This window comes from Pipistrellus kuhlii, unplaced genomic scaffold (genome assembly GCF_014108245.1).
Source record: "Pipistrellus kuhlii isolate mPipKuh1 unplaced genomic scaffold, mPipKuh1.p scaffold_m20_p_6, whole genome shotgun sequence".
NCBI lineage: Eukaryota > Metazoa > Chordata > Mammalia > Chiroptera > Vespertilionidae > Pipistrellus > Pipistrellus kuhlii.
Genome location: NW_023425562.1, coordinates 49,574,715 through 49,646,091, shown reverse-complemented (window position 1 = coordinate 49,646,091; position 71,377 = coordinate 49,574,715). Strand labels below are relative to the sequence as shown.

General features: G+C 44.1%; 1 protein-coding gene, 1 long non-coding RNA gene and 2 other non-coding genes across 6 annotated transcripts; 1 reads left to right on the top strand and 3 right to left on the bottom strand.

Moving 5' to 3' along the window:
- The first annotated feature begins 26,062 nt into the window (after positions 1-26,062).
- On the top strand, positions 26,063-46,287 carry LOC118707829 (lipopolysaccharide-binding protein-like). Its single transcript, XM_045574632.1, has 13 exons — positions 26,063-26,231; positions 26,902-27,016; positions 28,232-28,360; positions 29,218-29,373; positions 31,051-31,114; positions 32,448-32,511; positions 33,553-33,644; positions 34,393-34,569; positions 36,207-36,404; positions 37,709-37,879; positions 43,426-43,489; positions 44,163-44,239; positions 46,204-46,287. Exons 1-13 carry the CDS (start codon positions 26,108-26,110, stop codon positions 46,285-46,287), a joined length of 1,515 nt encoding a protein of 504 aa, XP_045430588.1. The 5' UTR covers positions 26,063-26,107.
- Positions 46,288-46,910: 623 nt separating this feature from the next.
- On the bottom strand, positions 46,911-50,862 carry LOC118707830. Of its 3 annotated transcripts, XR_004984402.2 has the most exons (5): positions 50,737-50,860; positions 50,545-50,621; positions 49,058-49,154; positions 47,884-47,984; positions 46,911-47,777 (listed from the first exon to the last, which is right to left on the bottom strand). It is a non-coding gene; the product is annotated as an uncharacterized LOC118707830 (long non-coding RNA). The 3 variants fall into 3 exon arrangements; XR_006740262.1 differs by having other exon boundaries at positions 47,884-48,084; positions 50,545-50,862; XR_004984400.2 differs by having other exon boundaries at positions 50,545-50,857.
- A 628-nt stretch (positions 50,863-51,490) lies between these two features.
- LOC118708527 lies at positions 51,491-51,623 on the bottom strand. The gene has a single exon (XR_004984603.1). It is a non-coding gene; the product is annotated as a small nucleolar RNA SNORA71 (small nucleolar RNA).
- Positions 51,624-52,606: 983 nt separating this feature from the next.
- LOC118708528 lies at positions 52,607-52,740 on the bottom strand. Its single transcript, XR_004984604.1, has one exon. It is a non-coding gene; the product is annotated as a small nucleolar RNA SNORA71 (small nucleolar RNA).
- Positions 52,741-71,377: the final 18,637 nt, after the last annotated feature.

The following is a 71,377-nucleotide window of genomic DNA, read 5'->3' as shown; positions in this document are numbered from 1 at the left end:
CTCTCCTAAGGGGCTTGTCCATCTCGGTTTATGGGGAATTTTAATCTATGCCTCCCAGCCCCCTCACCTCTTGCCTGCTGCAGACACAGAGCCAGTGCGTCTCCCAGAGCAAAAACTCAGCCTCCTGCTGCCTTCCCCATTGACACGGGTGTAAATTAGGAGGAAATTGACCCGTCTAGGGTTTCGGTCCGACCCAAATAGGAAGCTCATCCCACTGTTGTTTCTGAGCCCTGCCTGGAGGAAGAGGCCTTCGTTTCTAATCATCGCACAACCAGACTTGGATCACTAACGACACTTCCGGCCTATGTGGTTAGTTACCCCAGGACGGGGAATCACAAGGACCATTTGGTGTGTTTTTTTTTATTGTGCTCATGAGCAGATGGGTGGCGCTGCCGGCTAGCAGGTAAGTCACAGGGAATAGACTGATTTGCCCTGTGTGTGACAGATGCCATCCAAGATGGGACGATGCGCTGGCATCCTGCTGCCAGCAGGGTGAGCCATGGATCCTGTCCTCCCTCCTAGCTCCTTGGGCTCCCTTGTCCACCACCAGCACCCATCCCTGTGGTGGATGGGGAGGGGCTCCGGCTTCTTCCAGGACTAGCCATGTGGTCGTGGGCAGTCCCTCTCCCCTTGGGGTCCTCATCCATGAAGTAGGGGTGATAGTAACAGCAGCTACTTCCTAGGGCTGTGATGATGATGATGATGTTAGGTAACCTGTATTAAAGGGCTTATTTAGCCATAGAGAGGACTCAGTATGTATTGGCCAGACATGCTTACCAAGCATCTCCCACTTGCGGGCACTGAGTTGCTCAGCACCGGGTACAGAGGCAGCTTAGACCCAGTGCCAGCCCTGCTCCAAGAGCATTGCCTTGGGCGTGGCGGGAAGAGCCAGCCTTGATTCCCGTGGCCTTGCTTTGGGCTCCTGGCAAGGCCTCCCTGAGCCTCGGTGTCCTCACGTGTCCGGTGTGGCTGGGGACCCCTCCTTTCAGGGTGACTTGGGACGTGATGGGTTAATGTCAAGCTTCTGGGGATGCCCCTGGCATAGCCAGGTCCTGGTACACGGCTGGTGCTACTTCGCCTGCCTCACTCTGGGGTCCCTGGAAGCAGACCCTGAGACAGGAGGAGAGGTTTCCAGAGGAGAGAAAATGAGATGGAGAAGGGGAGGGAGCCTACGAAGGGCATGTGATCCACCAGTTAAGGACCACGTGTGCTGAGGTGAGTATATCCCTCCGCCCCGCTGTTGGAGGGGAGCCCCTGGCTGTAATCTGATCAGAGCGGGCCCTGGCAGCCACAGAAACTTCTCAGGCAAAGAAAGGCCCGTGTCCGATGCACCCCTTCCTTGGCCGACTTTAGTTGGCATCCTTTCCCTTTAGCAAGTGGTTGCTGTGAGAGTAACAGCTCTCCGGGAGACCCGCGAGTCTTCCCAGTGAGTTACAGAGCTGTCGGGTGGTCCTGGGGACCCTCAAACTCGCACCTGGTGTCAGAAGGGAGGGTGGTCTGTGGACTGAGCCACGCACCCCTTCACGGGGGGAGAGGAGGGCTTCCCTGTTCTCTGGCTCCTCAGGACATGCTGCTGCCTCAGACACTGAGCCCCCAGCGGTGACACTCGGTTCTCTGGAGCCTGGCTGAGCTTGGAGGGCCCCACCTCCTGCCCCAGCTGACAGCCTCCGCTCTGCTCGCGTGGGTGCTACAAACCCCGTATGGCTGGGCTCCCGAACTGCACACTTCACAGTCCATGTGGTCAGCAGAAGCAGGAAGGCCTGAGGGCCAGCAGCGGCTGCACGCACCCTCACACACAGTGAGTCCTCACTTAGCATCTGCAATAGGTTCCATGACTTTAGTGAAGGGACATATAATGAAACCCGTTTTACCACTGACACAAACAAGAACTACGTTCCTGTGGCATCTTGTCAACATTAAAATGCAATGACACTGAATGAAAGAACATTATTCAGGGACCTGCTCTTTGGTCCAGACCTCTCTTCTGAGATTCTGACCTGTCCCCTAGCTTGACATCTCGTCCCCTCGGGAGGACTGGCTGTGAGGGCTGCACCTGGCTCCTATGAGGAGGGAATCTGAAAAGGTGTCCCTGAGGCCTGTCCCTGGAGTCTGGTGCATAAATCCCTCCACCCTCCCACCCCCAGCACATCTGCCCTGGCCCGCTTTCCCCAGGCCGCAGAGGAACGCTGGTAGTAAAACGCAGCAGCACAGACGCTGCTTTATGGGCCAGGAGGAACGGCTTTCCACCTGGGGCCACTAAAGAACCCAGAGCTGAATTCTCCAGTTCCCTGAGCGCAGGCTTGCCTCTCGCCACAAGTGATCTCGCGGGCCCGTAGGCTGTTTCTAAAGGGATGCTTTCACCACCGCCACCTTGTCTTGGGTGCAGGGGTAGGCCCGAGCTGTCACCTGCACCCCCAAGACCCAATCAAGCCCAGTTAGCTTTCAGTGCCCCCCTCCCCCCAACCAGCAAGCTTTCTGGATCTGCAGTCTAATCAAGAATGGTTCTCTGAGAGCTGCTCCTGCACAGAATCATTTTAAGAGTCAACATAGCCCAGCTGCCATGGCTCAGTGGTTGAGCGTTGACCTATGAACCAGGAGCTCCCGGTTCGGTTCCTGGTCAGGCCACTCGATCCCTAATGGGGGGAATGCGAGAGGCAGCTGATCTGTATGTGATTCTCTCTCATCATTGATGTTTTTCTCTCTCTCTCTCCCTCTCCCTTCCTTTCTGAGTCAGTATATATATATATATATATATATATATATATATATATATATATATATATATTTAAAAGAGTCAATATAAAATGGCTAAAATGAAAAACACAGACAAAATCTAAGCATTGGCAAGCATGTGGATGGAGTAGCTGGGACACTTGCCCGTTGCTGGTGGGAGTGTCAATGGGTACATTCATTGGAAGAATCTGCTAACGTTGACCATGTATGTCCCCATGGCCAGCAATTCCACTCTGCAAGGACACCCAACAGAGATGGCTGCATGTGTTCAACAAAAGACAGGTGCTGGTGTTCGTAAAGCACTCTTCAGAAAAAGCCCTCACTGCCAATGCCCACATGCCCCTCAGTAGTGGGCAGGTGAACTGTGGAAGTCACACAATGGAATGGTAAGCAGCACTGAGCCACAATGAACTTCAACTGTATGCAGTGGCATAGGTGAACCCTGCAAACAGGATGCTGCGTGAAAGAGAACAGACGCAAAAGGGCACATACTGTTGGGTTCCATTGATACAAAGTCCAAAAAAAGAGGAGAAAGGAATTCACGGAAGTCAAAGTCGGGAGGGAGCTCATGCTGCCAGGAAGGAGTAATATGCAAAGGATGGGAGGGTCTCCTGGGGTTTTGATTCTGTTCTGTTTCTTGACACATGTCCTGTTCTTCTTCTTCTTGTGTGAGTTCACTTGGTCAGCATCCATCTATCTACACTTATTTGCATATGTTTCTGCACTTCAAAGAAGTATATATAAGACAAGTCTGTATTTATGAGACTTTTTATAATGTCTGATTACTTAGGCTCCCAATAAAGTTCCACTTCTCCAGATTTATTCATCCAATAAAACAGACGCACAACTTGCATAGGCTGTTTATAATAGCAGAACAATAACAAAGCACAACATAACAAAAACTGAAAGCAACCTGTGGCCCTGGATAAGAACGGGTAGATAAAGGATGGGGCCTACATGCAAAGGGGGACTGTGCAGTCTAAGAAGAATGGCCATGTGAGCAAAAGCCAGCAAAGGCATTACTTAGTGGCCAGAGTAAGCTAGGCAGATACAGTATTATTTCCTTTTATTGAAAGTGCTGTAGATATATATGCATTTGCTTATAAGTATACAAGAAATTTCTAGGGGGTTATCCAAAATTCTGGGAACAGAAGTCAGTTTTAAAGATTGGAAATGAAGCGTTTGTAAAGTTGGAAAGTTGGAAAGTTTTTACTTTCCTTCTTATGCCTGTTTGGTTCTCTTCTTTCTCTCTCTCTCTCTCTCTCTCTATCTCTCTCTCTCTCTCTCTCTCTCTCTCTCTCTCTCTCTATCTTTTTTTTTTTCCACAAACAAATATTACTTTAAAAAAATAAAAAGGCAAAGATGTAAATCAAAGTAATTTAAGCACCTGTTTAAAAACTCAAATGTGCAGAAGAGCTTATAATAAGAAGCCATGGTCTCAAAGGGAATATTAGCTCCTTGCTAATATTTTGAAAGTATAAATCATAATGAATTCTCTTAGAAGCATTATACTTTGTGTACTCTGTTGCTTTATGTTTCCTTTTTTAATTGAACATTAAGGGAATGCAGTATTTTAATTGTAACTCTGCCAATATCTTTATTGAGAGACATGTTGCCATTTCTGTCTGTTATGAAATTTCTGTTGCCAAGAAAGGCAGGATTCCATTATTTCTTTCAGATTGCATTGGTGTAGTGCATTCTTGGTTACCAAAATACTCACATAGCTTTGGGGCTTTGAAATGATATTCATGATGTGTGAAAAGGCATGATACATAACCATACAATCCCAATTACAAAAGAAAGGGAAGCTTAGTTGTGTAGATACACTCACAGGAGACTTACAAGGACATGTCAGACTACAAATTGCTTCTGATTATGGATGGCTTTGTTCTTTGCTTCTTGTGTTTTTCAGTTTCCTACTATATGCACATGTTAATTTAAAAAATGTGTTATTTTAAAATAAACCTAAAAGAACAGGCTCATTTTATTATCTTGCATCCAGATACCTAGTTTCCCCACCATCATTGGTTAAAGATAATATGTTTGTATGGGAAATAAAACAATAATTAATAAACAATAAACAATAATACAAGAATAAACTCTAACCCTAACTGGTTTGGCTCAGTGGATAGAGCATCAGCCTGTAGACTCAAGGGTCACAGGTTCGATTCCAGTCAAGGGCATATCCTTGGTTGTGAGCACATCCCCAGGAGGAAGTATGCAGGGGGCACCTGATTGATGTTTCTCTCTCATTGATATTTCTCATTCTCTATCCCTCCCCCTTCCTCTCTGTAAAAAATCAATAAATATATATATATATTTAAAAAAAGAATAAACTCTATGTTTCATATACTCATAACTGTAGACCTACTTTTGTCCCATCCCGTTACTCTCCCCAGCACCAACTCCACTGTGTAGTCTGGCACCCTTGTCGAAGATCATTTTGCCATACATGTGTAGGTTTGTTTCTGAGCTCTCTATTCTCTTCCATTGGCCTATATGTCTGTCTTTATGTCAGTACTGTTTTGATTTCTGTAGCTTTGTAATATGCTTTTAAGTCAGGAATTGTGAGGCCTCTAACTTTATTTTTCTTTCCTTTTGTCTATTCAGGATCCTTTTTGGAACCATATAAATTATATGTAGGATTGTTTTTCTACTTCTGTAAAAATATGTTTAGCCTGGCCAGCATGGCTCAGTGGTTGGTGGTTGACCTATGAACTAGGAGGTCATGGTTCGATTTCCAGTTGGAACACATGCCTGGGCTGTGGACTTGATCCCCAGTGTGGGACATGCAGGAGACAGCCAATTAATGATCCTCACTCATCATTGATGTTTCTCTCTCTTTCTCCCTTTCTCTCTAAAATCAATAAAAAAAAATTTTTTTTAATGTCACTTAGATATTGATAGGGATTGCAAAGTATCTGCAGATCACTTGGACGAGTATGGACATTTTGACAATAGTATTAATTCTTTCAATCCATGAACATAGGATGCCTTTCCATTCATCTGTGTCTTCTCTAATTTCTTTCAGCAATGTTTTTTAGTTTTCAGTGAACAAAGTCATCTTCTTTCTTGGTTTCGCTTATTCCTAAGTAGTTTATTCTTCTTAATGCTGTCGTAAATGGGATTATTTTCTTAATTTCCATTTCATATTTTTCACTTTTCATGTGCAGAAATGCAACTAATTTTGGTATGTTGACTTTGTATCCTGCAATTTTGTTGAATTTGTTTATTATTTCTAATGGTTTTATTGTAGAATCTTAATGCTTTATACATAAAAATCATGTCATCTTTGAACAGAGATGATTTTGCTTCTTCCTTTCTGATTTGGATGATTTTTCTTTCGCCTAATTGCTCTAGCTAGGACTTCCAGTACTATGTCGGATAGAAGTGGTTATAGTGGACACCCTTGCCTCACCTTCTTCCTAAAATCAGAGGAAAAGTTTTCAATATTTCCCTGTTGAGTATGATGTTGGCTATGGGCTTTTCATATATGGGCTTTATTATGTTGAATTAGTTTCCTTCTTTTTCTCATGTGTTGAGTATTTCTTATCATGAAAGGTGCTGAACTTTGTTAAATGCTTTTTCTGCATCCATTGAGATGATTATGTGATGTTTGTCCTTCATTCTGTTAAGGTGGTATTTGATTTTTGAATGTGGACCCATCTTTGCATCCCTCAGATAAATCCTACTTAGTTATGGTGTACGATCATTTTATTTTTTTAATATATTTTATTGATTTTTTAACAGAGAGGAAGGGAAAGAGATAGAGAGCTATAAACATCGATGAGAGAGAAACATCGGCCAGCTGCCTCTTGCACACTCCCTACCGGGGATGTGCCCACAACCAATGTATATGCCCTTGACCGGAATCGAACCTGGGACCTTTCATTCCGGAGACCGACGCTCTACCACTGAGCCAAACCAGTTTCGGCTGTATGATCATTTTAATGAGCTATTGGATTCAATTTGTTAGCATTGTGTTCAGGATTTTTCTCACCTAGAGTCATCAGAGATATTGACCTAGTACTTTTCTTTTATTGTACTGTCTTGGTTTGGCTTTGGCATCGGGGTAACACTGGCCTCATAGAATGAGTTTGGCTGTATTCCCTCCTCTACAATATTTTGGAAAAGATTGAGAAGAATTGGCATTCATTCTTTTTTTAAATGCTTGGTTGTATTCTCAGCAAAGCCATCTGGTTCTGGGCTTTCCTCTCTTGAGAGATTTTTAATTACTGATTTAATCTCCTTACTAGTTATAGTCTGCTCAAATTTTCTGTTTCGTCATGATTCAATCTTGACTAGTTTTATGTTTCTAGGCATGTATCTATTTCTTCCAGCTTACCCAATTTGTTGCATATAATTGTTCATAGCAGCCTATTGTAATCCTTTTTATTTCTGGCATCAGTTATAATGTCTCCTCTTTCATTTCTGATTTTGAGTCTTCTTTCTTTTTTCCAGCTTTGTTGATTTCTGTAAAAATAAATAAATAAATAAAACTCTGGATTTTATTGATTTGCCCTGCTCAGTTAACCCTTTCCTCCAGTAAGCGCAATAACCAAATGATCACTTCTGTTTCGGAATTTTAGAAGCCTATTTTCAGCTAGCTCTACAGTTCATCTGGCAATTGATCATGTGGTACTGTAACCCGCTATTTAATATTTTGTTATCTAACTTCTCCGGAATTGTACGTTTAACCTCTCTAAGAAGATTAGAATTTCCTTGAGGGCAGGAAACAGGTTTTATGTCTTTGTGTCACCCACAGCTCATGGCGTGTGCTCAGCTGGGTACTGAATATGTGTCTGGTGGCTTAATTTGAAGTCTTTGGTCACTTAGCTTATCATTCCTATGTTTTCCCTAGTTACCTGCTGCCTTAGGCCCTTATCACATAGCTCCTCCAGTCTATAGTCAGCTGTTCATTGTCTCCGTGTCCTCTGCTTGTGCCACACATGCTCAGCTGCCCTGCACTCCTGTTCAGATCACAGGGCTCCCTGAAGGCTATCTCACCCTGTTCTCACTCTTTCTCATGATTCCAAGCTGTCTGCTGGGGCTCCAGAGGGTGCTCGGAAGGTAGGTGAGCCGTGAGATGTTAAGCCAGGAGTGTGGAAACCTCCAGGGCAGCAGGAAACAGAGGCCTACGTTTTGGAGGGTGATCAAGAGCAACAGGGATGGAAAGCCTGGTAAACAGATAATTTTTGCCACAGTTAATATTTGGGTGAATTTCCATGACAACGTCCCCTTTCAGGAGAGCCTGGGCCTGGTTAAGGTCATGCAGAGAAGGAGTATAGACTGGAGGGTGGGAGGAACGGGAAGGGACTCCAAGAAAAGAGTCCCATGATTTGAAATTACTTATTGTTATGGGCTGCATTGTGTCTTCCCAAGAATATATGCTGAAGTCCTTACCCCAAGTCCCTTAAAGTGTGACCTTATTTGGAAATGGGGTCCTGACAGAGGTAATCAAGTTACGATGAGGTCACTAGGGTGGGCCTTGTCCCACATGACCGGTGTCCTTATAAAAAGGGGAGATTTGGACACAGAGACAGACACATACCCAGGCAAGATGCTGTACAGGCAGCTCTACAATGACAGAGGCAGAGACTGCACTGACAAAGATGCTAAGGAACACTTGAGGCTACCATAAGCCAGGAAGAGGCAAAGAAAGATTCTCCTCAGAGTTCGAGGGAGCATGACCCCTCTGTGGGTCCCTTGGTTTCAGACTTCTGGCCTCCAGAACTGAGAGACAATAAATGTGTGTTGTTTTAAGTCACCCAGGCAAACTAATTCCTTGTCCATGTTTCCTTCCTCCTGTCCATAAAATGAGCACTTAATGTCAGCATCCCAAGACGGGGAAGGTTCCCCTTGAGACAAAGAGTCCAGTGGGCTTTACTTAGCCATGCGGAAGTCAGCTTTCTCACCCAGGTTGCAAACTCACCACAGCTGTTTCAAGTATTCTCATGAGAGGAAAATCTCCCAAAGGGTTCTCTGGGAAACAGGCTCCCAGGTTGTCACATTCTCTCCTTGGGGGGATATCCTAGCCTGCTCAGCTCCCTCAGGACCACTCCTGCCTGCCATGTGAATCTCCCATGCACCGTGGCAGAGGATCAGGGGATGAGGTGGTTGCTGACATTTGGCGTCCAATTATTTGGAAAAATCCTCGTCGTTTCCATTAGAATATTCCGTTTCCTCAATCTAAGTGCCAGTGTGGGGAGGAGAGGAAATTCACTCATTCCACAAATATTTACCGAGTCTGCACTGTATGTAAGGTGCTGTTAAGGAACTTGAGATGTATCAGTAAATAAAACGGACCCCCAAATCCCCACCTCTGTAAAGCTTTTATTCCAGTGTGAGAGAGAGGCAATAAACAAAACCACAAGGTAATTATATAAGAGGTTAAGGGATGGTCATGGTTATGGCAGAAAATAGAACAGGGTTATAATCCAATCTTTACGTTGTTGCTCATGTAGTCACAGCTTTCAGTCCTTAGCAATGACTGTAGGTTGGTTCCTGGGACCTTTCACAATAGACCTATCATTTTCTGAGCACTCCCTTACTCTCCAGCACCCAGATGTCTTCCAGGCTCATGTTTTACTTTCTCTACCCAAGCTCTGGAATTAAACATCTATACAAGAAACTTTGGTTTTGTAAAATAGGAAAATGGGGCCCTGGCTAGTGTAGCTCAGTTGGTTGGTGTTCTGTGCACTGAAAAGTTTGCTGGTTCAATTCCCAGTCAGGGCACATTCCCAGGTTGTGGGCTCCATCCCCAGTTGAGGGTACGAAGGAGGCAGTTGATCAATGATTCTCTCTCATCGTTGATGTTTCTGTTTCTCCCTCTCTCTTCCTCTCTGAAATCAATATAAGTATAAAAAATAAATTTAAAATCTTTAAAAATAAAATAGGAAAATTGTAGTTAGAAACCATGGTCTGGGCACTAGATATATAGATGGCTCATTGCTACTAGGATGTCACTGAACTAAGAAATACACATGGGTGAACTAACACATTCATACACACATCCATATTTATTTCTGTTAATCCATCTGTAAACACATGCAAAATAATGGGTGTATACTTATATTTCCATCTATGGGCTAATGCTCTAACCACTGAATAAAATCAATTAGTCCTACTATTATTTTCAGAAAGAGGGTTCTCTCAAGAAATGGCTCATCTATGGCTTAGGAACCTCCAAGTGAGGTCTGACCACTTTAAGATCCTGGGGCATCCAAAGAAGTCACTCGAAAGGGCCAGGGGGAGAGCAGAAGGCATGCAGCTTAAGCAGCCAAGCTCTTTTGGTAGATGTTAGCTTTAACTCCAAGGAAGCATCACAATGAGATGGTCCAGAAACGCCGAAACTGCAGGCTGCAGGGCCATCTACTGGCCATATCTTGGAATATTATGGCTGGAAAGAATGAGACAACTGGTCACCTAGAAAGCATATATTTACCTTGCGAACTCCTCGTCCACATTCTCGTGGGTACAGAGATGTCTGCATGTTTATCTAGTCTCTCAGAAAATTATCGTGAAGGTGGTGTAGTGCTCCCCACCTCTTCCCATAAGGGCACCCTATCTTAAGGTTTTGAACAAAAAGGTTCACAATGATGTGATGCACTGAGATGTACTCCTGCCCCAAACACCCAATCTGAATCTAATGACGAGGAAACAACAGATATACCTAAATACAGTGACTGGCTGTACTCTTCAAAAATGTCAAGGTCATGAGAGACACAGAAGACTAGGGACTCAAGGAGACAGGACAACTGAATGCAATATATAATCCAAGATTTTCTTTGGCTATTTGGACATTACAGAACAATTGACAAAATCTGAATATGGTCTGCTGAGAATGGTATTATATCAATGTCAATTTCATAATTTTGTACTGTGACTACATAAGTGAATATCCTTGATTTTAAGGATTATAAACTGAAGTACATGGGTGTAAAGGGCTGTCAGGTCTGTATCTGACTATCAAACAGTTCAGGAAGACAAAATATATACAACATATATATGCAATTTTGGTGAAGATTATGCAGTGTTCAGGAGTTCTTTGTACTGTTTTTTCCAACTTTTCTAACAGTCTGAAATTATACTAAAAGAAGAAGTTAAAAGCTGGCTCCCATCCCTCCTGAAAAACTAGAGTGACAGATGTTAACATAATGCAGTCACACATTAAAGCAGTAACTTCTCACCTTTTTATGGAGCTCTTAGTGGGTGCCAGGCATGTGCTAATTACTTTTCATGGTTTATCTCATTTAATCCTCACAGCAATCTGAAAACAGAGATGCTATGATTAACCTCCAATTTTCAGATTTGGAAACCTATACTTCAGAGGTGAAGAGACCTGCCCAATCCCCACAGCTAGCAACTGATGGAACTGGGATGGGTTCTCTGAATCCAGAGCTATACATATTCAACTATGTAGTAGCACACAGGGTCCACAGCACTAGATGACAGGGATCTTATTAGGGAAAGGATGGGGACCACCTCCTATGGCTGCCAGATTGAGCTCTACAATGTCCTTCAAACATACTTGGACACTGAACCTGCCTCTGGCCATGCTATTGCACCTGGCTGTCCTTCTCACTGTCTAATGTTCCTTCCCTCCCCTTCTGCCCTCCCCCATCCATAGTTCCTTCCCAAGCCCTCTTCCTGGGAAGGCCCTTTTCCTCCTTTGCAGTATCATCTCCTGCTATAATTCCTTTTGCAAAGGCAGAAGAGTGTAGCCATTGTTAGCTCCAGCTCTTGATTCAGTCAGGCCTGGATTTAAAACCTGGCTCTGCCATTCACTGGCTGTGTGGCCTTGGGCAAGTCACTCCACCTCTCTGATCATCTTATAATAAAATGGAGCTATTATAACCCAAGTTATTATAAAGAGAAAGTAAATTGAGCTATACAAAATTTTTCCTATCACATCTGTCAAGCACCAAGTGCTTAAATGTTAGCTACTATTATTATGTCCTATCTCCATAATGACTGTTTTAATTTTTTTAAAGATAAAATTAATTAGAAGCATGTGTCAAAGTTTTATTTCAATCTTGCCATAAAGCCAAGTCTTTTTTTTTTTTCAGGATATTTCACAGGAAAAGAAAATGGTTGGGTAATCATTAAAAAAAAATACAAGACAAAGAATGTCTGATAGTCAGCCGAGTGTTTGGGTAGCTGATTTCCCCAAAGAGGTTTTAATCTTGTTAAAGTTTATCAGAAAATTGCTTGAGCATTTATCAGGAATGCTAATTTTCTCCCAGATGGAAGTTGTGAATTGCATCAAGCAAGAGAGTTCTATACTAGACTGTGAATGGGACACGTGTCTTCATCATATCCACCATAATCAAGGCTGACATTTCTTGAGGCCTCAGTATGCGCCCAGCCTCAAGCTGCATCCCTAGCCTGGCCTTGAAGCAGATCCTAGATACATGTCATCATTGCCCCTCCAACCCTCCTTGCTCCCACCTAACCTATTTCCATCTAGTTCAGGGTCAGACTAGGCAGGTGTTTACTAAATCCTGATGGAATGGATGAATGGGTATAGTAACAATCTCATCCCAGGCCTTTGCATAGCATGGGATATATACCCTCTCCTGTTTTCTACCCCACCAAGATAGAAATAAATGGGTTTCTGAGAGTAGAAATCTAATTTAGTGTGTGTGAGCAGGTGCTATTCAGAATGTGATTTGGAAAACAAAACAAAAAAACAAAACAAAACAGAATGTGATTTGGTTTCCTGGTCCAATACCATCAAGTAAGACCTTTATCACTTAGATGATAAGATATTTTATTCTGGCTACAGAGCCCAGTGGAGCCACCAAAGGCTCATTACCATGCATGGATGCTTTCCTCTGACAGACAATAAAGAATTGGATCCAACTTACTTCTTAGCTTCTGTAGGGATTTGTTGGACATCTTGCTACTGCATGAACAACAGATGGACTTGGCTATTGGCTGCAGGAATATTTTGGAAGAAGAGATGCCTACCCATTGTGAAAAAGAAAAACACTGTATCCGAAGGGGGTACACTGTGTCCAAGCTGATTTTGGATGAGGTCAGTTGTCCTCAAAGTGGTCCCCAACAAGCAGCATTAGAATCACCTGGGAACTTATTAGAAATTAGAGGCCCAGTGCACAAAATTTGTGCACTGGGGTGGGGGTGTCCCTCAGTTTGGCCTGCCCCCTCTCCAATCTAGGATCCCTCAGACATCCCTCTCACAATCCTGGTCTGCTGGCTCCCAATCACTGCCTGCCTGCCTCCTAACTCCTTCTGCCTGCCAGCCTGATCATTTCCTAACCACTCCCCTGCCACCTGATTGACATCTAACTGCTCCCCTGCTGGCCTGGTCACCCACTACCCTCCCCTGCCAGCCTGGTCACCCACAACTGCCCTCCCCTGCTGACCATCTTGTGGTGGCCATCTTTAACCACATGGGGTCAGCCATCTTGTACAAGGGCATAAGGGTCAATTTGAGTATTATCTCTTTATTATATAAGATGAGAAGTCTTGGTCCCCACTCCAAACCTACTCAATCACAGACTAGTGTGAAGCCCAGAAACATGAAGCATTCTAGGTGATGTGGATGTAAACTGAATTTTAAGTTTGGTTAAGTTGTGATAGCTTTCCATCTTCTCTCCCTTTCTGTCACATTCTCTTCCTCTGTATAGTCTCCCATCCTTAGATTTAATTTATGTACCCTGAGTTGTGAGGCCTCCTTGGTGGATCACCAAGGAAGATGGAAGATGATTAAGCATTAGGCTTTGTCCCATTCTCCAGGTGAATGTTTGAGAGCAGGTCTGAGTGGGTGAGCTATAGAACACCTTGATGATATCCAAGGCCATGGCTCCACATGCTTCTGGGGCTGATGCAAGATCAGGTCCAAGTTTGGAATCTGTGCTGGCCTTAGCTGATTATAAGGATGTTTGAAGCAAAATGGTTTAGGAAAAGAACAGCAACTGGGAGAACAGGTGATGAAGTGGTGGAAGAGACACAATGGAGCTGTTCAGAGAAGAAACTACAACAGCTTGGGATGGATCTATTGAAACACACAAGCAGGCTCTTGTATGGATTTCTTGCAGATCTGGGGGCTGATGACATTCAGTGAATATTCAAGGACAGGGTGACTCCTAAAGGCTGGATTACTTGGGACACTCATCAACATCCACAAAAAGAAGACAAAACCCAGCTGGTTCTTTTAATGAACATTTGCAGTTCACCATGGCACATGCTGAATGTGAAGCAGAAGGCAGATATGGTGCCTCGCTCTGGTACTGTGGTCCCTTCTAGGCAGCTCTCCATCCAGCTCCACAGCCATGTCTGGGTCTGCTTAGGCCACTAAGGACTCCAGGGCAGCTCAGGGAAACTAAATTTCAAGGCTTTCTGCTATGGACTTTGTCACACTTATAGCCCCCAAATTCATATGCCTAACCCCAAGGTGACTGTATTTGGAGTGAGGAGATAATTAAGGTTAAATTAATATAGGTTGAAGCTCTAATCCAGTAAGATTAGTGTCCTTGTAGGAAGAAATAACAGGCCATGGAGGCAGAGAGGTATTTCTCTCTTCTCTCTTTCTCTCTTTCTCTCTTTCTCTCTTTCTCTCTTTCTCTCTTTCTCTCTTTCTCTCTTTCTCTCTTTCTCTCTTTCTCTCTTTCTCTCTTCTCTCTTTCTCTCTTCTCCTCTCTCATATATGACAATGAGACAACACAGCAAGAAGGCAGACATCAGCAAGCCAGGAAGAGAGCCTTCACCAGAAATCTAATTGCCTGGCAACCTTGATCTTGCACTTCCTAGTTTCTGGAACTGTGAGGAAATAAATTCTGTTGTGTAAGCCATTCAGTCTATGATATTTTGTTATGATAACCTAACACACCTTTCTCTGCCTGACCCCCACCCTAAGTTGTCCAGCTGTTCTACAGGTTAGGGCGGGGGACAGTTTGAGAGGTGGCCTCTTTCAGAATGTTATATGGAAAGCAGAGTCAACAATTTCCTCCTATCCTCAGCGTTTCCTCAAATGCACTTTCTCCTTTTCCCCTGCAAGCCAGTCCACAGAGAGAAAATGAAAATAAGAAGTAAGAAAGTTCACAGAAGGGAAATAATACAACCATCTTATCCTTTTCCCCCACCTACTCCTTTGTTCTCCTTCCTCAACCTCTCAAGATCGAAATGCAGCAGGCTTTTCTCATGTGACTCTCAAATATATGTTTATTCTTCCTGATTCCACCTAAGACTTAATGGTGGACAGAGGTAGAGAGTCCACATTCCTGAAAAATTCTATGGGAATGTGTTCTTCAAGTTTGCTTTTTGGTATGAGGGAAAGAAAAAAGAATTGAGGGAACTCTTTTTTGCAAGACTATTGACCTGTTGCACAGTCATATTTTTGAATGGCAAAAGATGACACCAATTTTCCTTGGTAAATTTTAATTTATTTTTATTTTTATTTTATTTTATTTTATTTTATTTTATTTTATTTTATTTTATTTTATTTTATTTTATTCTTTAAAGTATAACTAGACACCCAAAGAAGCGAGATCATGGGGAGAAAAAGAAACAGCCCACATATGAAAGAAAAGCAGGCATCACCAGAAAAGGAAGTAAATGAAATTGAGGCAAACAACCTGTCAGAGAAAGAATTCAGAGAAATGGTCATAAGGTGGATGAAAAGAATAAAAGACAAATTCAACAATATGTGTAAGAACCAAGAGGAAATGAAAAATGACATTGCTATAAAGAACTCAATAGAAAGCATCAACAGTAGACTAGAAGAAGCAAAAGACTGCATCAGTGAGCTAGAAGACAAAGTAGGAAAAAATACCCATGATCTTGCTTCTCTGGGTGTCTCGTTATGTAGTTATCTCTCTTCTTTCCATGAGAGGGTGCAGAGCTCCTCCAAATTCGCATGCTCACACTGCTTGGGTAGCCGTGTTCCCAGGTTTGCAGCTGTTCGCTGGGTGCCATTGTTGTAAATTCCTGGGATTTTCAGGCTTCCAATAATATCCACTCTCCCCTTCAAGATGGTGCAGTCTCTGCATCAAAGCCATTAGCTCCTGGAGGAATCTCAGCAGCAGTGGAGGCTGCCCAGTTAGGGGAACCCCGCATGGCAATGCCCCAGTCCCCAGGAATATTGCTGGCCGCCAACTCACAAACACTCCCTGTGCGACCACACACTCTCCCTTCATTCTCTGACTTACGCACTATCTTGCAGTCTGCTTTCCCATTGGCAGTCATCTTCCAGTTCTCTTAATTTTTTTTATTTATGAATAGTCCCAATCCCTGAAATGGAAAAGGTCTGAACTTGTTAAAAAGGCTCAGAATTGTTTTAGGCTATGCACAGTTATGCTTATTTCTCTTTTGGGTGATGAAAATGTTCTGGAATTAGATAAAGGTGATGGTTGTATAACTCTGTAAATTTCCCCCCAGCTAAAATGAAGAAACTCTAAATAGGTTTACAGATTTCATTTACAAAATTTATAGAAACATAAATACTTACATTTAACAATAATCCCTATTGAAATACTCACAGAAAATACCATAAAAATAACTACATTATTCATGTGATAAATACAGAATCTGTTTGTTTTTTTAATTAATTCATAGCACACTAGATGCACTGTTGGCCCAGTAAAGAGAGACAAATTTGGGGATTATGGAATACTGTGTTATGTCTTATAAATATAGACAATAGAGAAGCAACCATCCCAAAGGACTAAATTTTATTAAACATCGTTTTTTAAAATCTAAGTTTTCTTATTGGAAGAATATGGGAGAACTCTTGCAACTCCTCCTTAGAGCAATGACAATTTTTTCAATCCAACATGCCTACAGGTCTCTTTCCCATAAGCTTCAAGATTTCTTTACATATAAAATGCAAGGAATAAGGAAATTGGGGCACCTCTCAGCCAATGGGTTATGGTAGCCTGTCTTTACAATAGAGAGAGCCCAACCTTTCTCCCTGAGTCAGTATAAGGCCTTGTGGGGTTTAGATTTTGTCCTAAGAAATATGAAGAGCCATTGGAGTGTTTTAAGCAAAGAAGTGACATAAGCAGATAGTTTCATTTCTTTCTTTCTCTTTCTTTCTTTCTTCCTTCCTTCCTTCCTTCCTTCCTTCCTTCCTTCCTTCCTTCCTTCCTTCCTTCCTTCCTTCTTTCCTTCCTTCCTTCCTTCCTTCCTTCCTTTCTTTCTTTCTTTCTTTCTTTCTTTCTTCCTTTCTTTCTTTCTTTCTTTCTTCTTTCTTTCTTTTTTAATTTTTTAGGGAAAGGAAGAAAGAGAGAAACATTAATGTGAGAGAGAAACATCAATTGGTTGCCTCCTCCTACTGGAGATCAAGCCTGAAACTTGGACATGTGCCCTGACTGATTGGGAATTGAACCAATGACCTCTTCGTGCATGGGATGACACCTAACCAATTGAACCACAATGGCCAGCTACTATGGCAAATAAGCTTATAGGGGAACAGGAATGGAACCAGGAAGACTAGGTAAGAAGTTACCTGACATAGCCTATGTTAGAGATGTAGCGATAGTTTGGACAAGTGTGGTGATGGTGAGAAGTGGTCAGAGTCTGGACACTAGCATGACAGGACTTCCTAATGGGTTGGAGTGGGGTCTTCCTCCCTCTTAAGTATTTGGCTTAATTGCTGGATGGATGTATGATGGAGCCATTTGAGATCACTACTAGACATTCAAGATGTTGGGTAGAAATTTGGTGCTATGAGTCTAAAGCCGAGGAGAGAGGTAGGAGCTGGAAATATAATGTGGGGTGTTTTACATACATAGGATATTTAAAGCCAAGAGACTTGAAGAGGTCACCTAGGAAGGGAGAGAAGAGAGGAAGGCCAAGGCTGAGCCCAGGACTCTAACATTTAAAAGTTGGGAAAAGGCCCTGACCAGTTTGGCTCAGTGGATAGAGGGTCCCATGTTCGATTCCAGTTAAGGGTATGTACCTTGGTTGCGGGCACATCCCCAGTAGGAGGTGTGCAGGAGACAGCTGATTGATGTTTATCTGTCATCAATGTTTCTAACTCTCTATCTCTCTCCCTGCCTCTCTGTAAAAATTCAATAAAATATATTTTAAGCCAAAACCGGTTTGGCTCAGTAGATAGAGTGTTGACTTGCAGACTGAAAGATCCCGAGTTCGATTCCAGTCAAGAGCATGTTCCTTGGTTGCGGGCACATCCCCAATAGGGGGTGTGCAAGAGGCAGCTGATCATTGAATCTCTCTCATTGATGTTTCTAACTCTCTATCCTTCTCTCTTCCTCTCTGTGAAAAAAATCAATTATATATATATATATATATATATATATATATATATATATATATATATATATATATTTAAATTTAAAAAATAAAAGTTGGGAAAAGGAGCAAGTGTGAACAAAGGACCCTGAGAAGAAATGGTAAATGAGGAGGAAAGAATCCAATTATGTCAAATGTTTCTGAGGTATTGCCTGTGAAGAGATTGGCCAAAATGAGGAATAAGAACTGACCATTGAATTTGGGATGATGGAGTTTGTAGGTAACCTCAATGAGAACAACTTTGGTGAAATGGTAGGGGTGAAACCTGATTACCATGAGTTTAGAAAACAACAAGAAAGAGATAGGGCCGAAACTGGTTTGGCTCAGTGGATAGAGCATCAGCCTGCGGACTGAAAGGTCCTGAGTTCGATTCCGGTCAAGGGCATGTAATTTGGTTACAGGCACATCCCCAGTGAGGCATGTGCAGGAGGCAGCTGATCGATGTTTCTAACTATCTCTCTCCCTTCCTCTCTGTACAAATCAATATTTTTTTTAAAAGAGAAAGAGATAAGAGTGATTCATTACTTTTCCATTTGCTCTTCCAATAGAAAGACAACAAAGACACCAACTGTACACCAATGGGGTTCCTTACCTTCTGGCTTCAAAATGGGTCTGACAAGAGATGGGAGAGAGGAAGATGAATGGGAGTATCCTCTACAAGAGGCCTCTGTAAAACTCTCCTTCCAGTCCAGTAACTGCTTCCTCCCTTCTCCTTTGTGCCTGGGGATATAGCAGCTCAGCTGTCACTAACTTTGTATTCCTGCGCTTTTCCTTGTGGTTCCTCTATGACTATCCCATGCCTCTGGAAACAGACCCTTTGTAAGTAAACCCTCCTTTAATTGTCCTAACTTAAATGTGTCTTTCATTTCATGTTGAGACACTGACTTATACAAGCTATTAGCCAAAAATTGAGCAGCTGGAAACCTTTAAGAAAAACTTTTTTTATCATAAAAATTTTCAAGAAATATTAGAGAGCCTTTTATAATAAACTCCCATGGACGGACTACCTAACTTCAGCAACTAACTATGGCCACTCTCATTTCACAGAACCCCTGCCCACTCCCCACCCCTCAGCTGGATAATTTTAAAGAAGATCCTGGACATTTATTCATAAGTAATTCAGTATAGATATCTAAAAAGTAAGAATTGTTTACATAACCACAATACCATTATCACAACTGAAAATTTAATATGAATTCATGAATATCATCAGAATATCCAATCAGTGTTTGCATTTCCCTGATTATCTCATAAATGTTTTCTCCTACTTAGTTGGTTTGTATTGGGATCCAGACAAGCTCTCTTAAGTCCCTTAAGTTTCTAAATGTCTCTTTTTCTTTATTAGGAAACCATCTCCAAGTTCTAATGTTAAGAGCAGAAAGCAAGTGTAAGAACCTATGTTTCTTGGTGTCCTTCTGTGGTCACCAGGTGCTTCTGGAAGCATGAGAAGGACAGCCTCTGGGGAAGGGAGCTGGAGGACTGGGGACAGGGATGGAAGGAAGAGTTCTTTTCACCATTTGTACCATTTTTATCACAAAGGTATTTTTTGTAAAGGTATTTTTTCATCAGGTAAGCTAAAGCAGTGGTCGGCAAACTGCGGCTCGCGAGCCACATGCAACTCTTTGGCCTCTTGAGTGTGGCTCTTCCACAAAATACCACAGCCTGGGCAAGTCTATTTTGAAGAAGTGGCATTAGAAGAAGTTTAAGTTGAAAAAATTTGGCTCTCAAAAGAAATTTCAATCGTTGTACTGTTGATATTTGGCTCTGTTGACTAATGAGTTTGCCAAGCACTGACTGCTAGAGCATCAGCCCAGTCCTAGAAGAAGCAGATAAATGGAATTGAGCTTGGGTAAAGGACCAGTGACAGGCACAGCGCTGCTGCTGAAGGTTAAAATATGTGCTGACCCAAGAGAGAAGTCAGTTGGTCCCAAGTAGGAAGAGAAAAAAATTCCAAGGATAGGCCACCCAGGGGTGTTCACAGAGTGGAGTGAGCTCCCTGTCTATGAGAGAAGAAGAACTTGGGTGAAGGGCAGGGGAATATCATTCTCATGGAACATTAAATCAGACATGTTCAAGATGCCTGGGGGGGCCATTGTGCTGTAAAAATCGCTTGAAGACACGTTTTTCAGCCCAGAGCTCCTGCGTTCAGAAGCATAGCTTCCAATTTCCTGAACTAACCTCAAGTTTTGGCCAAAGAAGAAGTGAAAGCTGCAGCTAGGAGTTTTTTTCTCTACTATGGTTTCACTTTTCTACTAAGATCTGATGTTTCTGGTAAGATTTAATAAGATATTTCAGAAAAGCTAGCTCAGGGGACAGTCCTGATGTGAATTGCCTCACTCCCCAAGCTCAGTACTTAATGCCTCTCCAAATGTTATCTTATTTAATCCTCATGAGTTGATAGTATTATGCCCATTTGGGGGATGAGATCCAAGCTCATGAAGAAACAATCATGACTCAAGAGTTTAGCATCTTCATGACTCCTATCCTCATGCCTAACAGAATGTGACCTTATTTGGAAATAGGGCCATTGCAGAGGTAAATAGTTAAGATGGTCAATATGACCGGTGTTCTTATTAAAAGGGGAATGTGGGAAAGGGACACTGAGGGAGAATGACATGTGAAGATGAAGGCAACATTCAGGGTGATGCATTTATAAGCAAAGGAATACCAGAGATTACCAGCAAACCACCAGAAGCAGGGTAGAGGACATTAACAGATTTGCCCTCACAACCCTGAGAAGTAGCCATGCCTCCAATACCTCAACCTCAGACATCTGCCCTCCAGAAGGGTGAGAAAATAAGTCTTTTGTTGAAGCCACGCTGTTATGGCAGCCCTAGCATATGAATATAGGCAGTATGTTCTATTCTCTAAATCATTCTTTTTAAAACAAATAATATATATTTTAAAATTTTATTTCAGAGAGAAAGAGGAAGAGAGAGTTAGAAACATCAATGATGAGAATCACTAATCAGTTGCCTCTTGTACCGCGCCCACTGGGGATTGAGCCAGCAATCCAGGCATGTGACCTGACCTGGAATCAAATCATGACCTCCTGGTTCATAGGTCCGCCAGGTTCTAAATCATTTTTGTGTCCAACCCTGTGGGCCTTCTTAATGTAGGTCTGCTCCATCCTGCAACTGCTGCTGTTCTCCTGACCACTCTCCTGATTAAATTATTTCCTCGAAGTTGTAAAGAAAGACCTCAGATATCCCTTTCATACACCACCATAAGGCGAAGCATTCTCTACTGGTTGGTTCTTCTAAATAAAGCCAAGGCAGAAGAGCCCCCAAGAGAATGGCCCCAAGAAATGTAGGGGCTCTGCACCAAGCAGACTGACTTCTCATTACCCAGTTCTGCACTGGTCATCAGCTGTTTCTGGGCTTGCTGAGTGGCCCCAGTGACCCCAAGCAGGGAAAAGCATTGGTGAGGAATGACAGAATGTTATGGGCAGATGAACAAGAGTGAGATGCCGATTTCCAAAGGAATGGAAAACTGGACTCAGTTCTGGCCACCGGCCAGGGTTAGGGTTAGTGTTAGGGTTAGGATTAGGGTTAGGGTTAGGTCATGAAATTGGGAATTGCAGGTAGAGGATGATTCTCTCAAGGATTGATCTTTGCCTAGAGTTGCTTAGAATTGAGGAGGCTCTATTTTCCCAACCTGAGCTGACAGACATAAAACTTGGTAATGACTCTCAGCAAGGGTCACCTCACCAGCACTAAGATAAACAAAGAGGTAACAAACTCCCTCAGGGAACACAGAACAAGAGCAGGGAAGAGAGAAGGGTAGGTGAAAGAGAAGACCATCCTTACACTGTACACACATACATGCAAGCACATGAACAAACACACATGCTTGCTCACTCCAAGCTATGAGAACAATGGAAGCCTTCATGGCAGTTGAGGGAAAATATTAGGAATATGAGAATGAGATTTGATATGGACAGGACCAAATCTTTTTTTTTAAATAAATCTTTATTGTTTATATTATTACAAATGTTCCTCATTTTTTCCCCCTCCATTGCTTCCCTCCATCAGGTTCCCACTCCACCCTCTGCCCTTTTCCTACCCCCCATTGTCCTCATCCATAGATGCACGGTTTATGTTCAGTCTCTTCCCGCACACCCCCCACTCCCTTTTCCCCCGAGAATCATCAGTTTACTCCCCTTCCATAACTCTGATTCTATTATATTCACCAGTTAATATTGTTCATCAGATTTTTTAATTCCCTTGGTTTTTAGATTCACTTGTTGATAGTTACATATTTGTTGTTCATAATTTTTATCTTTATCTTCTTCCTCTTCCTAAAGAACCCCCTTCAGCAATTCATATAATTCTGGTTTGGCAGTGATGAACTCCTTTAGCTTTTTTTTATTTGTGAAGCTCTTTATCTGGCCTTAGATTCTGAGTGATAGCTTTGCTGGGCAGAGTAATTTTGGCTTAGGTTCTTGCTATTCATCATCTTGAATATTTCTTGCCATTCCCGTCTGGCCTGCATGGTTTCTGTTGAGAAATCAGTTGACAGGGTATCACCCAGTATGGGTGCTCCTTTGTAGGTAACTACCTGCTTTTCTCTTGCTGCTTTAAATATTCTCTCTTTGTCTTTTGCTCTTGGAATTTTAATTATGATGTGTCTTGGTGTGGTCCTCTTCGGATTCCTTTTGTTTGGGGTTCTGTGCGCTTCCTGGACTTGTAAGTCTATTTCTTTCACCAGGTGGGGGAAGTTTTCTGTCACTATTTCTTCCAATGGGCTTTCAGTATCTTGCTCTCTCTCTTCTTCTGGAACCCCCATAATTCTGATGTTGGTTCGCTTGAAGTTGTCCCAGAGGTTTCTTATATTATCTTCAACTTTTTGGATTCTCTTGTCTTCTTGCTTCTGTGGAGGAGTGACCTCTGGCTCTTTATGTTCCAAATCTTTGACTTGATTCTTGTGATCTTCCATTCTGTTTTTAGGACTCTCCATAATATTTTTTATTTCAGACAATGTATTCTTTATTTCTAGTTGATCACTTTTCATATGCTCATAGGTCTCATTTATTTTATCAGCCTTTTCTAAGAAATTCTTGAAAAACCTTATAACTGTGGTTTTGAACTCTATATCCAGTCACTTGTTGTCTTCCATTTCTTTCATTTGTGATCTGTTTCCTTGTCTCGACATTTTCGCTGCTTCCCTGAGTTGGTAGGGTGGCTTCGTTTGCTAAGGTATCTTATATGGTTCAGTGGGTCAGCCTCCCAGTTAGCTGAGGTGGACACTCTTGGTGCACCCCTTTGTGAACTGTGTATTTAAGTCTTGATTGTTGTTGGTATCACTGGGAGGAACTGACCTCCAGGCCAATTGGCTGTGAGGATCAGCTGTGTCTATGCTAGGAGACAGCCTTATCGACTAGACTTGGAAAATTGCCAAAGCCTTTGTGCTCAGCTTGAAAGGGGAGGAGTTTCAGGGTGGAGCCTACAGCCTTGGCTTCCGTCAACCCCTCCCTATGAGGTTCCTGAGTCTCAGTGCTCCTCAGTGTCCTTTGGTACTTGCTGCAAGCACCTCTGAGAGAAAGGTGTACTTGAGTTTCGCCAACTACCAGGCAGTCTAGGCTATCCCCCAATGAGCCTGGAACTGGGGTTCAGTGCAGTTGGAAGTGGGGTTGGAAGTGGGGTTGGAAGTGGGGTTCAGAGCAGTTTGGAGATTTTGTCTCCTTCCTACTAGGGCAATCCAGTGGCACAGTCAACAGTCTGTCTTCTGCACACAACGTGCGCACCTCCAGGACTCTGCCTTTCGCCGCTCCGCTCCCCGGAGTTTCCGCCTTACAGCTTGGAATCCCTCTGTATGAGCCTGGGTCCCCAGGGTATCACCCAGAACTGGGGTTCAGTGCAGTCAGAACTGGGGGTCAGCACAATCTGGAGCTTTTATCTCCTTCCCACTATGGAACACCAGCCAGGCACTCAGCCACCCCCTCCTCTCTAGCTCCGTCCTCTCTCCACGCATGCACTGTGTCTCTGTACTTTAGGCTTTTACAGCTCCTCTGATTTTCTTTCCGGTTTTCCCTTTCCTTCTAGTTGTAGAATTTCCAGTCAATCAACTTTCCTGTAGTTCTGGATAATGTCCATCTTGTATTTTAGTTGTATTTTTTGAAATTGTTGTGTAAGGCTGCAATTAGGCGTTTACCTATGCCACCATCTTAGTTTCTCTCCCTGAACAGGACCAAATCTTAAATTAAACCAAACACAGCTGAAAAGTCATAGAATGGGTACTGAGATGTCATGAAGGGAGCCCCCTAGTCAGGAAAAAGGAGAATTTAAGATAGCATCGGGAGTATCAACTAGTGGAAATTGAAAGTGATTCCATGTTTATACTTCAAGGACTGAATAACAAGGCCTTTCAAAAGGAAATCCTTCCCATGTTAGAGCCTCCTCTTCTACCACCACCTCTCCTCCATTTGCACTCTTCACCCTTGTATCTCCCACAAGTCTTTGTACCTTCTGGAATGTGCAGTGCTCCCTCAGGTTTCCATGATTTGGCTCATGCTATTCTCTCTGCCTAGGATAACTTCTCTCTCTCAGTTGCTAAATTCCTACGTGTACTTCAAAACCAAGCTCGAGCATCTCTACCATCTTAATTGCTCCTTCTCTATGTTCCCATAAGCCCTGAAATATAAACTCTCAAAGCACCTTCTACAATATGTCTCCTAGCACTTATCACAGTGGATTGTATGTTGATTTGATGAAACGGAGATTGGAACTGGGAAGATGAAAAGAGAGATGAACTTGAGATTTTTCACATCTTATTATGTCTGATATATTTTTGAACCATGAATGCATTTCCTCTTTGAAGAAAATTAAAAATGCAATGTAATAAAAGAATTGTTCTCACTACAATAAAAATTAATGAATTGTTGATACACAAAACAAATGGATTAGTCTCAAAACATAATGCTGCATAAAAGAAGCAGTCAGAAGGGCAGATGTACTGGATGGTTCCATTTGTATGAAGTTCTAGGGTGGGCAATGTATCAGTGGTTTTCTGGAATAGAAGATGGAAAAGGACATTGCAAGAACTTCTTGGGATATTAAAAAATTTTAAATCTTTATTATAATTTGTTTACATGGGTGTAGACATGTGTCAAGATTCATTGAACTATACACTTAAAATGTGTGCATTTATTGAATGCAACTTATCCTATATAATAAAAGCCTAATATGCAAATCGACCAAATGGCAGAACAACAATGACCAGTTGCTATGACACACACTGACCACCAGGGGCAGATGTTCAACATAGGAGCTTCCCCCAGCCTGCAGGCCCCAGGCCAGCCAAAGTGGTGCCCATGGGGGTCCCCAATTGCCCCACCAGTCACCCCACAAAGGAAGGACACTGGTGGCGGCAGCTGGGGACAGGACCGGCAAGTGGGGGCCCCCCAATCAACCCACATATTGCCCCACAGATTGGCCCTTATTGCTGGCCAGGTTTAGGGACCCTAACCATACATGAATTTTGTGTACTGGGCCTCTAGTACCTTAATAAGTTGACTGAAAAACAATGTAGGCAAGACAACATCAAAAGTTTCTGGAGCCTAGAGTTTCAGAATCCATTTGTTGTATTTGCAGACTGAATTGAGATGGCCTTGCTTGATATAAGTAGAGAACAGCAAAGCCAGGGTGAAGGCTCAGCAGGCTGGGCAGTGGAAGTTCCGGTTGGAGAGGTGCATCGCAGCCAAGTTGTGGTGACCTTCACTGCTAGGCTGCGTGTTTAGGTTTCACTCTGTAGATAACGAGGAATGAATGGAGAGTGTCAGCTAGAGCCAGGTGATGTGGGGAGGCTCCTTTGGCTCTCAGCAGTGCTTGGAAGAGGAAGAAGCTGGAAATTATCAATAGAGCACCATTTTTGCTACTCTCAGGCCAAAAATAAACCACAACCTCTCCCCATCTCAAGTTGCTGAAATTTGGGCTGCCCCAAAGCCTTGACTCCTCCCTGCTCTCATTCCCAGCTGGCTCAGTTCCTCATCTGGCCCCTGGGTTTATAAGCACCTCAGCCTCTGCTGTCACCTTCTGTAAGGGAGGCTCCTACGAAGAGACTCTGACCAACCTCTGCCCAGGAAGAAGCTGAGGACAAGATGATGACCAGACCACACTGTGTGGTAATGGCCCTACTACTGCTAGCAGAGGTCTCCAGGTTTGGAGAAGGAGCTTCTAATCCTGGGTTTGTGGTCAGGATCACCAAGAGAGGTCTGGAATATGGTAAGTGGGTTTGATCATTCTTCTGGTGCCCACTGTTGCTCATCAAAGTGATGTAACCAGGATTTTTGAAATCTCAGGTTGTGCCCTGCCCGGCTTAGAAACCATGGGTATGCCACCCTCTAAACTTCAGTTTCCTCATCTTGAATTATCAAAGGTTGGGTAGGACTAGATCAGTATTTTTTTCCTGGGTGGTCTGTGGGGCCTCCACATTAGAATTATTGAGACACAATTCTGGAGATTCATTCAAGATTGACTGATGTTGGGCCTAGGTATCTGCATTGTTGACATGTGGCCCAAGCAATGGTGAAAAACCCTAAGGTTTGATCACACTGTGGGAAATGATTCCTCAAAAGTCCCATTGTATTCCATCATTGCTTCCACAATCTGGTTGAATAAATAAATAACAATGATTGCCATTTACCTGACACTTTGAGTTAATGATCTAATTTAATTCTCAGGCTCAGGTTGGTATTATTATTATATTATTATTATCATTACCATTTACATGTGGGGAAACTGAGGTTTATGAAATTTAAGGGACTTTCTTGGGATTATGCCAACAGTAAGTGGCAAATCTTGCATTAAATCCTAGTCCTTTTATGATTCCAAAACCTGGCCACTCAACCGATACCTACCACTGAAGGAGCTAACTCCCTCTGTTTGCTCCCAGCCCGCCAATATGGAATGGCCATCCTGAAGAAGGAACTGTCCACCATCAACGTGCCTGATTTATCAGGAAGCTTCAAAGCTGGTTGGATGGGAAGTGTGAGCTATGAGTTTACGAGGTGAGGTATCCATTCTTTACCACAGGGGCAATGGAGGAGGAAAAATGGGGGCCTAAGGCCAAGAGGAAGGGAGATAAACATAGTATCATCACTTGAACTAGAGGCAAAAGGACTATAGACAGCTCTTATGGGGCCTCTGAAAAGTGCTATGTGTTTCCTGAATCTTCAGGATGGGAGAGAAACCATTTGAAATCTTTCACTAGCCCAGCAGGGAATGGCCCTGGATTTCCCCTCTACCAGGAATCCCTGGCACTCTCCTGATTGCCCAGCTTAGGAACCTACTTGAGACATACCATCCATCCCTCCAGAGCCTAGTGGGGGTCTGTAAGCAAGGACTTAGAGTCTTTCTGGAACCTATTCACATTTTATTTGCATGCCATCTCGTGAGGACAGCATCCACACATATCCCCTGTGAGGAATAAAGCAGGGGGCCTCCTGGTCCCTGGTGAACAAGTTCTAATTCCTCATCTCTCTTCCCAAAAGACTTAATGACCTTATTCTCCCTCCAACTTTCACATATTCAGTATTAGAGTCTCTCTCTCTCTCTCTCTCTCTCTCTCTCTCTCTCTCTCTCTGTTTTTACTGATCTCAGAGAGGAATGAAGAAGGAAAGAGAGACAGAAACATCAATGATGAGAGAGAATCATTGATTGACTGCTTTTTGCTTGGGATGGGGGGAGGTGGCGGAATGGGGACCAAGCCCAAAACCCTGGCTTGTGCCTTGACTGGGAATTGAACTGTGACCTTTTTGTTCATAGGTCAACACTCAACCACTGAGCCATGCAGGCTGGGCTCCTTTCTCCTTTTTAATCCACTCTTTAGTTGCATGGATTTTTCTTCCCCACCTCCTCAGTGTCCAGAGTCAGCCCTTAGGGATATTAATAGAAAAGGCTCTTCTTGGAATCCTTCCTGGAGACAATTTCCTGAATACAGTGGACCCAGTGAGCATGACAGAAGTCAAAGGGGAGGAGCAGCTATTGGAGGCAGGTGTCACAAATGAGAGGAAAGTCTTGGATCTTGAGGGAAATCTTCCTGGAGGAGGGAAAGCCCACCAGACCTCGTAGGATGTTGTTTCAGTGACTTGGTTGTCCTCTGTGGTTTAAGTCTATAAAACAGAAAGACAGTGTGAGAGGCTGGAGAGGATTCTGGGGATTCATTCAGAGGACTGATGTGGCCCTAGTTTTTCTGGATTTAATAGTCTGCCTTCCTTCCCCAGCCTGAGAATCCGTAGCTTCCAAATCCGAGACTCCGATCTGAGCCTGTTCCCAAAGAGGGGTGTCAGAGCCTCCCTGTCCAATAACTACATGTCTATTCAAGGGAACTGGAAGGTGAAAAAGGCTTTTGTGTAAGTAGTACTTGGATTAGAATGTCTCTCAGCTCTGGGCAAGGGTTCTACTCTGGACTTCCACTTCTAGATGTCCAATCTTTAAAGGTCCCAGCTCTGATTACCTCTAAGCTTCAGTTTCATTATCTATAAAATAGGGTTAATATAACCCAGCCCAGATGCATTTGTGGATTAAATAAAATAGCAGATGTAAGGTATTTGCAGTATGCCTGGCGCATAGCAAATTCTCAGTAAACACTGATGTCTTAGTTAATGGTAAGAAGTGGCTGTCAAAATAATATAAATCAAGCCACTTGAAAATAGAGCCAGAGCTGCTATGCCAGAGGAACTGCCTTGCATGTCTTATGTCTCAAACCTTTGGAATATTAAAACGGGGCAAAATAACCTTTGCACTGAGCCTAAAACAGTCTTGTGCCCCAAAGAACTGTTTGCAAACATAACAAGACAGTAGATATATGACTACTGGACTGATGCCTCCTAGAGTTAAATTTAAAAACAGCATTTAGAATTAATATCACTATGTTATATCTTCAGTAATAGAAATGCCTTCCTTCTATTGAATCATTGTTCCCCTTCCCCTTCTCATAAATACCCATTGCCTTTGTCTCCTGATTGAAACATTGCTTGGGCTTCTGCCTTATCAATGCTTCCTGAGTAGCTGTTGTTATTAATCTCAAATAAATGCTTGTTGCCTCTCACCTTGAAAGGCCTTTCGATTTTTAGGTCACCAGGGCTCAGGCAGGATGCGAAGCTGGTTAATGGGGAGCTAAGAGATAAGCCTGAGTCTGTGTTCTCCTGGCTCCTCTTTCTGGAGGCGACTGATTATTCCCCATTTGGTTCTCATTTCTCCGAATCAGCACCCTTCAGGGCACTTTTGATCTGAGTATGGACGGTGCTTCCATCTCGATTTATCTGAACTTGGGCAAGGACAGGTCTGGACGACCCACGGCCTCTGTGGCCCACTGCAGCAACTCCGTTGGCCACATCAGCATCCACATTTCTGGACACCTAAGGTAAGTCACCCCATCCACTTGTTGGAAATTGTCAGAACTGCCTTGGCATCCAGCTTGCCCACAGGCTGTCCCTGATGGACCAGAAGAGCAAGATTTAAGATTCATCAAAATCAGAGGTCAGCCCTGGCTAGTGTACTCAGTGGTTGGAGCATCAGCCCTCAGACTGATTCCCAGTCCCTGTCAGGGCTCATGCGAGAGGTGACCAGTCGATGTGTTTCTCTCACATCAATGTTTCTCTCTCCCTGCCAATCTCTCTTTCTAAAGATCAATGGAAAAATATCCTCGGGTGAGGATTAAAAAAAAACAAAAGATCACAGGTCAGTGAACTAACGTCTGTGGGCCCAATCCAGCAGGCCACCTGTGTTTGTAGATGAAGTTTCGTTGGAACGCAGCCACACTGATTTGTTTGCATTTGTTCTGGATGCTTTAGCAGTACGTTAGCAGACTTGAATAGTTACCACAGAGACCATGCAACATGCAATGCCAAAAATACTTACTATCTGGACCTTTAAGAAAGTTTGCTCACCTCTTGGCAAGACTGCCTTTAGTAGGTTACCATTTGAATTTGTTTTAAAAAATCCAGCATCTCAAAGCTACGCGAATGAATGATGGCAACTGCCTCCTACTCTGTTTTGGTTGCACTGCATCACTCAGACCCTGGCAGGAAACGAGGGCAACTCAAAAGGCTTAACTGACAAGAATCTAATGAAGAGAACATTCGCTGGAGCCTGGCAGCAGCAGGGAGCTATTACCCCCTAGGGTTGAAAGTGAGAGGGAGGGAAGGGTGTTTCTGGAGCCTGGAAAGAGCTGGAACCTTGGAAGAGCTTACAAAGACATAACAAAGTAAGGCGAGCTAGGGATATAGCGCTCTCTATAGCATGCTACCAAATGTGTTAACATAAAGTGGTAAAATATCTACGTGTTCAGGCATAGACTCTTAGGAACGAGGCATTAGACACTTAATATTGGTTCCCTGTCAAAGAGAGTTGGTTGGTTTCATTCTGTACCCTTTGCACTTTTTGAATGTTGAACTATGCAAATGAACTTGGACACATTTACATTATTAAAGGTATGGTAAGGAGAGTAAGACCCATTCTTTGTACCCTGCAAAGTCCACCACACAACTTATCTGGCCACTTAGCAATTAGTCATTCACTTGTTCCTTCCACACCTGAACGTAAGAGCTTCCTTTTCAAAGTATCCATTATATAAAAACACTAAAATGTAATATTAATTAGTCCTCTATTGATAGACTTCTCTTTTTAGTGTAAGGGGTTTTCTTCCAGTCTTTCGCTGCTACAAACAATGCTACAAAGGATAACCTTGTGCATAATATCAATTGGCATCTGGACAAATAAGTTATAGGATAAATTTTTAAACGGTATGTGCATTTTGTCTTTTTAATATATACTAGCAAATTGCTCTTGCCGTGGTTTGCTAGTTAGTGGCTGTTTCCCCCCATCACCGTCAACACAGCATATCATCAAAGGTTTAGCTTTCTGCCAGTCTAAAAGGTGGGCGTATGTCAGTATCCAAGGGTCACCTACCCTTGGGTTAAAGTCACCTGGCTGCAGTCTTCCTGGGATAACATGGGGAAGGTCACATCTATGGGTAGTCTTCTTGGAAATCTCCGTTCATCGTAAAGTGGGTCCTGACTCTCTTTCCTCTTTTCTTCAGCTGGCTCCTGAACCTCTTCCATAAAAGAATTGAAAACAAGATAAAAGATATCTTGAAACAAGAGGTAAAGAAAGGATAAGTAAATTTTTCCATTAAAAATAATTGACAGGTGCGTATTTGATATTTGGAAACAGTCTTGTCTTTTAAGTAGGTTATCATTTGAATTTACTCTAAAAAAACCTTACTCATTTGTGGTGCAAAGGCAAACCTCAAGGCTTTCCCCAGAGTGTATGATCACATATCTAAATTGGCATTTGAAACGGACAGTGTTTGATATGTAGTTGATAATATGTAATATTATCTAATAGATAATATTAGAGAGATATGGAGAAATCAGATATGCTTCAGATCCCTGCCTCACACCATACACAAAAATCAATTTCCAATGGTTTAAGGCAGTGGTCGGCAAACTCATTAGTCAACAGAGCAGCAAACTGTGGCTTGCGAGCCGCATGTGGCTCAAGAGTCGAGGTTCGCTGACCACTGGTCTAAGGATTTAAATGCCAAAACAAATCTAAAACTTTTTAGAGGATAAACTTAGGAAATCTGTCTCATCTTGAAGATAGGAAAATGTTTCTTAAGTAAGACTACCCACTCCAAGAAAAGGCATCATATTGAGAACTGCACTGGAGTTGGCCCTCAGTATTTCTCACCTCTGGACAAGGCCTTGGCCTTTGTGTATATTTGTACAAATCAACACACATCCTGGAGCATCAGAGATGGAGTAGGAATAGCTGGAATTAGGAAATCACAGGACTACGGGCTTCTGGGATCTCCCAAGCTGTAATTCATGGTTTACAGAGGAGTAAATTGGCTACTGAGGAATACAATTCTGGAGCAGACCCTCCAGGGCTTTACTTTGAAGCCCTCTGGTGGCCATAGTTAGTACTGCCTACAGACTGGGCACCATGCTCCTTGACAGATTCACTGATGATAGAAACCCCAGTAGGAAAAGGAGGCAAAGGGGTTGGGGAATGGGGTGGCGTAGCCTCTAATTCAAGAGCTTCCTCTTGTACCTAGAAGCTCTTCTGCTTTGTGCCTTGCTCTCTCATATAAGCATTTATGTACAACATTGCTTGCCACTCAGCTGCCAGAAAACCATGAGAGTGGTAGACCCTAGGGCAGTGCTGACTTGACCACCATCCACTTGTAACCAGGTTCTAGGAACTTAAATTGAGCCCATCAGTCTACGAGGCCAGCCCAAGCCCAAGTGGGACAGTGACCAGGTGTCGGGGGGGGGGGGTTAGTGGTCTCTTCTCTTTTTTCACCATACTCCCTCCCTCCCCTCACATATCTACCTACAAGGTGGTGATATAACACTTGGTTCCTAGAGTAGAGGGGGCAGGAGGAGGGAGAAGGAAGGGCTCCCATGACTTTCTCACCCACTTTCTCGGCAGATCTGCAGAATCGTCAGGATGTCAACATCCTCATACCTGGAGCCCTATCTCCGGACTCTGCCAGGTTGGGAGTCCCCTCACTTCTCGGGTGCCATCAGATGCCATGGCAGCCAGTGCCCCTAGAACCACCACCCCCTCAAGAGCCCTGGGAGAATTTTCCCCATTGGGCATCCCTCCATCTTACAGAGTTAGATATGGGATGACCACCTCTTGGGGGGGTCTGTTCTCTAGAGGTGGGGGAGGAAGGTGACTAAGGGTGGTGATTCACAAGCCTGCTGGGATGACAAGGTGGGCAGAAAATTAGGAATATGTGGGAGAATCATGTGTTTGCTTTTACAAGCCAGGGGTGCTCTGACCTCCCTGTGCAGGGCTGGGAACCCTTCTAGCCCTGACCCTCTGGCTGACACAGATACCTTTTACAATCACACATCAGGTCAGGTTTCCCCCTCTTCTCAAAATCTATGAAAGTCTCCTCTGACTCTCAGAATAACGGGCCAGCTGTGGGGGACCAGGCCTTGCATGGTCTGGTCCAGACCACCACAACGCTGTCTCCAGCTCTACCTTGCTCCCTTCCCCAACTCAGCCAGCCACTCTGGTCCCTATTCATCCCCCTAACATGCAGTGCTCCATAACACTGTGAGATCTCTGCACATATCACTCCCTCTGCCTGCACCTTTCTCCACATGTACCCCCCTTCACCCAGTCAGCACCTGCTGTTCCTTCAGATCTCAGCCAAAGCAACACCTCCTCTGGGAAGTTTTCCCTGACTCACCATGCAAGTCACTTTACTCACAATTTAACTCCTGTTATATGGCTGGCATCATCCCATGGACTTCTACCTAACATCTAACATACTAACAATTGAACATTTATTTCCTTGATTACCTGATTATTTCCTCCTCTGAACTTATGCTCAGTAAATACTAAATTAATGAATTAATCAATAAGTGAATGAAGTACTCTCTGTGACTGAAGATACATGGATATGCCCTAGCCCATTTCCACTCACCAAGGGCTACCGTCCATGTGAAAGGAGCTTCCTAATAGAATTTGCACAGCTGAGTTTAGCCACTGTTCATAATGCTGTCCCTTTCCCATTCCATAGTCACCATGATGATTGACCAGGTTGCTGGCATTGACTACAGTTTAGTAGGAGCTCCCCAGGTGACCTCCCAAGGCCTGGACACGCCCTTCAAGGTAAGGGGTTGTGGGTAAAGAGTCTTGGAGCTGAGAACTGGCAGGAAATCAGATGCATCTCTCAGAGTCAGCTCCTACCCTCCCTCTCCAGTCCACATCCTTGACCAGGGCCCACAGTGGGCAGATGTGATACTCAGCACGGCAGAACAAAACCTAAAACAAGGTTTCTGAACCAATGTGGTAAATCTGTCTGGAGTCCAGAGAGCTAAGCTTGAGTCCTGGCTCTATCACTTATGTGGTGGGTAATCTTGTAAGAATTAACCTCTATTAAATTGGAATAATAATAATAGTCTTCCCCATAAAGTTGCCATAGGAATTAAGTGAGATGTGTATAAAGTGCTTAGCAAGTACCTGGCACCTAGCACATACATAGGACAGCAATGTTATTACTATCTGCCCACTAGCTGGCAGACTAGGATGCATACTTATACTGTTTAGCTCCAGAGTCCACGCTTTTCACCACTGCTGGGCTGCCTGTCCTGTGTCCTGAGCCCGAGTGAACACAGGACGTACCTCTCCACCAAAAGAAGGATTTCAGGCAGCTGTCAGGACCTAGATGTTGTGGGGACAGAGGGAATCTTTCAGGACCCCTGACCCCACATTCTGGAGAGAAACTGCCCCCTTCTTTCCCTCCGTCCCCCCCTACCTCCCAGCACAGGTGGCCTCCATCAGGCAGGCTTTGGATGTCTCTGCCGGACAGCCTCTCTGGAAGGAACCCTGGGTGACTGATATGTCCTTCTGTCTCCAGGGTGAATTCTTCAGCCGAAGCCAGCGCACCCCAGTCCCCTTTGATGCCCCTCCCATCCGGCTGCCCCCGGAGCACAACCGCATGGCCTACTTTGCAGTTTCCCAGTACGTCTTCAACACGGCCAGCCGGGTTTACCACGAGGCTGGGCACATGAACTTCACCATCCGAAATGAGGATGTGAGTAGGGGATGGAGGAGGCTGAGGGTCCAGGAGAGAGCACCAAGTGGGACTGTAGACCCTCTCTGGATGTCCTAGGAAGCTAGGGGAAGAATGTGGAATTTGGAGCCTGCCCAACAATGAGTGCCAAGCCAGGCTGTGCCTCAATTTCCCCGTCTGTGCACATGGACCCCCCATCCCCCAGGGGTTCTATGAGAGATTGTAAAGAGCTTGTGTCTGTCGCACCATACGTGTTAGCTATTATTGGCAGGAATTTACAAAAGTAAGGTGGACTCTGGTGTGTTAGAACAGATTCTCCGGGCAGCAGATGCCCAGATAGCATTAGACTTATAAGAGTCTAATTAGGGATCCTGTGAGGGATCAAAGAAAGAAGAAGGAGGTGGGAGAGCCCTCAGACTATGATGCGATGTGGTGCTCACACCTGTGAACAGAGAGGGATGGCAGCCAGGTGGACATGCTGCTGCAGAGCTCTGGGAAGTCTCAGCCACACTGGTGTGGGGTGCAAGAGCAAAGCCTGCTGATTGGAGGAGAACCATACACAGGCAGAGTGAGGAGTCAGCTTCCAGCCAAAATCCTACGTGTGTTCTTTCACACAGTTACACAGGCCAGATTAGACCTGGGGCAGGGCCAGTGCTTGTCAGTATCTATTATAGAAGCTCAAGCCCTGCCCCCCTCCAACCCAAGACTGGCACATCAGCATTCCTAGTCTAGACACCTCCGTTCAGAGATCTCCTTACAGATGGGGAGGAGGAGACACCTCAGGTAAGACACTGTGTGCCTCTGATGAGACCCCTTCCGGACGGAGGTCTCAAAGACAGTTTTCTTCAGTCTCAGTACTTTTCTACTTCCCCTCCACCCTGTCTCCTCCACCTCTTCCCCCTGAGTCCACAGAACAGCAGGGGCTTTTTGTTCAGGGATCCCTTGGCAATAAGATGATCCCCCATCTGCATCGGTACATCTGACCCTCAGAGATGCCATGCCACATGGACAATGGGGATGGGGGAGCGCCCTTTCCTGCTGGTCTCTTCAAATCCTGGCAGTTACCTGACAAAATTCTCCAGCTCTACCCCCTACCCCCACCCCCCCACCCATGCTGCACAAGGGCTGGGAGCTGCCTGGGAGAGCGTGCCGCAGGTGTGGATGCTGTGCGGCCTGAAGGTGAGGCAGTGGCAGCCAGCTGCCCTCCTCTCTGCTGACCCCCCTGAAGGGAGTTCTGAGCAGCACAGCTCCAGAGCCCATGCAGTGATAAGTGCCATAGGAGCTGCCCAGGTACAGAGTGGGGATCTTGATGGACGAGAGATGAAGGAAGGTTGGTTAAGAACAGGTATAGGCAGGGTTCCCCAAAACAAGCTGAAAGATCATGAGGTGGGTAGAGAAAGGTGAGAGGTGGTGAGAAACAGATTTTGGGGGAAGCTATATCTAGAAGCTCACTAAATCCAGATTATGGAGTTGATCAGTCCTCATTGGCCTTTTAGGGGGATCATCCTGAAAAATAATAAATAGCAATAACAGACATTTATTAAGTACTATTTAGTATGTCCCAGGTACTGCACTTCAGGCTTTCTCCACAGACTATCTCATTTAATCATCGCACAGCCTGAACAGCAAGTGTCATTATCATCATCCCCATTTTACAGATACAGAAGCTAACCATGCTTCTCAGCAATCACTCGGCTAAAAAATGGTGGAACCCAAACTGTCTGGACTCTGAGACTACACCTTTCACCACCATGATATCCTGCTTCGTAAGCAGCCATCTGCTTCTTCTGCTGCAGATTCCTCTGGACTTTCCAATTCAATTGCACACCAAATCACTAGGGGCCGTGATTCCTCAGGTAAGACCGTGGCCTACTCATCATAGAGGACAAGGCAAGCCCCTTGACCTAGGCCAAAGTGGAGTTTGTATTTGAGCTATGCATAGACTTTCTCCAAACAGCTTACCTATTAGAAGCGTGGATAAAGAAAAAAATTGTTCATTTCTTTTGTATAAAAGTCCCATCATTCTGATTCCTTATGGCATAAATATGGAGAATCTGGATTCAGACTGCCTCTTTAAATTCAGAATTAAAAAATTGTGAGTCTGCTATTTTCTATCTTTGGAACTCACCCTTGTTGGGTCTTAGTTTCCTCATTTGTCAGAGAGACAACAATAGTACCTGCCCCACTGAGTTGTGTCAATGGGAGACAACAGCACTCAACCATTACAGTGTACAGATTCCTTCCAAGGCACAAATGGGGCATGTTAGCAGGCTAATAATTGATATTTGCTTGATGTTTATGTAGAGCATAGCTGAAAGGAGGCAGCAACAGAGTGAAGAAAAGCACTCAGCCTTTCCTCTTTTGAACCAGGCAATTCAGCTCAGCCCCAAACTTGCACACTAGTTAAAAAAATTGGCCAGCATAGAGGGAAGTATAATGACCATCCATTCTTAAAAAAACAAAAAACAAAAAAAGTATGTGTGTATATACTTTATATATATATATATATATATATATTTCAGAGAGAAAGAGAGAGGGAGAGAGAGAGATGGAAACATTAATGATAAGAGAGAATCATTGATCAGCTACCTCTTGCATGTCCCACACTGGAGATGGAGTTTGTGACCTGGGCATGTGCCCTGGCCAGGAACTGAATTGTGATCTTCTAGTTCATAAGCTGACACTCTACTGAGCCACAACAGCTAGGCAACCATCTATTCTTATTGGAACATGCCCATTTGGGTGTCTCACTCATCTCACACTCTTTATCAGAGTGCCCTTTCCAACCACAATAGCCATCTATTGAAAAGGAGTTCTGGCCAAAACCGGTTTGGCTCAGCGGTAGAGCGTCAGTCTGCGGACTGAAAGGTCCCAGGTTCGATTCCAGTCAAGGGCATGTACATTGGTTGTGGGCACATCCCTGGTGGGGGGTGTGCAAGAGGCAGCTGGTTGATGTTTCTCTCTCATCGACGTTTCTAGCTCTCTATCTCTCTCCCTTCCTCTCTGTAAAAAATCAATAAAAAATATTTAAAAAAAGAGAAAAGAAGAGGAGTTCTGGAAAATACAAGTTTCTCCATCCTGTGATATTTCCACTGCTGATCTCAGGCCCTTAGAGATTGAACTAGAGTCCCTCCATTTGTGCTTTGCCCTCTTTCTACAGCTGTCCAGGTTGTACCCCAATACAGAACTAGAACTTGAGATATCACCTGAATCAGCTCCATTCTTGATCTTCACCCCTGGAAATGTTACCTTCAAGCCAGTGATGAACATCCAGGCCTTCGCCCTCATGCCCAACTCTTCTAACCACGAGCCACTCTTCCAACTAAGGGCGGTAAGTCTGATTCTGGCTGGGGCAACAAAGGGTTATGTTTGCCATGGGTGTAAGCCCCTCCCTCAGCTGAAAGACTAGGAGACTGCACAGCTGATAGATGCTGGAGACTATTTATTTCCATTAGAGGAATAAGTGGGCCTTGCAATTCTGATCTGAATGGTCAGGCTTCCCAAGGGCACCTATATCTCTATATATAATAGCCTAAGTGACCATTACAGTGGAACAACCAGTTGCTATGATGCACACTAATCACCAGGGGGCAGACACTCAACACAGGAGCTGGGGGAGTGCTGCTCAGCCAGAAGCTGGGCTCAGGGCTGGCAAGCATAGTGGTGGTGGTGGGATCCTCCCCCACCTCCATGGCAATGCTAAGGAGCAGCGAGCTGAGTGGTAAGAAGTGAGAAATTCCGGATTGCGAGAGGGATGTCCAACTGCCGGCTTAGGCCCAATCCCTAGGGTGCCGACAGTCAGTCATCCCCTAAGGGGTACCGGACTGAGAGAGGGTGCAGGCTGGGCTGAGGGACACACCCCCACCTGAGTGCATGGATTTTGTGCACTGGGCCTCTAGTAGTTAATATTATCAGAGTTTTAAGAAACCTTAAAAGTCATTCACTCCAGCTGAGTTGAAAATTTTAGCTTTATCGCTGCTGTTGGTTATAAAAAAAATTGTTTAAAGCATAACCCTATTTAAATTATTATAAATGAAAGTCATCAAATTATCTTTTTAAAGAAGATATAAAATTTAAAGAACTCTTAAAATAGCAATACTCCTGCTATTGATTTATAGACTCAACATAACCCCTATCAAAAATTTTTTTTTGCCAGATAACAAGCTGATTCCAAAATTCATATGTAAATTCAAGAAACCCAGAATAGCCAAAGCAATCTTGAAAAATAAAAATAAAGTTGCATAACTCATACTTTCCTATTTCAAAATGTACTATGAAGCTACACTAATCAAGATGGTATGGTACTGGTGCAAGGATAGATATAAATATCAATAGAATAGAATTAAGAATCCAGAATTAATTCCCCATATTTATAGTCAATTGATTTTCAACCAGGGAACAAACATAATTAAATGTGGAAGAACAGACTTGCAGGAAATGGTACAGGGGCAATTGTACATCTACATGCAAAAGAATGAAGTCAGACCACCATAATCAAAAATTAACTCCAAAAGGATCATAGACCTAACTGTGAGAGCTGAAACTATAAAACTCTCAGATAGAGATACAGCAATATATTTTCATGACCTTGGGTTAGGCCGATCACTTAAAAGCACAAGCAACAAAATAAAAAATAGGTAAATTGGAGTTTGTCAGAATTAAAAGCTTGTACTTCAAGGACACCGCCATTCTAGAAAGTGAAAAGACAGCCCCCAGAATCAGAGAAAACATTTGCAAATCTTATTTCTGGCAAGGGCTGAGGATCTGACAAGTGCTCAGATATTCTCTGAACTTCCCTTGATAGTCTGCTCCAAAGTCATGCTTGTAGGTCTCCCAATTCGAATACTCTGAGTCTAGTTTGGGCTTATTCCTCATTATTCTTTTCTCTCTCTTTTTTGTGAGTATGTATGTGTGAGATAATCCTCACCTGAGGATGTTTTCCCCCCCACAACTTTTCAAAAAGACTTAGGGAGAAAGACACACACACACACACACACACACACACACACACACTCACACACTCATATCAACTGGTTGCTTCCCACACATGCACTTACCAGGGGCAGGGAGCAAATCCTCCATCTAGGTACATGCCCTTGACTAGGATTCAAACCCAAGACTCTTAGGTTCAAGGGGCAACACTCTAACCACAAGCCATAGCAGACAGTGCTTATTCGCTCTCTTCTTGATGCTTCCATTAAGATGGAAACCTCAGCCCTAGCCGGTTTGGCTCAGTAGATAGAGCATCAGCTTGTGGACCGAAGGGTCCCAGGTTTGAGTCCAGCCAAGTGCATGTACCAGCTGCATGTGAGAAACAATCAGTTGATATGTTTTTCTCAAGTCAATGTTTCTCCCCTCCTTTCCACTCTCTACAAAAAAAAAAAAAAAAAAATCAATGGACACATTGTCCTCGGGTGAGGATTAACACAAAAACACATACAAATGAATGCCTCTTTCTCTCTCTCCCCCACTTCAAATAAACAAATAAAATAATAATAATAATTTTTTTTTAAAGATGGAAACCTCAGAAATCTTAGCTCACCTTTCTTAAAGTTAGCTATGGAACCACTAACATCCTGCATCGTCAGTCCATAATCCTTGAGTAGCTGCCTCTAAGTCCCACATCTGGCTGTGGTTTCTATTTCTGGGGATTTGTCTCCGGACTGGGGGTCAACACAATGCCTACATAGCCTGAGAACCTGGGTGGTGTCCTTTTGCTTTTAGAGAACTAACATCTCCGCCACCGTCAGTGTGAGCTCCGGCAGGGTCCTTGGCTCAGTGACCCCGGGAAGGTAAGAGGCCATGGGTGTGGGTGTGAGCAGAGGGTGTGGAATGGGTGGTCAGATCATCTATTTCTGAAGATTTGTCTCCACTGGGGCTGTCTCATTCTCTCATCTGGCCCCTCTGGAAAATGCACATTGGCAATGCCTCAGGGGAAAAGCCAGAAGCTGAGAAGAGCTGCCAGGTGCCAGAGGTCACCTTCAGGTTCCCCATCACTATGGGATCCTCACTTCCCCTCATAGGCACCAGTGAAGGAGCTGAAACTTCTGCAAAGGGAATGCTTAGGAACAATAGTCCTGTTGGAGAGGGTGGAGTTTGGAGCTGTATTTGTAAGGCCTTTACATACAAGATTGAAAAAAATGTCAATATTACACACCAGAAAGTGCAGATTTTGGATGGAGGATTAAAGGTGCCCCAAACCACTGCTTACTGCTCCATCGCAGTACCTAAATCAATAGACAAGTATTTATTTAATCAGGGAGTTCAGGCTTTGAACAGCAGTGACTATACCGCCCCCCAGTGGTTGGCACTGGCCCTAGTGGTCCTCTCTTCCAGAGCTCTCACCTGTGCCCCATGTCTTAGCTGCTCTGGCTGCTGCTCCCTGCTGAGGTACAGGTGCAATGGATTCATCAGAAGAACAAAGTCCTGGCCTCAGGTTTAGATGTCTGTTGATTGATGGAATGCCCTAACTCCATTCAAATGAAGATTTCTGCAAGAAGTCTTTAAAAAGAAAAGCTAGTCCAGCCAGTGTGGCTCAGTTGGTAGTGTTCAATGCACAAGGAGGTTGCAGGTTGGATTCTCCATCGGGCACATGCCTGAGTTGAGGGTTTGATTCCCAGTAAGGGGCTTGCAGGAGGCAGCCAATCAATGTTTCTCTCACCAATGTTTTTCCCTCTCTGAAATCAATTAAAAATATCATTTTTTAAAAAGAGAAATAAGTTAATGGTGAGCTTTTAGAGGTGCCTGAATTTGAGTGTATGCATAGACCTAGCTTGCGAGGGGGAAGAGGGGAAGGGGGGCGGGCGGTGGTCTCTGCAGTATCAGGGAGGCTAGCCAAGAGCTTAGTCTGAGTAGACAGCAAAGTGAGCAGAGGATCTCACCCAATAATTTACTCTGGAATTATTAAAATTACTCTGCCTCATGAGCAGAAAGCAGAGATCTGTCTAGGGCTGCGGTTCGCGAGCCACATGCAGCTCTTTGGCCCCTTGAGTGTGGCTCTTCCACAAAATACTATGGCCTGGGCGAGTCTATTTTGAAGAAGTGGCGTTAGAAGAAGTTTAAGTTTAAAAAATTTGGCTCTCAAAAGAAATTTCAATCATTGTATTGTTGATATTTGGCTCTGTTGACTAATGAATTTGCCGACCACTGGTCTAGGGTAATTAGAATTCCTGAACAAGGGAACCAGGTCAGCAGCCAAAGGGAGCAATGAGGAAATTGGTGTTCGGCTTTTGTAGTGACAGCAATCCAGGTGCTGCGTCCCTCTGCCTTCCTTCATTCCAGTGGCCGCCAGCTGCCTGCCATTACCATTTGTGGTGCCTCTCTTTTCTGTTTTTTAATTTTAATATATATATATATATATTTTTATTTTTTTTTAAATTGAACTCTAGAGAAAGGGGAGAAAGAAACATCAATGTGAGAGCAAAATATCGACTGGCTGCTGCCTTTTGTATGTGCCCCACAAAAACTGAGCTGGCAACCTTTCAGTGCACGGGACAATGCCCAACCAATTGAGCCACAGCAGCCAGGGCCTAATTTCCATTTTTTGTTGTCTATTCCCATGTAATACAAATAATCCATGGTCATGGCAAGATAAAAAAAGTTTAAACAAAAATCACCTATAATCTTGCCCCATAGAGACTATTACTCTTAATAGTTTCATGTTTCCTTCCAGTCTATTTTTTTTTATATACATTTATATATAACTGGAAACATACAGTGCATTATTTTTTATATTCCACTTTCTCCAGTATATATTTATGTCATCATCATCTCTTCCAAGTTATCAAAAGTGCTCAGATAACACATTTTTTAAAGCCACTTCTTAAATCATAGTGCATGCTTAAAGCCTTACATTGCAGAGGAACCGTTGGGTGCCCAGCCCTGAAATGCCCTTGCCCATAGTGACTGCACCCCACAGTGTGAAAAAGTATTAGCCAAGGCCTGGAGTGAGCATGCTTCTCTCTTCTCTGCACAGTAAGCTGAAATTGGAGCTGAAACATTCCAACATCGATTCCTTCAATGTGAGTTGTTTTCAGTATTTCTTGACTGTCTTGTCCAAGCAGGTATCACGGGGTTCAAGAAGTGACAAGGTCCCAGAAGACGCACTGCAGTCTTGCTGGAAATGAGACACCTCATCTGAAAGTTAACCAGCCTGACAGAGGCATTGCCTGAGGGCTCAAGGGGCGACAGGACAGGGATACTGAGATTAAGAGCTTTGAAGGGAGACAGAGCTAGGCTCGTAGATCAGCTCTGCCACTTGCTAGCTGAGTAACCTTAGCAAATCACTCACCCTTTCTAAGCCTCAGTTTCCCTGACTGTAAAATGGGAATAGCGGTTACCTCAAATGGGGGCTGTCATATAAAATGGGACAATGAATTCAGTAAGACGCTTTGACAAAATGTCTCACATAAGCTCCCAACGTATGTTCATTATTGTAACAATGGTGACCCAGGTACACAATCCCTGATGGGTTTCAAAATTGAGACTTTTTGAGATAATATATGGGGCATGCACCACATTATAAAACAATTCCAGCGGGATGTGGGGCAGCACTCTATAATCAACAATCAACCACATTACTATTTCTGCCACCAAACTTTAAAATATGCACACAAAGTAGATAGCCCTATGACGGCTGCGCTCATTTTGCCTTAAAATGAGCTTGCATGCAGTTACAGAGAATGAAGTTCAAAGAGTTGGAGTTTGAGGGGCTGTGAACAGGGAGCTGTTTATCTGTGGTAGTGATAGGACAATCAACCTCTTTTGTAAATGGAATGACATGTCGATGTGTCCAGAGGTGGGGCAGCTGTTCTTTTATTGGACTCACTTTTATTCATGCCTCATTTGACCCTTTTGCTCTGGCCCCTCCTGTTCCAGGTGAGGTTGCTGGAATCCATCTTCAATTACTATGCATCCTACATCATATTTCCCTCTTTCAATGGTAAGAATAGCTGCTACTGACGGCCATATGTGAAGGTTGAATTCTGCCCTTTCTGTAGCATTTAAGGTTCATTTATTTAACAAATTGAGCCTGTATTCTGTGCTGCCTGGGGTACTGCCCCTCAGAGGTCACACTTTGTGGGAAAGGCATACGTAGAAGTTGATAAATGCCACAACAGGAGGAAGCACTGGGGTTTGCAGAGCTAGGAGGAGGCACTGCACATGACTTAGAGGTCACCCCAGGAGGTGAGAGCTAAGCTGAGTCCAAAGCACAAAGAGTTAGACCCAAGAGGAAGTATCTCAGGCAGCACATGGAGAACACCTGGAGTTAACACCGTGGGTCCTGAGCCAGGTCAGGACTGTGGTGCTTGGGGATGAGTCCCTGCATAGAAACTGCACAGCCCAGTGCTGGCCACTTTGGGTGATGATTGAGGAAAGGCTCTTGGAAGGGATAGAAGCCCAGGAGGCTGGAGACTCCTAGAGGCTGATTTTCCAAATGTTTGCCTGTGTGTATTTCCCCCCAACCCCTGAAAAAACACACACACAGCCCTGAAACCAGTAGTCTCCATTATAGTGGTCCATTCTCATTGCCTGGCTGCAAACGCAATCTCTGTCTCCATACCTCCCACCTCCCAGTGTTTTCTGTCCAGCCCACTCTGCTGTTTATCTTTCAGAGAAGCTTGAGGAAGGCTTCCCACTGCCTCTGCCCAGGGACACTTACCTCAACAGTGTGCAGCTCCAAATCCACAAGGTCAGTGAGAAGGGGGGCCTGGTGGGCTGCTTTCGGGTTGATGGATATTAGGGGGAGTTCTTAACTCCCATTTAGGTCCTAGACCTAATTTTCAGAAAAAAATGTTTTGAATTTTGGTGTATAAATGGTAGGTTTTGATGATCTGAAATCTGGGTTTATACACAATAGCTCAGTTCTCAATAATGCAAGTCCAATGTTAATTGAACACATACAATGTGCAAGGTCCTTAGCCATATATGGCAGGGTGTGCAAAGGCATCAGATTAGATGCAAAACTTTGGAGGTGAGGAGAGGCCACCTGAAGAAGCCCTCAATGTCCTTGGGGGAGTGAGAATCCCCACTGGGCCACTGAGCAGCCCTCCTACCTACAGCAGCAAGGGATGATCCTGGAGAAAAACTGGCCATGCCTTCTAGTGGTAGGAACCCATCAAGGCAGGGGACAGGGACAATCATAGGACAATTTATGATATAAATCCAAAAGTACTAGTTTACAATGTCTTCACTGTTCATGTTCTTTTAAAACTTCTTAAAAAATGTATTGATCATATTTTTTACTCTAAGGTAATCCAGGACTACATCCTCAGAATTATGTGAGGGGAGTGAACTCCAGCAGTACCCGAGTATACATTATTCCCTGGGAGAAAACATTTTGGAGTGTTTATGGATGTCTTCCAGAAACCAGAAGCTTAGGATATACAAAAATTTATTGGGGGCCAACAGCTGATAAGTTTTACTTTTATTTTAAAATATATTTTTGATTACAGTGATGGAGGATAGAAATATCGATGAGAAAATCATTGATTGGCTGCCTCCTGCATGCCCCACACTGGGGCTTGAGCCTGCAACTTGGGCATGTGCCTTTGATTGAAATCGAACCCAGGACCCTTCAGTCCACAGGCTGATGCTCTCTATCCACTGAGCCAAACCAGCTAGGGCAAGGACAATTTTATAAAGACCTCCTTTTATAAAAGCCTAAGGTCTTGGTTTCTGCACTAACTGGGTTTTTATTCGATAACTTGCCTCTCCCCGAGTTTCCTTTCCAGGAAGCTCCTATACAACTCAGATAATGGCCTTTCCTGTCTGCCCTTTTGTCTTCTCTGCAGAACTTCTTGTTCATAGGGGCCAACATTGACTAGACTGAAGACTGAGGATCTCCTGTGGCTGGAGGAGTGGACACACCACAGCTGGACTTGCCCTGCCTGCCCCGTGGAGTCCCAGTGGCTGTGACCATTCCATTTCCTCTCCCAGGAGTGTCCCTGTCCCCATGGACACTAATCACCAGGAAGTCCGCATGACCATGGGACACCTTCCCCAGCTTCATCCTCCTCCTCCCCATGTCCCTACATGTTCTTTGCAGCCGTCCTCAGCTTTACTCTGGGGAGCTGAGCTCATCGCCTTACCTGTCTGGTCCTAAAATAAACCTTGGTGAAGAAAAAGCATGAACCGTGTCCAGTCACCGCACAGCCCAAAGCATCCTACTCAAGGTTAAACATGTGGAACACCTTAGTTGTACCTGTCATCTGATGCCATGGTTAAGGGAGCAGGTGTCAGATACAAGGAGCTCAGCCTTGTTTTTGTTACTTCCTTGGTGTGTATTTATTGAGATGGGACAAATAAAAAGTGAGGGAATTTACAAGACCCACATTATAAGAAGTGTTGAAAGGAGTTCTACCCTGTATACAAAACTGAGCAATATGACATTCTCAATATACTTATCAGTGACTCCCTTGAAGGCTCAAACTGTATTCACCATCACCTCAATTCCAACATTTGTCTGGCTAAATTGCCTTTTTAAAATGAACTTTCAATCTGTCCATCTTTCCATACTCCCGGCTCTCAAATCTCCCCCCAGCTGCTGCACCAGGCCTCCAGGACCCTGCAGCTCCCAGGTGAGGATTGTGCCTCCTCGACCTTCCGCCCAGTTCCTGGGTCCCCTTGGTTGTAATGCTCTCCTGATTTCTGCAGGCTGAGGACCAGGGTGGCTCCTGCTTGACACAGAAGCAGGAATATGACCGGATATTTGACAGGATGTGCCTGGTGTCCCCATAGCAGCAGACATTACCAGTTGCCAACTTTTAAGTGGACCCAGATTCCTTTTCTTGGCATCTTTTCAGGAGCTACCAGTGACTAAAATGGGTCCAATAGTCCTTGGGTAGGTCTTTTTTGTTATCCTTATCTGAGGATTTTTCCATTATTTTTAGAGTAGAGGGGGATAGATAAACACCGGTGTGAGAAAGACACATTGATTGGTTGCCTCCCGCATGTGACTGGAACAGGGCCAGGAATAGAACCTGCAACTCAGGTATATGCTCTTGACTGGGAATTGGACCCTCAACCCTTTGGTGCGTGGGCCTATACTGTAACCACTGAGTAACAGGCCCAGCCAGGGCCTTGGGTAGGTGTTAAAGAGAAGGGGAAGACAGAAAAAGCAGCTTGGGGGCAGAGTGGAAAATGTCAGCCATGAAGAATGCCTGCCCCTGCAGCAGAGGCCATTAAGGTGCCAAATTCTGGCAGACTAGACAGCCTGGATTCTGCTCAGCCCAGCCCATGTTTCTATTGCAAATGCAGTAGACATCATGGCCTTTGGGTCATCCTCATGGACAGACTCTCCTATCTGTAAAATAGGATTGAAAAATTCATGCACGCACATCCTCACCTTGTGGTAGTTTTTAATTTTAAACCAAAGATCTCCAAAAAGCCCGAACCCGAGGACACCAGGGTCCAAAGGCAGCTGCTCCATTCACCCTGCTCCCACCTTCACAGGGACCTGTCCTCTCAAGTTGACACCCTGTATTTTACACCCCATATAAGTCTACCAACTCATCCCAGTTTGCCTGGGACTTACCTGGTTTTAGCAATTCAAGTCCCTCGTTCTGGGAAACCCCTCAATCTCACAAACTTGGACAGTTTGGTCACACAGCAGGCAGCTTTTCATGAGCCAACCCCCAGAGTCCAGGACACCCCACTTTTTCTGACATCAGCATCCGTCTCTCTAAGTCTACTCCTTCCAAAGCTTTGGCCTGACTGCCCCTCAACACATCAACTGTCATGGCTCCTAAATCTGAACCAACTACCATCCCTTGTTTACCTCCTAGTCCTAATTGAACACTTTAAACAATCCCCGTGGCAAATCTCAGGAGAGTGAGAACACTCTAGGTCTGAAAACGAGATCTGGCCCCTGACCCACCTTCTCCAGGCCATCTTGCTGGCACATGGCTTGATGCTGATTCAAAAGGCAGACAAAGCACGTTGGGTAAGGTTTATTAAATGGGTGGTGGAGGAAAGTGATAAGCAGCTACAAATTCAAGAGAAAAATTCTTGGTTACCAGTCATTCCGGACACAGGGCTGGCCCACTACAGGTGCTGCTGCGCAGAGCTGGTTGAAGTGGACCCCAAGCTTCCCTCTGACCTCTTGTACAGAGTGAAGTCGGTGATGCTCTGAGCGGGTGGGGGGGGGCGGCGCTGTGGTGAGGCTTCATGTGGGAACCTCCCTCTCAATTCTCTGCCCCTCTGGTCTCCACAAACACCACCAAGAGAATCTAAAAGAAAGGAAAAGTGAGTCCAGTGATTTGGAGCTGACATCTGCATAAACACAAAACAGCTTATCCTGTAGCTATCGGTTCCCAGCCCTAGGCATTAACTCACTTTGGTGAGAAATATCAGGGAACACAGCTCCCAAATCATCCTGAGGGTCACCGATTCATGGCCTTGGGACTTTCTTCAACGGTCTCTGATCTAAGGCTGGCCTCGGACAGGAAGTGTACAAATATTTAGTCTTCAGTGCCTCTTCTCCCCAAGCGACATCACCAAGAGGGCCCCGATCAGCCAGGCCAAACGAGGTCTCACCTGAATGGAAAGGGCAATAAAGGAAACCATATTAAAAGCCCACTTTTTATAGGAAATGAGTTTCTCTCAAGTGGTTCATGACCAGGACAACTGACCCAGGTAATAGTAACCCTCAAGAGGAGACAACTCAGCCCTCACTGTCAGGGGCTTTGACGCAGGTCCCACTGCATCCTGACCAAGGGAAACGGACCACCATCTCCAGCGGCTCTCACATCGTACTGTCACTATTTATCTGCCTCGCCTGTCACAGGCCCTGCAGCAGCCATCCTATTCTACAAAGACCCACTTTGTATGACCCAGCCAAAAAGGCAAATAAAAGATAACCCCCCAGAAAGACTTGTTAGGTGCCCAGATCTCTGAAGATCAAGACTGCCAGGCCCTTCTCTGCCCCGGCCAGTGTGGCTCCACTAGGTGAGCATCGTCCCATGCACTGAAAGGTCGCCAGTCCAGCGTATGAGAGATGGAGGTTTCTCTCTCAAATCAAAAAAAAAAAAAAAAAAAAAAAAGACTGCCAGACCCACTGAAAGCTAAATGAGAACACATTACAGAAGTGAGCCCCAACTCAATCCACAGCCTGCTATACTCAGAGATATGAATTACAGGTGGTGGTGGTGATAAACTGTCTTTTCAAAATGGTCACCACTGTCCATAAATCCTCCAACATGGCTGAGGAGCCCCAGACCTGATAACCAGGCTATGCCACAGGACAAGCCTCTGATGCTGAAGGGGCAGAGGGAAGATTGGGAAATCTCACGTTTGTTAGATGGCCACCTGTACCAGGTGGCTCACATGTATTTATTCTCACTACCTTCACAGCATCATGAGACATAAGGCAAAAGACATGGCAAACTGCATCCCATCCTCAAGGACGGGAGACATGAATGTCAACAGAAGAGCACCTGGGAACTAGACAGGAGCCCTCAGATCAAAAGTGGGGACCAATGCGAATACCTTGATCTCACCTCCAACTCACCTCAGCGAGGACATGCCTTTCAGGGGCACCATGCTGCATCTTCTGAGTCTACAGAGTGAAGGCAGCACCACAGGTTTCTGCCTCCTACAGGACACACCTGCATGGACAAAAGGCAGAAGATGCTGACTCCGGTCAGCAACACACCATTCTAACATTAACTAGAAAGCAAGCCATGGTTCAAGTCTACAAATACAGATGCCAAAGATCCACAGGCCTGAAAATGTCTTCTCTAGTAAAACCCAGGATCATCCCTTTCAAGAGAAACCACAAAAGCACAGGTCAAATGTCAGCGAAAGGAGAGTAACAATGTGCTTGACTCTCCTCCGTGACTGACAAGAAAACCCCTCAATTTTCTTGTAGACTGTGACAATACAAACTGATTCAGAATTGACAGAACCCCTCTTTGCCACTACACTTGGCCCCCAACTTTATTTTTTTTACTTCATTAATTTGATATTACCGACGGCCCCTGGAGAAGCAATAGTTGTGCTCAGGAGTCAAGAAGCAAAAACACACAAACACCACTGGCCGTCTTGAATAATGTATTATTATGGATTATGCTACACTCCTATAAATTTATAAAGCAGAACCCATGAGTTATGCATGCCCTTCCGCACCATCTGAATTTACTCCACTGTGAGGCACACATGTGAACACATGGCCTGGTTTCTGAGAAGTGGATCCTTAACTTGAAAAGACAGAGTGAGGCCCACCGGTCAGGGGGTCACCCAGTCACTCTATCACCTGGGGCAGCGAAGGATCCCAAACTCTGAAGAGAATGGCAGGAGGAGACAGCTCGTGTGTGAAAGTTCCCGGGTTGGGAAGGGTCAACTGGGCCTTTCAGCAATCCTCTCCCACACTATCAATGACCAGGGCACAGCGCCCACAATCAGGAGGAGCAGAAAAGGACGGTTAGGGCAGGAGACTGGTGCCAGGGCATGGCTGAGACAGGCAAGCACCCAACGGAGCAGAACCCCAACAGCTTCTGCTGCGTCCTGCAAATTCCCACTGAAATCTCTGCCAGAGTCTGGACATTACCAGCATAAAAAATCAGAAGTGCTTTTGGGTTGGGAAAGATCAGGATCATGTAGTCATAACATCACCATGTAAAAATGTTAAAAAACTTCTCTGCTCCCCCAGCTTTGATTTTTCAGATGAAGAAGTAGAGACTAGGTCACCACTGGATAGGTTCAGAGGTGGGACCATGGTCTCTGGTGTCTAAGCCCACATGCTATCTGTCACAGCAGCCTGCGGACACTCCGGCACTTGGAAAGGCAATGCCCCAGGGAGCCCGACCCAAGCAGGTTCCTGGAGGCCCCTCTCCCGTAGGCATGTGAAGGACTGCCCAGAGAAGGGACACATCTGTGAACTCACAGATGCCCCCTTTACCTCCCTTCCCTCACATTCCACCCAAGTCCCAGGGAGTATGCCTGTGACTTTACAGATGTACAGTGACAAAATTCCAGAAAATGGTCTGAAAAACTTACCTTAGGACCCCAAGGGCTGTGCCCGGCTGGTAAGGAGATTGCCATCTCCCATGGCACATCTGCACCCGCAGACCCATCTGCAAGGGACAAGCCATGAATGGGCACTTGTAGCAGGCACCGGGGGCACAGAGAACACGGTACAGTAGCTGGCAGATTAGAGCACCCAGAAATGTGGGCCGTTACTATGATTACCCGAACGGCCACACTGCCGTCTCAGGAACAAGAACTTAACTCTAGGAAGGGTCTGCAGATTGTATGGAGCCAGGAGTAACATCTGCGTCATCCTGTGTGCCAACTGTGACCAACTTGTTGCTAAAAGTTGTTGAAAGGATGCTGAGCCCAAGCTTTAGGGAGGGTGCCACGGATGACGGGCAGTGACTAGCAGGACCAGGAAGAGTACCGGGTAGGGGAAGGTCCCATGTCTACCATCTAGTTTAAGACAGTTTAAGAGGTGCTTACATATATACTGAGTGGCGAGATTATAATCTCTGAACGCATAATAATCTGGCCACTCAGAGTGTGTGTGTGTGTATATATATTTATTAGAGGCCTGGTGCATAAATTTGTGCATGTGTGGGGTTGGGCCAGCCTGGCCAGGGGGAGAGGATATGGGAGGTTGGCTGGCCTGCCTGCTGGTCAAACTCCTGGTGGAGGAGACAATTTGCATTTAGCCTTCTATTATATAGAATAAGACTGAGGCACTGCCCTCAAGATCGCAGCATGGGGACACGATAAACAAGCCAATACTTTCCAGTGTGATTGGCGCCAAGCAGTGGGTCTGAGGATGCGGGAAGGGGTGCACGTGATGGGGAGGCACAGAAAGGTTCCAGGAGGGGAGCCCTAGGAGGAGAGTGACTGCCCCTCAACCACAAACTCAGTGCAGCAGGGCATAAGGGACTCTCGAAGAGCCGCACAGCACCAGGCACCACAAACGGGTGGGAAGACATGTCCGAAAGCGTCAGGGTTTGGAAGGGACATGGGTGGACCCTCCAAACACGGGGAAAAGCTTTCGCAGTTCCTCTCCCTGCACTATCAATGACCAGGGCACAGGCAGCCCACGATCACTTTCGAATGCAGGGGCAGAGAAGGCAGTGAGTGAGGCCAGAAGGGAGGACACTGGCAGCAGCCGGAGAAACGGCTGAAGAGAGAATGGACCAGCACACAGGTCAATGATCTGATTACAACAGAAGATTACAGAGCCACATCTCACTTTCAGAGATGAGAGCCCCGCTGGTCATGACATAAACCCAGGCGTGGCTCTAAAACGCAGCCCTCTGTCCATTAGAACACACAGTTTCCTCTCAGCATCACCGGAACCTTCACCAGGGGCTCTCAGAAGAGGGCCAGGACCTGAGCCTGCTGGCCCCAGGGGTCAAACCTGGGAACACTGGGGAGCAGCCATCACTGCGCTCTCCTCGCCCCACATGTCTGGCCTATGAGCCTGCACAGAACTTGAACTCTAGAGAACCAGACAGAACATCACTTACCTGGGGTCTCATAATCAGGATCTCCCTGAGGACATCTCCCATTCATGGGACAGTAGTCACATGACACTCCTGCAGGGGGCAAGAAGCCAGCATGTGATAAGCCACTTGGCACCGCTTGTATGTCCAGAAAACCATCACGCTCAACAGAAAGCCACTTGGGAAGTCCAAGTGTTAGGATATGGATATGAATGCCATGACAGCCTGTCTCCCTTGAACCTGTCTACTTCATGCTTTGTCACTGCCCCTCACCTAGGGCTGTCCCCTCAGGAAGGGTCAAGAGTGGGTCCTCTGAATATGAGGAAAACCTTACACCTTTTCCTTTGCCTGCATTACAGGACACGGGTACCCTTACTCACTCCAAACTCAGGCGGAGAAGAGGACACAGAGCTGGTGACACTGCAGACCAGAGCTAAAAGACCACCACGATGTCTCCACCAGCAACCCATGCATTGCCCGAGGCAGCACCCCCTCACTCTCTTCGGTTAGAGCCTCACAGACACCGCCTCCGAGCCAGCACTCAACAAACCAGACACCAGGGGCCTGGAGGCCTCTCAGAGCTGGTGGAAGGGTGGTGGTGTGTGAAAGCTCCAGGGTTTGGCAAGGGATGGGGTGGACCCTCCAAACACAGGGAAATGCTTCTAGCCACTGCTCTCCCTGCACTATCAATGACTGGGGCACGGGCAGCCCACAGTCACTTTCGAATGCAGGAGCAGAGAAGGCAGAGAGTGAGCCAGAAATAGGAGCCCATGCAAACAGCCATGCCCAGGATCCTGAGCACTATCATTGCTCCACAGAGAGTCCATCTCCCCTCATCATGAGCTCCCTAGGACCCCACAGGCCTGGCTCAGTGACTGAACATCAGTCACTCAAATCCGGGTCACGCACATGCCCACGGTGCAGGCTCCATGCCCAGTGGGGACTGTGCAGGAGGCAGCCAATTATCATTGATGTGTCTGCTTTTCTCTCTTTCCCTCTCTGAAATCAGAAAGATTAAAAAAATAAATAAAACGAAGGAATGTAACCCAAGTTTCACAGGTAAGGAGGGGCTGAGTCAGGATCTGAACTTTTCTGGCCCCCAAGCCCAGTCCCGTCTACACCACCAGGCCCGTTGGGCACAAGTGCTTTGTAAGACAGCTCCCGGAGCCCAGGTGAACCCCAGGACCACCCCCTCGGCGGTGAGGCCGGAAGGAAACAAGCCCGAGGTTCAAGGGGCTCAGGGGCAGGAGCACTTACCCGGGGGGCCTCATCCTCTGGCCGCAGCGCGGGCGCACCGGGCAGTGCCATCAGGGTCCTGGAGAGAAGGGGCAAGGGCTGGTGCAGAGCCCCAGAGGCCGAGGGAGGGGGAGCTGTCAACTGCCTCCAAGAGCCGGAGCCCCGGGCCTGGGCTGGGAAGAGCAAAGCGAAGGCGTTAGTGCAGGGCCGGGGGAGGACTCCGGGGCCCTGGGAGCACCCCTGACTTCAATGCTCAGCCAACGGGTCGGTAAATGGAGCTTCAACGCTTCCCTTTAGGACTCTTCAAGGGAGAGAATCACGGTCATAAGTACGCCGTGCAGGCAGCAGACAAGCGTCTCAGGGAGATTCAATGCCGGGGCAGAGGGAAATCCGGGGCTCTGTCGCCCCTCAGGCCCGGGGTGACACGCGGCCCCGGCCCCGTTTCTGGCCGTCAGCGGGCACAGGCCTCCCCCGGGCGGGTGAGGACGGGGATTCTCCAGGGCACGAACCCCGAGAGACCTACGCCCGGCGGAAGAAGCGGGCACCCAAGTGGGGGCCGGGCCCAGACTCGGAGCTGACCTCCGGCCTCTGTTTCCCGATCCTGGGAGGCGCAGACCGCGCGCCCATCGCTCCCCGCAGTGGACTCACCTGGGCGCCGCGACCCGCGGCTCGGGACAGCGGCGGCGCGGATGGCCGCGGATTTCGATCGAGGAGACAGCGTGTGCCGGCGGCCGACAGCGGCCACGCGACCAGGACCTTCCTCCGGAGGCTCGGCGCCGGCGGAAACGAGGCTGCGGCGCGGGCTGCCGCCCAGAGCGGCGCCTCCCGGGACAGAGCCCGCGAACGCGGTGCCAGCGCCCCCTGGTGGAGCGGAGTTCTAATTCCGACTCTGGATGGGTTTGGGTTACATTTTTCCCAGGAGCAGTCTGGAATTAGAGAAATAGCGTTCTGTTTGTTCTGAAGGTGCTCCTTGGTCACGGATTTGTCGTTAATATGTAGAAATGATCACTCTTCCACTCTTCCTAGCAGGATCTCGTTGTTCACTGTGCTTAATGTGGGCGATAGGAATCTGTCTGAGTGACCACTGAATTCACAGCTCCTGGCTGAGTGGCTGTCACAGTTGAACAAATGAGTGAATTCTGTCCATGTATGTATTTGGCCATCACCAGTCTAAAATATTGTCTGAGACTCGAATGTGAGGGAGCCGAGAGGGGTATGCAGGTACTTGACTGAATCTCGTCCTAAAATTAAATGGGAAAAGAGTCCTTGACCAGATTTGCATGCGAGGAACCTGATCAGATGTGCGTAGTGGCAGAGAAGGCAGAGGTCCTGTGCTCCTAACATCACACTAGACACTGTCCTGGGAGGGGACTCATGGCTCCCAAATCTAACAAGCTCTAGCACTGCCTGTATCCCAAGCCAGGTGTACCTCTCAGACCCGGGGCAACTCTGCCACCAACCCAGCCCACATTCTGAAGTGTAAAACAGCACAACCTTGGCCCACAGTCAGGTTCCTGGCGCTCACTACGTCCTCCCAATCCAGATGTATGCAACCGAGAGAAAATGGGGGTCTCTGAGCATGCGAACACTACACATTAAGTATTCTGGGAGAAGTTGCTGGGATTCTAAGACTGTGAGAAAATTGGAGGGAGGGGATTTCTCTGTAATGGGGAGGGACATGGGATACTGTGGCTGTGAGGACACTTGGACAAAAGGGTCAGGTATACACACTTGTGGCCACTCAGCCTGCTGCCCTTTCCTGCCTTCTGCTCTTGCTCTTACTCTCCGTGCGACCTTGGCTAAGTGACCTAACTTCTCTGCCTAGCCTTAGTTTTCCTTTTGTGAAAGATAGGCAGAATCAGAGCTCCCCCCTCATAGTATTGCTGTGAAAATTAAGTGAAATGACTCATATCACAAGCATACCACAGAGAGAACATGGCGAAGGCATGGTAGTTGAAGTACATTAGTACTTCTGGGAAAGCTGAGGGCTTCTGTCACTGTGAGGGCCCTGTGGGATTATTTATGGGGCAGAGCAAGTGTGCTGAGTTTGAAGTCTAGTGGGCCAGACTTGACATTTAAAATAATTCAATGGAAACTGTATTCCTTATTTTTAGTGATTATAAGACTTACTACCTAAGAATGGTCAGAAAAGCTATGAGACCTGCCTGATATTTCTCTAGGGACTGGAGAAAGATACTTCTACTTAAGAAAGTCTAAAGAGGCTGGCAAACAAAACACAAACAAACAAACAAACAAACAAAAAACCCCCACACAAATAAAATTATGATTACATACGAGGAGTCCTGTTTTCAACACACTGGTTGCCTTTATAATGGATTGGGCTGTAACTCTGAGGCCAACATCCACCAATCTAGAATTTGTGATCTCACAATAGCTGAGAGAGCCTCTTTCCTTGGAGGAAAATGAGACCGGTGGCTGGGCAGATTGTTCCAAGGAGTTGATGCCCAGGATCAAGGCTAGAAGTCAACAACTGGCCCTGTGAAGCCTGCAGGAGCGCCAAGCTCCACCCCCACGCCAAGAATGATCACCATGCTGGTGATCTTGCTGTGCATGTTCATCCTCCTCCTTGCCTTCTTTCTACTCCTCTGTTACTGCGTCTTTCGGAGGAAATAGGCTCAGGCTCCTGCAGGTTGGAGCTGAGGCCTCGTATAAGCCTTGACCATTCCAGCCCCCTGGGGTTTCTCAGGCAGGTTGGGCTCTCCCTGAGCTGCCTCATGCCCTGGATCTTGGCCTGTTTTGGAGTCTCCAACAACCCCAAGCCCTCTCTGGATGCTATGACAGATTGGGATGAGACAGAGCGTCTTTCCACCAGGGTCAGCTCCCACTAGGCTCTCAACACCTCATCATCCCTGAGTCCCCTACTTGGGTCCTCTGACCCCCACAACCTCTCTCTCTAATTTTGCTTCCTGTTCATTAAAGGTCACTGGTTTTGAAGAGGGGACTAATGTGGGCCAATAATGATATAAATGACTCAGGCAGCCTCTGCCATGTGGACAGGCATGAGAAGTTGTGGTCTTCCTTCAAAAACTGGAAGGGACGTGCCCTGGGGAATGGAGTCCCAGATAAAGACTGATAGCCTCAGCAGTGAGATTGGAATTTCCTTCTATCCATGGTGGATGACCCTTGAAAACAACCTTCTTAACTAATGAATCTGGATGATTAATTAACTTGGGCTTCCCTGAACAATGACTTTGGACCTTCCTTGCTAACTAGATAACTGAGATAGTTGTGACTAATTACTTACAGTTTCCTGGCTTAAGAATTGTTAACTTTCTTGCCAGAATACTTGGGTATTCCAGGACAATGACACATGACTTTGGCTCATTATCTTTCACCATGCTCGCTGACTACATCAGCTCTTCACTCTGAAGACCTTGGGTTTCTGCTCTGGCTGGTTGACTCAGATGGCTGGAACATTGGCCTATATACCACATGTTGTAGGTTCATTTCCTGGTCGGAGTACATACTTAGGTTGTGGATTAGATCCCCAGTCAGATTTGTACAAGAGGCAACTGATCGATGTTTCTCTAAACCAGTGTAGTCTCCTCAACCTCTCTCAATTTCAGTTAGAAAGATAAGAGAAGGTGAGAGATAGGGGAAGAAAAAAGGAAAGAAAAAGTGGAATGAAGACTGATAACATCACTATTTTGAACTAATAGATCCTGGTTAGGTGATTCTTTTCATGGATTAGTGGAAGCTTTAAATTCCTATCTGGCCTAGTTACTGTCAGGCCTCCACTTAGTGATGGGCACAAAGGAAGTCTCCAAGCATGAAAGGGTGAGTAGGATAAAGAGATAAGGGTTGAGGAGTAGAGTGGAGAATCTATCAGGATGACTAGGAGGCTAGGGATTCTCTCATGCCCAGTGGGGATAGGTGGGGAGCTCCCCGTTGAGTCATCTCTGTGGAGTCCTGAGTTGTAAATCTAGGACCTGGATCCCTAGTAGCCCATAGATATTTCTTAGTATTCTCTATAACCCACAGTCCCAGATTCAAAGCAAGTCCAAACTCTTAGCATCTCTATATCAGTAGCCTCTCTGGCGATTGGAAGGTCTCACTTGTCAAGAATGACCCAAACCAGGGCTTTGGTTCAATAATCTGCACAGTATCTTGCCAATGACCACATGTCCTGACTTCAAATAAGAATGAGGAAGGGGCCGAAACCAGTTTGGCTCAGTGGACAGAGCATTGGCAAGGGTCCCAGGTTTGATTCCAGGCAAGGGCATGTACCTTGGTCTCTGGCACATCCCCAGTAGGGGGTGTGCAGGAGGCAGCTGATCGATGTTTCTCTCTCATTAATGTTTCTAGCTATCTATCCCTTTCTCTTCCTCTCTGTGGAAAATCAATAAAATATATTTAAAAAAAGAAAAGAAAAAGAAAAAGAAAAAAAAAAAAAGAGGAAGACGATGAAGGGGGAAGGGTTACCCAGCCAGCATGGCTCAGTGGTCACAGTTCTATTCCTGGTTGTGGGTTGTGGGCTTGGTCCACAGTGTGGGGCATGCGGAAGAGATGGATGTTTCTATCTCTCCCTCTCTCAAATCAATAAAAATGTAAAATAAAAAAGGGAGGATTTAAGAGCTTTTACTGTTGGCAGAGTTTAAATAAAGGGTGAAATTAGAGATAACGAAGGGGTTTTCCCAGACATATTAACTTAATTAAAATTGAGTAGCAATGGGTTCAACTGACACTAGATTATAAACAATGAGAAATAACCACACTTTCAGTAAAGCAGTATCCACCTTACCAGGAAGAGAGGCAATAAAAGGCGATTAACTGATTCTTATCTTACATCTTTCCTGATGATCCTGGTTCCTGAATCTGGGAGTGGAGAGGACTGTGTTTTACACCAGGCTGGGCAAACAATGACCCAAGGGTTGAATCTAGCCTGCTGCTTGTTTTTGGACAGTCCTCAAGCTAAGAATGATTTTACATTTTTAAATGGTTGTATAAAATTTCTGAAGGGTCCCGGGTTCGATTCCTGTCAAGGGCATGTGCCTTGGTTGCGGGCATATCCCCAGTGGGGGGTGTGCAAGAGGCGGCTGATCAATGACTCTCTCTCATCGATGTTTCTGACTCTCTATCTCTCTCCCTTCCTCTCTGTATAAAATCAATAAAATATATTTTAAAAAAATGGTAAAAAAAAAAAATGGTTGTATAAAATTTAAAAGATGAATAGCCCTGGCCAGGTGACTGTCTTGGCTGATGCATTGTCCCATACACCAAAAGGCTGCAGGTTCAATCCCCTGTGGGGATGTGTGTGGGAGGCAACTGATGGATGTTTCTCTCTCACATCGATCACATGTGGTTTTTTCCCCCTCTCTTTCGCTAAAAAAATCAATAAACATATCCCTGGGTGAGGATTAAATAATAATAATAATAAAATATGAATATTTTATGACACCAAAATTAAGTACAATATACATCAGCATTACTAAACTAAGCATTCATCACAATATTTCCAACTCACAGTGAAGTGACAATTAGAAAAAAATTTATTTTTAAATCATCACAGTAGAATTTCTTGACAAAAAAAGGAAAACCAACAGTGGGTTAATTACCGTATTTTTCGGACCATAAGACGCTCTGGACCATAAGACGCACCAGTTTTTAGAGAAGGGAAATGAAGAAAAAAAAGATTCTGAAACAAATAGTGTCCTAAAATATTTTATGTGCATTAAAACCCAACATCACAGTCATAAACACATGTAATCAACCCTGTAAAGTAAACAGCAGCATTTAGAACCATTTTAGAGCCGGGCAAGCACACAGAGACCACACAGAGCCGGGCAAGTAAAAAAACTTTTTTTTTAAAGTATATGTGTAGGCTATATTTGGACCATAAGACGCAGGGACTTTTTCCCCCCACTTCTGGGGGAAAAAAAGTGCGTCTTATGGTCTGAAAAATACTGTAAATGGTGATTGATGGGAGATAAGAGATCAACTGAAGGACCTCTATACATGCATATAAGTACAACCAATAGACACAAAACTATGGGGAGGGTGGGTATACATGGGAGGGAGGGGCAATGGTAAAATATGTACACAGATAATAATTTGATAAAAAAAAATAAAAGAAAAAAAATGGTGATTGATTGCCACTACTGAAGGAATGTGTCCAGAGAAAATAAGCTTGTTTAAGATGATTATTCTTGACCAAAGAGTTGACAACATGGGGAACAACATTAATAGTCAATTAAAAATCAGGGTGAATATTTTCAATTTTTTTTTTTTTTTTTTTTTTTTTTTTTTTTTTTTTTTTTTTTTTTTTTTTACTCTTGATGAATCCAAAAGATGTTACTGATACTACCAGGTTGTTTTTTATTCTAAAAGTCAATGCTGACTTTGAAGTGTAAAAAGAATTAATCTCTATGACTAGTCTGTGTTATAACTAAAGGGGAAATGCTACAGCTTCTTTGTGCTAAAATGTGTTAAACTTACAGTTATAAAAATATGTGTGAAGCAGAAAAGAGCTTCACAAATTTGCAAAGCTTGTGAAAATGTAATGTTTAAGGCTTATTCATTAGCAGGTGTTTTGTAGAAAATATTTGACTGTATCATGTGTTGCTGAAACAGCAGTGTGAATGGTGAACTTCATTTGCTTTTGTGGACTTACTTAACCATTAGTTCTGTCCATTTTTGTCAGGAATCTTCCCTCGTGGCTTGGCAGTAGCAAAATTTCATTGTAGATTTTTAAAAATCTTATCCAATATTGAATTTTTTTTTCTTTTCTTAATGAAAAGAACCAGCCCCAACTATAATGGAACACTGAAGGGCTTGGGAAATTAGCTTTTGAGGCAGACATAATGTTTCCTAATGAATTAAACCTAAATTTTTTTGCAAGACAAAATATCAATGATATGCAAATCTTAAACTGTAGCAGTCATTTTGATAACAATCAATGTTCCTTGAATCTTTTTTAAAATTTATTTTTATTGTTAAGGGTATTGCAGATGTCCCTCATTTCCCTCTCCTTTGCTCTCCTCTGTCTGGCTCCTGCCCCATTCCAGGCCTTTACTATTTTCTGTGTCCATGGCTATGCATATATGCATATAAATTCTTTGGTTAATTTCTTTCTAGCCCCCTTCCCACTCTCCCCCTGAGATCTTTAGTCTGTTCCCTGCTTCCATGACTCTGGAACTATTTGTTCATTAGTTTATTTTGTTCATTAGATTCCACATATAAGTGAGATCATGTGATATTTGTCTTTCTCTGACTGGCTTAGCATAATAATCTCCAGGTGCATCTATGCAGTCTCAGGATAAGAGATCCTTCTTTTTTTATAGGTGCATAGTATTCTATTGTGTAAATATATCACAGCTTTTTTATCCACTGATCTACTGATGGGCACTTGTGCTATTTCCAGATATTAGATATTATAAATAATGCTGCTATGAACATAGGGGTGCATATATTCTTTCTGATTGGTGTTTCAGGATTCTTAGGGTATATTTTACTTCTTTTCATTTTGGATGCCTTTTATTTTTTCTTCTTGTCTAATCCCTGTGGATAGGACTTCTATGTTGAATAAAAGTTGTGAATGTGGAAAACCCTGTCTTGTTTTTGTTTTTAAAGGCAATGCTTTGAGTCTTTGCCTATTGAGTATGATATTGGCTGTGGGTTTCTCATATATGGCCTTTATTATGTTGAGGTATATTCCCTCTATTCCCACTTTGCTGAGAGTTTTTATCAAAAATGGGTGTTGGATTTTGTCAAATGCCTTTTCTGCATCTATTTATATGATCATGTGATTTTTATCCTTCATTTTGTTTATATGATAAATCACATTTATTTATTTGATTCCTCTTTTTTTGTTTCTTGATGAATCTGGCTAAAGGCTCATTAGTCTTATCTATTTTTTTAAAGAACCAGTTCTTGTTTTCATTGGTCTTTTGTATTTTTTTTTTTAATCTCTATGTCATTTATTTCTGCTCTGATCTTTATTATTTTCTTCCTTCTACTTCTTTTTTTTTCTTGTTGTTTTCTTTCTAATTATTTTAGTTGTAGGGTTAGACCATTTAATTGAGCTTTTTCTTGTTGTTTATGGTAGGCCTACAAAACTGTGAACTTCCCTCTCAGGACTTCTTTTACTGTGCACTGCTGTGGACTCATTTTCATTTGTTTCCAGGACGTGTTTTATTTTTTTTCCTTCATCTCATTGGTAACCCATTCATTGTTTAATAATATACTATTTTGCCTCCATGTGTTTGAATGTTTTTTAATTATAGTTGATTTCTATCTTCAAGGCATTGCGATCTAAGAAGATGCTTGATATGATTCAATCTTCTTGAATTTGTAGACTTGTTTTATGTCCTAACACGTGGTTTATTTTTGAGAATGTTCTATGTGCACTTGAGAAGAATGTATATTCTGTGGTGAAGTTTGTCACAGCAGATTTTAGTGGCTGCTAAGATTTCCCTTTGGGTCCTGCTCTTATGCCATCTGAGGCAAACCATCTTGTATGCCAATTTCAGGCCTCCCAGGAAGTATTTTGTGTCAACCAATGCCAGAAGCTGTCCAAGTTTGGCTGTCCAAGTTTGGCTGTCAGCATCCTGTTTAAAGGAAAGCTTGTGGCTGCTTGCCCTGGGCTTGTCTGCCTACAGGAGGAGCCATGTTGAGCTCCCAGGTCAGTTTTTTTTTTAGCAGCATGGGGCGCTACTAAGGCAAGTGGAGGGTGTGTGCCCAGATTATTTCCCTGTCCTCAGCCAGGCTAAGACCCTCTTGGGCAGGCCGTTGAGTCTGCTGGAAGCCAGCAGTTTCTATCTGCTCTCTCGTGAGAATGGGCTGCTTGAAACTTAAGTAATGTCAATCACTTTCCATGCTTTCAAATGTTAAAACAAGAATCCAGGTCTCTGTGCCTACACAGACTTGCAGTGGACGTATTTTCTAAGCTCAGACCAGTTCCAGGGGATTTCTAAATTTAAAAATCCATTTGATGGTGCAATTCAATAACTTTCCACTTACCTTACATTGGAGTGATTAGCACAATGATGTGTTTAAAAAAGCAAATATCAAGAAAATAATCTAATAGAATTCCATAAATGCTTTCCAAATGATGATTATGTTCAACTAAAATAATATGCTTGTGGAATGGTTCCCATATTTGCCAGTAACTGTCTATGTGAGAAGACTTTCTCAGAGTTGAAATGTATAAAATCCCATAGGGATGAGCATTAACAGTTGAACACTTGTAATTGGTTTTGAGGAGCACTAACTTTGAATCCCAGTTAAACCAAATGTTACCTGGCCCACAATAATGTAATTTGTTTTTCTATGTAGGCTTTTATTACAAATATATATATATATATATATATATATATATATATATATATATATATATATAAAATCATTGTTTTGAACTTTGTGAAAACATTTGTGGAAATGTATTTTCTCCCTTGATATAGAAGTACATATGAAATAACAGTTTTGATTTTGCTTCTTGGTCCACAAAGCCTAATTCTTTGTTCTTTACCTAGTTCTTTACAGGAAGATTTGATTGACCCCCTGCTCTAGAGGAATGTTCTTGGAACATAGGATTGAGGTGTAACCCTCTAACTACATGGCAGAAACATGCAGTGAATATCTATAGCTCTGTAGAGACTCAATTGAGGCTGGAGGAGGGAAGTTTTCTATGTAATTTAAATTCTTACTGATAGACTCTTTCCCCCAGAGACTTCTGAACAAGGATAGGAACACCATCAACAACAAATGATTACATTGTAAACAGAGACAATTTAAAATCTAACTTTTCCAAGTATTTAAATGATTGCAAACTGACTAATTAAGTTATTTGAAGTAATTTAAACTGCAATTTAAAACTAGTATATCTGATTCTTTGACATCAAATAGATAAAATGCATATACATACAATGATTTAAAATGTATTTGTAGAGTTATGGTTAAGCCATAAAACATCAACACTACTACTTTAATTATTTCTGTTTTAGGTCTTGTGCTATCCAAGGGTTAATGTTGTACATCCTTTGATAGCTTCTTAGGGTTTTAATAATTTGATTTTTTGCAAGAACTGAGTATCAACAGCTAATTATTGGTTGAGATATTGGACCTATTTATAGGAGCATTAGATGGAGTAGTTTTGTTTTTTTTTTTACAATTGCATTATGAACTTTATCTTTTATGTCATGAGACCTTAAATACTTATCTTTCTTACAGATTTCAACTTTTGAAACTTGGCATTTTCCCCAGAAATAATTTAACCTTTACATTTACCATAACCAACAGGGCCTAAATTATTGCTGTTATTATATTTTGTTGACATAGTGTGTTGGCATTTTTACGACACATGCATTCCTCAAAGAATTTTATCAGAATTAGTAGGACCATCTAGAAGTTTTTTTCCTCCTAGGAGATAAGGATTGACTCTATAATGACCTTTTCTCTTTAGAAATTTAGCTAATCCATCCCTTTGGGACACACAGCTAAATCCTTGTTTAGTTGGCAATTGTGTCTAACCAAAGGTGCTGATGAACTGTTGAGCTCATTTCCCCACAGTTATTGTGTGTGACCTTTGGTCCTTCCTGGTGTGGGTACAGTAGCTGCTTCCCCCAGGATTACTGAGCTCACTCACTGTTCTTTCCTGTGTTCACTGTGGTATCTACATAAAAATCAGTATCCTATTTAATAAAAGGGTAATATGCAAATTGACCCTAAGGGCGGAACAACAGGGAATGACCGGTCGTTATGATGTGCACTGACCACCAGGCACAGATGTTCAATGCAGGAGCTGAACCCTGGTGGTCAGTGCAATCCCACAAGCTGGGCTGACAGCTGTGAGAGCAGCAGAGGTGGCAGGAGCCTCTACCACCTCCTCAGCAGCCCTAAGGATGTCTGACTGATGACTTAGGATTGCTCCCCCTGGAAATCGGGCCTAAGCTGGCAGATGGATATCCCCTGAGGAGTCCCAAACTGTGAGAGGGTGTAGGCCGTGCTGAGAGAACCAACCTCCCTGAGTGCATGAATTTTCATATACCGGGCCTCTACAGTATATCTATAATGAAGAAGAACGTATATCATTAATAGAAGAAAAAAAGTCTTTATATACAATATTAATACTCTTCTACCTATTAAAATATAGAATATATTCTATTATATTTATCTTTTTATATTACAACTACCATTATCAACCCTTCTTATTACCTTCTATCTTTTGAGTGTCATTATGAACTTAGTGTCTTTTGCAGCTTCAATATATCCCAGTTAACCACAATAAAACTATTACTTGAAGCTCAAATGATCACATTCTGGTTTGTGGGGGCCTTTAAAAGCCTCGTGGGTGTTGACATTCTTGAAACATCTTTGCTTCCTGGAAACAACAGGATGTTCTAAACCCTCCTGGTTTTTTCCTGCCATAAAACAAAATCATAATCTCCTTCCAGGCAACCAGGAGATCTTGTGCTCATAGCAGAGGGTTGTGTTAGAGACCAAAGTCTGGACACTAGAGAAGCATATGAGAGTGTGGATGGAGGGCAAAAGTATAGTTACTGCAGGTGTTGGTTTTGGTAGTGACAGAGCTAGAAATGTCTAAACAAATTCACATTGATATTTCTTAGCTCATCATGTTGTTATACCATAATTAAAAAATAAAAAAACACAAGCAACCCATTTCTGTACATCACATGTGTCAAACACAAGGCCCGTGGGCCAAATCTGTCCCGCCAGGCCTTGCAATGTGGCCCGCACCGCGCTGTCATCACTGCACTCCGCTGCGTTTCCATCACAATGACAGTTTATGACTGTTCAGTAAACCATTCGGCCTGCTATTTAGGCTGGATTTTAGATTTTGGCCCCTTCTCTGATTGAGTTCGACACCCCTACTGTACATAGTCTCATCAATCACTTAGATTTTCTTCTATTTAACAGCATTCTAGAAAGAGTAAGATAAAGGGAGACTGATGGAAGCTGGATGCATAAATCAGTAGTTGGCAATGGTTTGTGGGGAGGGATGTGGTTATATTGAATGTAAAGGTTATGTAATGAAAAATCATTTATTCAGTTCAGCCCATGAAGTGCTAGGCCTTATGCTATGCTTTAATGCCTATGTTCCGTGTAGTTTAGATCTGGCAATGAAGGCATTCATGTAGCAATTAGCTGAAATGAGGACTTCCAAGGTACCCTATGTGCTATAGGACAACCTGCTTTGAAAGTGTTAGCGCATTTAGATAGATGGAAGTAAGAACATGGCACTTGGCAGGCGGATCAGAAAGACCAGGGAACCAGGTTCGGGAGGAAGCTGCTCTATGTGGAGACATTAAAGGGCCCATGCACACAAGAGGTGAAATTATAGCTATTGTTATTCTTAAAGAAATAACTTACTATTTTTTCTTCCAAAATTTTGTGAGTGTAAAATAAACTCTCACAGGCTCAAAGTTTACAACTATTGGTTACACTAAGAATGCAAAAGAGGTGAGAATGTGCCACCATGGTGACTGCAGTCCATCATAATGTCAGTGTTCGTCAGCAAATACGCAGTGACAGCAGTGACGTTGCTTACAGTGAGTTCCCCCAAATGTGTATGACTCACAGGGCACACTCAGTCATTAGCAAGGCACTGGGGCAGTACTGAGGCTTTTGGGGTATGTTTATGTTTTCCTCAGGTCAGTTGCTAAGAAAATGGAAAATTTCCATTTGTTTACTGAGGGTAGCAATCATAGTTTATGTTTTCCAGGATTCTTCTTGGCAAACTATCTTAATTTTATTCAAAGGATAGATCTTAACAGCTCTCTGGAGTGGCCCAACAGCAGATAGAACAGGTGAAGACTTGAAGGAAGAATGATGTGGAAGTCATGCCAGGCGTGTGAGAAATCTAGATGTATATTTATTTCTCTTGGAAGGGGAAAGACCAACAGTTGCTAATCCCTTCAATGTTATGGTGAGTTTAAAAGTTTTCTAAAGCATTTTTTTCCTATATATATATGTATATATTTTAAAATCTGTATTTTTTTTTATTGATTTCAGAGAGGAAGTAAAAAAGGAGAGATAGAAACACCAATGATAATGAGAGAATCATTGATTGGCTTGCCTCCTGCATGCCCCACATTGGGGATCGAGCCCACAATATGGACATATGCCCTGATCGGGAGGAATAAAACTGTGACCTCCTGGTTCATAGTCGATGCTCAATCATTGAGCCTTGCCAGCTGGGCTTTTTCTGTATCTTTTTAAACTTTTACCACAACCTTCCGAGGTGGATTGTTGGAAAGGCCTTATGACTTTACCCATTTACCTGAAGGATAAGTAAGACACGGAGAATTTATATTCCTCGCCTACAGGCACTTAGCTAGTCATCAGTAAAGCTGACACTAGCATAAAACTCCATTTTCTAGGAAATTTTACCAAACTCCAGACAAGGCCTAGCCTGGTCACCTTATTAAAATTGCTTTCTCCCACGCCACATACTCCTGCCGTCCCAGCTTATGTTTTTCCCCAGAGCACATTACTTTCTAACTTAGTATTTAAGTTAACACTTTTTATTTATTTGTTTGTTCTGACTCTTCTGCTAAAGTGTAAGCTGTGCTGTTGGTTTTTTTTTTTATGTATCCCAAGTGCCTAGAACAGTGCCTGGCACCTAATGAGCATGCATTCAATGTTTGAACAATAGGAGAAAATTTCTGCTGTTGGCCTCAGCTGATTTGTTGTTCATATCATCATTCGGTGGCCTTCTCTTACAGTATGCTGTAAATTGTATATGAAGCACTTATTTTGGGGAACAAATACTCAGAATGTTAAATATCTTGAATTATGTCAGTGGACTCTTGAAACACTAGGAGTGTTAGGAAGCTAGAAGTTGAATGTCATTTTTCAAAATAATTATATCCCCAAATCAACTGGGCCATTTAATCTAGCTTTAATTTTATACACACAAGAAAACTGACTTAACAACATAAAGGCACTAGTCCAAGGTCGTATTGCTAGGTTACATTGGATGAATAGACATTTCCATTTTCTTAACATCACAGGTTCAGAGCTGCTTCCCAGTGTTTTCTGATGCTTCCTGTCGAAGCCCATACTCACTAACACTGGTAATATTAGAGTTCTTCCTGAGAACATTCTGGATGGGGAAATGGTGGGGTTTGGGAGTAGTGGGAATATTTATTGAGCCTTTGCCCACAAAGATCTGGAATTTAAATGCATGGCATTGACTTCAAAGTAATACACATTTAAAAATAATTGTTTAAAGTTTATCTGTGAGGCCAGTAAGGTGATTTCCCCATCTTGTTATCCAGATACCATAACACAATGTTTTCCTCATGCATTTGTTAACTGGAATGAATCATTATATTGTAAAGTCTGTGAGGTAAGGGTCTATGAATTTCATGATTTCGCTAACCCTACCCAGTGCCTGGTCTATATAGCACATTGTCTTATATCTGTGATGCCCAGTGTCATCTGAAAGCTGAGCAATAGATAAGAAACATTTGTGTAATGAGGACATTGGTCCGTCTTGTTACTGGTAGACATGTAAAAGGAAGTAATCAGAAAGAATTGCCCGACATTATCTCACCAGCCTTTCCCGCTGCATGATTACAGGAGGCACACAACATGGAGGTGGGGGAGGCTGGAGAAATATTCTTACTGGAATAGAAGCACCACCTTCTCTCCCCTACCAACGTGGCAAGGACCCATTTGGCTCAGCTTTTCTAAGGAAAGCACTATCTTTTTGTGATGGGCTGTGTTCCAGGAAAATAAACTCAAGTCATTTAATGGAGAGTTATGACTTAATGTATATTCAGTTCATTCCTTTGATAGATATTACTACCAGCAGCTCTTAGCACTTGCCAAATTTATTATTAGTATTTGCCTAGCCCTTGTGTTGGTAAACATGTCAAAGAATAAACCTGGTAGCATATATCCGTGAAAATAATGGCTAGGGAGGGTATAAATGTGTTTGTTTTAGTTTGTGGTATAGACAGCCCAAGTGTAAGTAAAATAGTGCAACACAACAAAACTTTGCTACTTGTTTCAGCAAGAACTTGGGATGGGTGTGTGTGGTTGGCAGATGAGCTTCCTCCATACAGTGACTTGGGCACTGAGGTTCCCTCTCTCTGGTGCAGAAACTTGAAAGTCTGCATTAGGGGAGGGTAAAGGAACTGGATAAAGGCAGTTTAGAAGGATAGCAGTAGGATCAGGGGGTTGTCCTAATTCAGTACCCTGTGCTCTGGGGTGGGCTGTTGGTAACATACCCAACAATTGGGTTTAGGTGTTTGTGATAATATCCCTTGGGTTGTCAGGAAGAGAGAATTATTCTTCCAGATGATAGCTAGAGATGGATAGCAGTAAGCAACCATTAGTAAAAGCGTGTACATGTTAACTTGTCCCACCTTTAAACCCACTGGGGACAGAGATGTTCCTTCCCTGGCACATGGGAGTATTTGCAAGGCAGTTTAAAAGTTATTAAAATTCTCCCACAGAAATCAGCTATAGGGAATCCTATCCACCACATTACTTATCTTGTTTGGTGGTTCTGTTTTCCTTTTTAAAAAGAAACTTAAGGCTGAAGCCAGTTTGGCTCAGTGGATAGAGCGTGGGTCTGCAGACTGAAAGGACCTGGGTTCGATTCCGGTCAAGGGCATGAACATTGGTTGCAGGCACAACCCCAGTAGGGGGTGTGCAGGAGGTAGCTGGTCAATGTTTCTCTCTCATCGATATTTCGGGCTCTCTATCCCTCTCCCTTCCTCTCTGTAAAAAAAAATCAATAAAATAAGTTAAAAAAAAAAAGAAAGAAAGAAAAGAAACTTAAGGTTCTCCAAGGGCTCACTGGTCCATTCAATTTCTTCTTCATTTCCCTCCTCATTTGGCTCTGTGTGACAGTAGGGTTTTATGTTGGAATGATGTATCTAGCTGGCAATTCTGGGCACTTTGATTACTGTAAAGGGTAGACAGCAAGACAGGGTCTGTTCCCTACCCTAAGGGTGTGAGCTGCAAACCAGGAGATCCATCTCTCCAGGTCTTAATGAGGACCTGCGAGCAGGGCTCATATAAAAGAGGAGTATGAGCAGCTGTGAGGTCTGTTTGGTGACTGCATTCTTGTAAGGATTGTTGAAATTTGGCTAGTGGCATGAAATAAATGATGGCTTTAGCTATTTCTTCTTCAAACAGTAGGTCAGAATAAAGGAAGAGGCTCCCATATAGGGCCTCAAAGGGGCCTCATTGGAGTTGAGTAGTGGAGCTGGCTCAGGTCCTTACAGAAGCATTTCTGGTCTAAGAGAAAACACTCCATTTCTGAGGGCTTTGCCAGGGGAAGGGGAGTGTGGGGGAGGGAAGGGGTCTCTGGGCTGTACCACGGAGTTACATTCATGTGCCCTAAATGATTTTGAGAATTATCCTTATTTTAGTTGTTCAGCTTCAATTCACTTTGCCCTATTTCAGTGATTTATTTTCTTTCTTTAATATTCTTCTTCTTCTTCTTCTTCTTCTTCTTCTTCTTCTTATTATTATTATTATTATTATTATTATTTCAGAGAGGAAGGCTGCCTCCTACACGCTTCCCACTGGGAATGGCGCCCACAACCCTGGCATGTGCTCTGATCAGGACCCGAACTGTTCATAGGTTGACGCTCAACTGCTAGCCACGCCTGCCGGACTATTTCAGTGAATTTCAAGTGTGCTACAAGAATTTTTAAAAGATACAATACCCGACAATTTACTCAGGGGCACTGACCTCCTTTCCCTTAGATTGTCAAATAAAATAAATGACAACAGCCAACACAATAGTTGAGCAGTGTGAATGGGTCAAAATTATACCTATATTTTTGTCATGGGCAAAAAATATATTTGTTGATGTGCCACAGAATTTTAGTAATTAGTTTACATGTGCATGAGATGAAAAAGGTTGTACGTCGAACTATTTGCTAATGCTGTTGGCAGAGGGCTGCGCTCCCCTATTTCCAAGGAAAGAACAGCAAAACGTGAAGGTGAGTGGAACTTGTTTTGACAATGCACATAGTGCCGTTGGCGATAAGACCCGAGAAAGACAGCAAGCTATATTTCATTGCGCTTCAGAGAACGCTCACTGCAAACCACGTTCCTGCTAACCACTGCACGAGGAGAATTAAAGAGGAAAATGATGCTTGATGGTACCCTGGCAACAAGGTGAGACAGCCACCACACCGGCCTCATAGGTACACAGGGATGTTACTATTTCATTATCTCAAAATCACTGCCTCGCCTTACACTCCAAGTCTTTGTGGAAATGGATATGATGCTCTGGAGTGTCTTAGGTTTGATGAGCTAAGGCAGGAAAGCTACCAAGCGAACCCCCTGTCATGGGAACACAGCGTGACCTGGAGCCTCGTGGTGCCTGAGCTGTTCTACTCAGGTAAGGTCCACATTTTTACCACACGGGGTCTGTCCCAGAGCTGCTTATAGACAAGCCAGAAATATGGAATAAAATGTAATAGACTAAGCATGCGGCCGAATAAAGCCATGTTAGTCCTCAAAATGAGGACTTCAGCCCGGTTCGTGTGGCTCAGTGGCTGAGTGTCAACCTGTGAACCAGGAGTTCATGGTTAGATTCTCGGTCGGGCCACATGCCCAGGTTTTGGGCTCCATTTCCTGTGGGGACCGTGCAGGAGGCGGCAGATTGATGATTCTCTCTGATCACTGATGTTTCGGTCTCTCTCTCCCCTCTCCCTTCCTCTTTCTGAAATCAATGAAATCATTTTTAAAATGAGGACTTCATAGAAGCCTTGCCTTTTCTTTCCACCCGAGTCACAACCACTCTTCTCTGCCCTGCAGGACCTCACACATCTGACATAATAGACCCCCTTTGGGGTAATGACTTCCTTTTCCCCCTGCTGGATTGTAAACTGCCCCAGGGCCTCTTCGTTCGCACAGGAGTGGGGTGCAGCCTGGATTACAGTAGGCATGCAGCCATGGCTATGGAAAAAATAAGGGGAGGAAGACAGGAAGGAAAGAAGGACAGATGACTGCTTTGTGGATTCATAACAGCCGTCTTCAGATTACTCAGGCCACCACTCATCCCCAGGTAATATAATGCGAATGAATTTTAAATAAATATTTAACTTTCAGGTAACAAAATTATTCACTACATGGCGTAGAAAAGTCAGTCACCTTATTCACTAGGCCCCTACAGGGAACTG

What these genes read in the sequence shown, in the direction of transcription:
- LOC118707829 (XM_045574632.1), top strand. Translation starts at nt 26,108, where the DNA reads ATGATGACCAGACCACACTGTGTGGTAATGGCCCTACTACTGCTAGCA. An exon ending in GTGAGCTATGAGTTTACGAG is followed by an intron (nt 27,017 to 28,231) that starts GTGAGGTATCCA and finishes TTCCTTCCCCAG; the next exon opens with CCTGAGAATCCGTAGCTTCC. An exon ending in TCACCATCCGAAATGAGGAT is followed by an intron (nt 34,570 to 36,206) that starts GTGAGTAGGGGA and finishes CCCATTTTACAG; the next exon opens with ATACAGAAGCTAACCATGCT.